Raw genomic sequence first — 68,016 nt, 5'->3', positions numbered from 1 at the left:
CACCATCCTCCATTGCAGGGTGACGATCGTGCCCACCATCCTCCATTGCAGGGTGACGATCGTGCCCACCATCCTCCATTGCAGGGTGACGATCGTGCCCAGTTACTTCGCTGGGCACCGGAGAGAATTTTAAAAAGCCCCCAAGCCCTTGAGCGTAGCATCAAGGAAGAGTTTTATCAGCGACCGCCTCAGGAAGCCGGCTCGCCCTGCGAGACCAGGCTCCTGCTGCCCCCGACAGCGTCCTTGTCGAAGAATCCTGGGACCGCAGGGGTCTCAGAGCGTCACCTCTTGCCCCCACCCCGCTCCGCGCGTGTGGGGAGCGACTCGCTTGCTCCTCCCACCCCTCCTCGGCCTCAGGACGGTGTTGCGGGGGCTCTGCTGACCTCTGTGTCTTTGTCTCACAGTGATCAGGGCGAAAGCGGTCAGTGCGAAGGAGGTGGATTCCGGGAACGACATCTACGGTAACCCCATCAAACGGATTCAGTACGAGATCAAGCAGATCAAGGTAACGGGGGCCGTTGTGGGGCTGTCCCGCTGGGCAGGGCTGTGAGAGGGTCGGGAGCCGGTGGGGGGTCCCCTGGAGGCGGGAGACCCTGGGGAGGTAGCCTGCCTTCTCCGGGGCAGATGCAAGTCACTTGGATTTTCCTTAATCTGTAAACGCCTGCAGAGTCGTGTGGACGCGCTTTGACTGCGCTGTGTCAGAAATGCGTCCTCTTCACTTTGGTGGACAGTGAGCGTGTGGCAGAGGCTCAGCGTCCTTGCGGAGCTGGCCAGGGCTGCTATGGAACGTCCCACGGGTGCCCGTCCATAGCGCGAGGTTCGTGAAGGCAAGAGAGCTTGGCCACTGCGTCTGCGACCCCTCACACCCCCAGACAGTGCTGGAGGCTTGAGTCTTGCGTGGTCAGCTTCAGATCCTGAGAGGAAGGAGTCCTGTGGGCAGGTGTGGTGGGGGCCGGCTTCTCGAAAGAGGATGTGGGGGAAGACTTGGAGACCACAGCCTGGCCAGAGCTGGAGAGGGGGGTCCACCAGGTGAGAGAGGGACAGGAGGCACGGAGGCTGCCGACTGAGGGGCAGGTGGTGGGTCGGTTTTCTCAGAATGTTCGTGTCAGGGTGTATGGCAAGGAGCCTGTGTTTGCGCGGAGACAGGATGGGAGAGGCCGGAAGGACGGGACCGGCCCTGGAGGAAAGTGATCGTTGTCAACAGTCACTAACTTGGTCTGAGGCAGAGAGGGAAGTTCTGGGTTCTGACTGGAGAGACAGCTCTGTCAACAGGAGTTGTCACTGTTTGTTTTTAATTTTGTCACAAAAAGAAGCATCCGTGGGCAGTGAATGTTGTCAGGTCAATGAGACACTTACTTGTTGCATCCGTGCTATTAGAAGGGGTGACCTGCTCTCTCGGGGCCTGAGTCTCTGTGAAAGGAAGAGAGAGCATCTCTGTTCTTGAGACGTCATTTAGCAGAGCCCGTTGTCGTCACCAGCGGCCTCACCTTTCCTGGGGCGGGGTGGGTGGACTGAGCTCTTGCAAGGCTGGTTTATTGTGCCATTGAGATGACCCCGTTGCGTTGGGGTCTGCTTATTAACCCTTCCCCTCCAAAGCCCACGCTAGTGACCTTGGCTTAGGCACGGCAAGGTTCCAGCGGACGAGTGAAGCCCGAGGGCACATGTGCCCTGCATCCTCTGTTGTGTGGTCCCGGAGCATGTGTGTGCTTTCCCCTTTCCACCACCTCCCACCCCCGGCACCCCATAGCCGGGGTGGAGGGCCAGCCTCCGTGCACACTCACATCCCCCACCTGTCACTGTCCCCACCCTGTGGGGCAGCAGGAACCCCCGGCTGTGGCGGTCTCACTTCCTGCCAGGCTCTTGGAACAGTGCACCCACCTCCGGGCAGCAGGCTTGTCTGCAGTAGATCAGCAGCCGGGACATTAGGCCCCGTTGGCCCGCGGAGTCCTGTCCAAGGCCATGGAGGCGAGGGTGCCTCTCCCATCAAGTAGCCAATGCTCGGTCAGAGTTGTGGGACTTCACAGAGGCGGTGGTCCTCCATGATGGGTCAGAGTCACCTGGACATACACCCTCGACCTTGTCGGGGGTAGGGAGAGCCCATGTGTTGTCGGAGATGGGATCCTCCAGGGGACCCTGTTGTGCCCAGCCTGGTGACAGCTGCCACACTACGTGACAAGCATCTCCAGAGCATCACTCTGCAGTGGGAATGGCCGCCTTCTCGTCCAGCTCCTGCATTCCTTCTGTCCCCCTTTCCCACCCCGGGGGTCCCACGGGGGCAGGTCGGCGCATCTGCGGTGCAGGCCGGCTCTGCTCACGTCTCACCTCGGTCCTCACAGATGTTCAAAGGCCCCGACAAGGACATCGAGTTCATCTACACGGCCCCTTCCTCCGCCGTGTGCGGGGTCTCGCTGGACGTCGGGGGGAAGAAGGAATATCTCATTGCAGGTGGGTATGTGGCGAGGCGTGGGGCACGTTCGTGGGGACTGGCCCCCAGGGCTGCGGCGCAGGGGGAGCTCTGACCCCGTAAGGCTGTTCAGAAGCCTCCAGGCTCCCCTGCCTCTTCCCATCCGAGGCGTCCTGGTGCGTTCTCGCCTGCCCGGGCCCCCACAACAGTGGGACTCGTGCGACTTGATGGGGAAACACAGTAAACCAGTATCCACGGGAGACAGGCGGTCGGGTGGACACCAAGAGGTGAGAATTTTCGCGTTTTATTCCTGGAAGGGAGTCCCGAGCCAGATGTGGAGATGCTCCCTAGGGAAGCAGGCTCCGGCTTACAACGTGTGTGGAGATGGGGGCGTGGAGGGGCAGCGCCCCGCATCTATCGTTATATTTTGTTATACAGTCCGAGTTTAATCATAAAAATACATTCTGAATCCGAGTCTCTGTGATTTGGGGGGTTTCTTCTGTTTGGATGATTTGTACTTTTCCCCCCATCCACTGAAAATACTTAAAAAATCAACACACAGGCCCCTGGGTGGCTTAGTTGGCTAAGCGGGGTCCTGGGATAGAGCCTACTTCAGGCTCCCTGCTTAACAGAGAGTCTGCTTCTCCCTCTCCCTCTCCCTCTGCCTGCTGCCCTGCCTACTTGTGCTCTCTCTCTCTGTCAAATAAATAAAGTCTTTAAAAATGGGACGCCTGCGTGGCTCAGTGGGTTAAGCCTCTGCCTTCAGCTCAGGTCATGATCTCAGGTTCCTGGGATCAAGCCCCACATCAGGCTCTCTGCTCAGCGGGGAGCCTGCTTCTTCCTCTCTCTCTGCCTGCCTTTCTGCCTGCTTGTGATCTCTGTCAAATAAATAAGATCTTTTAAAAAATCTTAGGAAAAAAAAAAACCACACTAGGCGGGTGCCTACTCGCCCTATGCCCTGTGTGACGGGAGTTCAGGAGGGGCTCTCCTGGAGGGAAGTGCACACAGGCTCCCACTGCGGGGGCAGGAGAAGAAACGAGGGAAAATAAGGCAGGGTTTTTGGGGGGAGGGGGTGCTGCGAGCAGTGAGCAAATGCTCAGGAGGAGGAGACCGTCTCGGGCAGCAGGTGCAAAGATCCAAGGATCCGGAGGATTTGGCACTGACCCCGGCTAGCTGTGCTGCACGCATGGGGGTCCCTGCCAGGGGGAGATGCAGTGGGGAGTGAGTGGGGCAGAGGACACGGCTGTCATCCCTCCTTGGGTAACACCCCCTCCCTCCCTTAAAATGCTCACGCCTGTCATCTGGGTGTCTGGTTCGTTGCTCCACTGAGACGTCTGTCCCTCTCCTTGGGGAGGGTGGGAGATTCTTTTTTCTTCTTTTATGAGCACTGTTGACTTTTCTAAATGTTTTCTTACGAGATTTTATTGACTGTAACTCACACAGTGTACCATTCGCCCCGTTAAAGGGCGTCTTTCGGTGGTTTGGGTAACCCGTGCAGCTTGCGACCGTGGCCACCATTGGAGAACCCCGAATCTTCTGTTGTTCTGCCTCCCCAGCCCCCACTCCCCACCCACCAGCCCCCATTCCCCGCCCTCCAGGCCCAGCATGCTCCAGTCTCTTTCTTTTTTGGTTCCGTGGGTTTCCCTATTTCAAAGTCCTGTGAATGGAAGCGTGGACTCTGTGGTCCTGTGTCTGGCGCCCCTCACTCAGCACTGTGTTCAGCGTGACATTATTTAAAGTTCATCCACATTGTAACGTGAATCAGAACTTCTCTCCCTGTTATGCTCGAATACTAAGTCTTTGAGCAGACCACAGCGTGCCCCCCCGTCTGTCATCGGTGGACACTGGGGTTGTTTCCGCCCTTGGGCTCACATGCACACCGCAGCTGTCAGCGCCCATCACCAAGTGTTCGCGTGGCTGTGTTTTCATCCCTCTCGGGCCGATGCGTAGGAGTAGAATTTCAGGGCATATGGTGACTATGTTTAATCATTTGAGGAGCTGCCAGACTGTTTTCCAAAGCAGCTGCACCATTTTACATGTGCGGTGTCTACTATTTTTACAGAAAGAAAAACAAAGTTGACCAGAGAGGCAGGTATGGGGACAGAATCACGAAGCAGGGACCTTCCTGACGGTGCTGTCACCGTGACACCAGGGAAGGGCGAGGCAGGCAGGTGCAGGGAACACGGGGCGCGCGGTGCAGGTGCCCGGGGAGGGCTATGAGAGGACCAGGTCCGCATGTGCCAGGAATGGGCTGCATCGGTTTTATCTCCTCTTGATACGTCCCTGTATTTGCAAAATCTTACAAATGACGTCCGTTGCTTTTATGGTCAGAAAGATAAGCTGTGGAGAGAAGGGAAAGGAGACGAGACCTCCCATGGTTCGGGGAACTTGTTGCCCTAAGAAATCAACGGCTTCCGGTTTTCAGCTCCAGGTTTTGTGCTGGTCTCCGGGGAATAACCCTTCAAAAGCGGCAGCTCGCGGGCCTTCTCCAGCTCCTCACACCGCCCTCTAGAGGCAGCCGAGCAGACTGCAGAGCTGTAGAAGCACGTGCGGAAGGCAGGCGGGCCCGGCTGGGTCTTCTGGGTGGGCTCCTGGGAAGGGAAGGTGACCCAGGTCTGGGTTCATGCAACAGGCTTCACGGTCTCCCTGTTAATAGAACTAGGATCGCCCTCTCCCTGGTCCTGATGGCCTCTGAAAGTTTCTCGTGTGGATTCCCTTTGGTCCTTACGATCTCTTACAACCAAGGTAATGTTACGTGGTCCCCATTTTATAGATGAGGAAAACAGAGGAGTAGAGAGATGGACAATGTGCCCCAGGTCTGGTGGTGTGTGTCTGAACCCACTTTCTCCATATGCCAATTGTTAAAAATCCTGGTTGATGTCTCGTTGGTTCTTTGAAATCAGGGCGTGAGCGTCTGCCACACAGACTCTGGCAGGTGCCGGGCGCTGGAGCTCTTTCTCCCGGGAGGAGCCAGTGGCTAGGCATTTCTTGGCACTCCTGTGCCTGGGCCACACTGCCAGACGTGACTTCCTGACTCCCAGGTGTGTGACATTCTGCTTCCCTGCTCATGAGATCTAGGTTTTAGCCGTCTTGCCTCCCCAGCATCTGAGCCAGCAGCCCTCTGCCTTCACGGCCTGTTGGAATTTCTCGGGGAGTCTGTTAGAAGTCCTAAACCTCAGGTGGCACCGTAGAGCAGTTCCAAGTAGGCCCTTCGGGGGGCGGCTTGGGCATCAGTGTTTCAAGCTGCCCAGGAGAGGCCGGGGGAAAGCCAGTGCTGGGAGCTGACATCCAACGAGAACCTTCCCTGCCCTGGGTCGGAGGCAGACCTTTCATCACAGAGGCGCCGAGTGGTGGGTCGGCACACACAAAGGAGGGCTGAGCCCCAGCAGGTGAGGTCAGTCCCCTTCCTTACGGAGGTACCTCCGGACATCGTGGTCATCTCCTGGGGCGTTTTCGTGGTCAGTCAGTCCTGCCTCTTGCCCAGAGATTCTGAGGACCTCGGCATCGCCCTTTATTCCACGAGTTGGACCGTCTGGACTGCAGGGGGGATGGCCAGGAAGCTGGGTTATGTCCAGCAGCCAGAAGCCCTGGCGTGCAGTCTGCTGTGTATGTGGCTCACGTCCGTCCCTGTCCCACTGACCACGAGGCACGTGAGGAAGCCGCGTGGCTGCTTAGAAAGTGTGGGTCCGGAACGAGAGCCGAGGGCAGAGGCTGCACGCGGCAGCCTGGCAGCGACTCTCTTGCGAGGTTGCTTTGTGTTATTTCGGGGGACGTGGTAGGAGAGTCTTTTTATCTATTTTGCTCAGCCTCTTTTCTGGAAGGAAGAGGTTTCTGTGTCCAAATGAGGCGTCGTGAGTCGAAAGCAGAGAGCCTGATCATCTCAGTTACTCAGTTACTCTGCGAACGTCGACGTTCTCATGTGGAAGTTCACTCATTTATATCTGCCATCGGAGGTCTGGCAGCGTCGCGTGACATGTACGTGTCCTGGGCTGTTCCTTCACATGGGTCCATTAAATTGTCCCCAGTCTGAACAAGAAGACAGTTCCAGTAACTGGAGCCCACCTCTGCTAGGCTTGCTACAACTGAAACCATTATGGCTCCGCTTATAATAAAAATGAAAAAGATACATTTTATTTGAAGATACACCTGCTTGTAACTGTGTGTCTCTCCACTTCCACTGTTCCACTTTTAATGCCGGGAGCAAGCAAGTGACCTGGGGCACATCTGGGTTTCCTAACTGGCCGTGGAACCTAAGATCCATAAAAGGCAAATCCAGCAGGGGCCAGCGTACCCGCTACAGGGGGACCTCGCTGAGCTGACTACTTTCCCCAGCTTGGTTGGATGGCTCTGGGTCAAATCTGGTGTTTACTTTCTGAGCACACGCTCTCCATCTTGTTGTCCTGGAGTCGGTATGGGCCACCCAGAAATCACGGGGCACAGTAAACCACTCAGCCCGGCTGGCAGCGGCCCCAGGAATGACCGCATGGCCCGAGGCAGCCCACCTCCTCTTGGGCCGATGACTCAAGTTCACATGTTGAGCTGGGCACCAGGAGACGCTCTTGTTCAGGAACTGTAATTTTCTTCTGCAGTCCTCTTCTCCAAAGGAAAAAGAAACCTACAACCCTCAGTTACAAATTTTAATTAATTCCTGTTTTTCTCTCCAAGAAAGACTGTGTGTTTTTCCAAGGCAGACACACGAGGATGTTGTAACAGATTTTCACATCGTGCATGCCCAACCAAGTCCTAATAACTGTACCTGTACGGAAAGGGTGTCCTTTGAGTATTCTGAGAGGCTCTGTCATTTATACGCGACATCCAGGGTCAGCAGGAGCCCCGCAGCCCGGCCCGTGGAAGATACCAGTTTGCACCGCATCTCCGTGTCCTTCCACGTCCTGCTCTCGGCGGGAGCTTGGACCGGTGGCAAAAAGGTCCACGGGGATTGGAATCAGGAGCCTGAGGTCAAAAAGACAAACGGTGCCACCTCCCCCTCCACCCCCCCCACCATGAAGGGAATTCGGGGCCGATTTCTAATTTTATAGAATTCCACGTTTTTGCTTGGTGGAAAAACCCAGACAAGGTCAACGTCAAATGGAGGACATGTGTGTGAGAAATAAGACAGGAAACAGTGTGATCTACACGCAGTGTGATCTCTTTCGTGGGAACACACGCGTGTGAAAGAGTGTGGGAAGGAAACGCGTCTGAGTGTTCGTTGTAATGAAAACGGGAGCTTTTTTCCTTTGTCCTTTCTTGGGTCTGCCGAGGGCTCTGGGTGTTAGTTTTGCTCCACACAGATGGTCCACGGTGTATCCATCAGCTCGCACCACGGGCTGGGGATCGATTCCCCCCAGCAGGCCCTGGGGCTGGGGGGTCTGGCATCCGGCGTGGGCAGTGCTGGTTCTCCCGAAGCCTTGCTTCTGGGCTCACAGACGGCCGTCTCCTCCCCGTGGCCGCAGGGCTTGTCCTTCCGTGCCTCTCTGGGTCCTGATCTCGTCTTATGAGGAGCCTTTTCTTATCGGATGTGGTTCCCCCCCATGTGATCTCACTGAACTCACGAAAGACCCAGCTCCAAACACAGGCACATCTCTGAGGTGCTGGGGGTCGGGCTCTCACACAGGGCTTTCGGGGCGGCTGCAGCTCAGCCCACAACACTTGGGACTGTGAGCAGCAAGGCTGCACGTGCCCAAGCCACACGTGGGTGCGAGGGGTGGCGGGAGGAGGAGGACCGGTAACCTGCCCTGAGCTCGAGGACCTCTGTCTCCTCAGGAAAGGCCGAGGGGAATGGCAAGATGCATATCACCCTGTGTGACTTCATCGTGCCCTGGGACACCCTGAGCACCACCCAGAAGAAGAGCCTGAACCACAGGTACCAGATGGGCTGTGAGTGCAAGGTAAGCTGCTGCCGCCTCCTTCTGGGATTTCCGTCATCGCCTCCATCTCCAGGGAGACCTCCAGGCTTTGATCCCTGGCTTGCCAGACCCTCTCCATCCACGGGGTCCTTAGAACAGGGCTCTGGGGAGGTGCGGCCTCTCCACCAGTGAGGCTGTCTGGCCAGGGACAGAGCCCCGAGGCATGCCCCCTGCAGAGGGATATCTGAGAAGTCCCTGCAATCTTGCCACGTGGCCTGTAGCTTCTGGGAAGGAGAACCTCCCAGGGGGAGGGATTTTGTGGGGAGAACAGGATGCCATGAGTGCTTTCTGGGGACGTACCAGTGCAAAGACTGGAGTGCCTTGGGAAAGAACATCCCAGCCATTTCCATGCGCTGGGGCCATGGAGAACCCTGACACCCATCCCCTTCTCAAAAGCAGCCCAGGGGGCGCCTGGGTATTTCAGTCGCTTGAGCATCTACCTTCAGCTCAGGTCATGATCTCGGGGTCCTGGGATCAAGGCCTTCATGGGGCTCCCTGCTTAGAAGGGAGTCTGTTTGTCCCTCTGCCCCCTGCCCACCCCAAATAAATAAGTAAAATCTTAGAAAAAAGAAAAAAGACAGCCCAGAGTTGGGGCTAGACACAGCCGGAGCAGGGCTCACGTTAAGTGCTAAGTGCTGCTGTAGACCGTGCGATCTCCCCGGCCCCCGGCTTGGGTCCTCTCCCGCCCGCTGCCCTCCAGCCCCCCGCCTGTGCCTTCAGCCCCAGCACAGGAAGCCCCGCCCGGTGCCAGGGCCCTTCTGCCACCGGACGTGGGTCGGGCTGGAAGGCTGCCCGCCTTGCCTCTTGCCGGGAACGCTGTTGCTTGTGCTGCCGCGTTGTTGCCAGCCGGTGCCTTGGCTCCTCTGGAGTGGGACTTCGGACCTACAGCTACGTGTCCAGGGGGCACGCGGCTCCGTGGCCAGCGGGAACTCAACACTGAGTCCTTTAGCATCAAAACCAACGCAGCCTTGCCCCTTGCTATGACGTGGATGGAACGCGAGGGTGTCCCGCCGAGCGAAATAAGTCAGAGAAAGACAGTTTTCGATGATCTCACTCGTCTGTGGAACTTAGCAAACAAAACAGAGGAGCGTAGGAGAAGGGAGGGAAAAACAGAGCAAGATGAACCCGGAGAGGGAGACAAACCGTCAGAGACTCCTAACCACAGGAAAGAGCCTGAGGGTAACTAGAGGGGAGCGGTGCAGGGGAGGGGCGAGCGGGTGCCAGGCCCTAAGGAGGGCCCGTGATGTAATGAGCACTGGGTGTTATATAAGACTGATGAATCACTGACCTCTGCCTCTGAGACTAATAATATGCTATATGTTAATTAGTTTAATTTAAATTTAAAAATACAAAACAAAACTGAGTTCTTCCCTTTCCCTCTTGCGGACTGACGTTCCTCCACCACAGTCCTACTTGCCGATCCTCTCAAGGCCCATGCATGCTTCAGAGCAAGACGCTGTCCTTTTTATTTGACTGGAGCCTAGCTCCGGGAAATTTGGGACCCTCTGTGGTTGTCTTCTCCTCCCAGGAGGGTGGCGCTCCGCTGAGGCCTTTGTGGCATGCCCAGATATGGTAGACAAGATGGCCCAAAGCAGAGGGGGCACCTACAGCTGCTGGGGGGTGTGGGGGCAGTGCCTGAGGGTTACCCCAGGCCCCTTCCCCCGGCCCAGGTGGGCTGCCTGCTGCTGTTCGGAGACTAGGGGAAGTCAGGAGAGGCTGCTGATGGAGCAGGTTCAACTAGAGCCCCCATTTCCTCCCCCGCCGCTGGGCTCATGTGGTCATTCATTCTTGACAAACTGCCCTTGAATGTCATTGCTGGGCTCGTGGCTGGGTTCTGGAGATGCTCCCTTGCGTGGCCTCGGTCCCTGACTGGATCTGCCTCCGTGTCCCTCTTCCTAGATCACGCGCTGCCCCATGATCCCGTGCTACATCTCGTCTCCGGACGAGTGCCTCTGGATGGACTGGGTCACGGAGAAGAACATCAACGGGCATCAGGCCAAGTTCTTCGCCTGCATCAAGAGAAGTGACGGCTCCTGTGCGTGGTACCGCGGGGCGGCGCCCCCCAAGCAGGAGTTTCTCGATATTGAGGACCCGTAAGCAGGCCAACAGCACCCCTCTGGCCAACGGAAGAGCCTCCAAGAGTTTAGACTGGTCCAGCTCTGACATCCCTTCCCGGAAACAGCATGAATAAAACAGTCATCCAAGTGGGTCTAAATTAGTGTGAGTCTCCTCCCACCCCATCTCCCTTTTAAAAGTGGTCGTGGTCCCACACCCCGTCTGCCAGCCTGGGCACCCTTGGGGGCAGGCAGGGCAGGATGCACGGGCCCAGCCCCAGCCCTGGCACCGCCACAAACACTGAGTGGGGGTGTCCCATACATAGGAGTCCCCCAGGCCTGGTCAGGGCAGAGCCTGGAAATGTGCATTTTGCAGAAACTTTTTGAGGGTCGTTGCGAGACTGTGTAGCAGGCCTACCAGGTCCCTTTCATCTCGAGAGGGGCATGTCCCTCGTTTCCTGCAGCTTCCACACCTCTGGCCCTAAGGCAGCAGTCCCCGCCCCTTGCAAGTGCCCCTGTCTCCTCTGTGCCCATCACGGGCTCCCAGTACCTGTGACTCCTGTAAATACAGAAGCCCTGGACCAGTGGCTCACTCCTGAAGAAGCCCCAGTTAACTCCATGAATCCACAGTGGAAGCCAGGCTCCAGGGCCTTGTACGATGCGGGTGACAAGCTTCCCCATCATCCAAGTCCTTTTCATTCCCCCCACCACACACCCCGACGCTGGGGGAGTCCATGGCATTCTGCCCTGAGGGCAGACGTTTGGGGGGACACTTGGCTCCCCTTGCCATTTACTCCCGGGCTTCTGAAGTCAGTCTGGCTCCCTCCTCCTCCTCCTCCTCCTGGCATCGGGCAGCCAGCTGAGTCGCACACATTGGTTTTGCACGGGGTTGTGTGTAGCGGTAGCACGGGCTGGCTGTGCTCTGTTTGCACATCCTGAAGACATCGAAAACTGGGCTGTGCGGTGTCCCCCAACGCACCTGGTGCCACAGCCTTACCGTGACCCCCCCCACAAAGACGGATAGTCACTGTGCTGGGCGTGATTTCTGGGAGCGAAGGTCGCTGGGCATGTTGTGAAGTCTTACCCAGGAAGGGACAAATTGGGGAGGTAGGGGGTTTCAGTGAATCTCTTTCCAGGCGTCTGGGATACTGTGGCCAACATCTCACTTTTCTAAAGATGACTTCTCAGATAATCTGTGAACCCAAATCCCAGCCGTACCAGCCTCCACTTGGGTTTTTGATATTCCATCTCTCGGTCCAAAAAAAAAAAAAAGAAGCGTCCTAGGGGACTGGAGAAACTGTTCCCCAAGCACAGCTTTCTGCTGCCGGTAAATTGGGGGTTAATGCAGGCAGAAATTGCTCAGCAAAAAGTCCTCTTTTCTTCCGACTTGTGTACGGTATAAACTGTTCTGAGTTTCTTATGCAAATTAGGCAAACACACGGATGTGAGCACGTGTGCGAGCACATGCACACGCGGAGACCCACGTGTGTCCGCCTGTGCACCCTCCTCCTGCAGAACACTTCGAGTCACCACATTCTAAGCATTGCTCTACTCTGCGGTGACCCCAAACCACCCGTAAGACCCCTGACCCCCACGTGGCGTGTAGCCCCCCATGCCTGCCGGGACCCGGTCAGCACAGATTTTTGATGACTTCCTTTCTAGGGCAGTCTAGGGGGATAGCCAGGGATCAGCCCCTGAATCGAGGGTACTTTCATGCTGTACAGTGATAGAAAGTGTGTAAGATGTCATAATGGACCAGTCCATGTGATTTCAGTATATACAAGAACACCAGACCCCTCCAATCAATATAACACCCCCCGTTTGCTTCCTGTATGGTGTTATCATATGTAACATTTACTCCTGTTTCTGCTGATTTTTTAAATGTTTCGGTTTGTTTCTGACATCAGTTGTAATCATTCCTGTGCTGTGTCTTTTATTACCCTTGGTAGGTGTTAGCCTTGCACTTTTTTTTTTTAAGGTTTCTGCATCGTGGAAGCTTTTGACCCAGAATGGAAAGCATGGCGTGCTAGCTAGCCTATGGTGGTGGATGCCTTCAGCTCTTTTCTTTCCTTCTTTGAGTGTGGTTGCTTTCTTCCAGCCGCTGCCTTTTGTTCTCTGGTTCAAATCATTACAGAGTAAAGCATCTTTGAGTTGGTTGGTTCTAAAAGATGGCCGTTATACTCAGTCCACACACATTGGTCTTCTAGCCACGCTGAGCAGAAAACAAAAACAGAAACAAAAAATGCAAGAGGAAGCGCCCAGTGGCAGCTGAGAGACAAAGCCACTCAGATACCATCAGAGTCAACAATTACAGCGTGCGTGTAGTTGAAGAAGGCTCTCCATTCGGCATCCTTTAATTTATGTTCTGTTCTACACACTGCTCGTTCCTCCTTCCATTCTTGTCTCCATGCAAGCAACTCAAAATATTGAAAGTGAAGTTTACATTGTAGTTATTTTCAAACCTTTGCTTGATAAGTATTAAGAAATACCGGACTTGCTGCCATAATTTAAAGCTTTGTTTGTGTTTGTTTTTGCTTGGGTTTGGTTTTGTTTCGTTTCGTTTTGTTTTTTTTTTTAACTTTTGGGCAATGCATTTTTGCTGGAATATGAAGTCTGAGACCTTCCTGTGCTGGGAACACGTGAGAGCTGTTGAACGTTGACAAGCAGACTGTGCATGTCTCTGATACTTTGTATCATTCTTGAGTGATCGCTCTGTCAATGGACAATAAACAGTATTATCAAGAACGTTGGCTCTGTCTCTGTAGCTCTGTCTGATGCTCGGAGCCGCTACTTCCTAGCCTAGCAACCAAACACCTCTGAAGGAGCCTGTCCCGTGGAGGTGGACGTGTGTCCCCAGGAGAAAGAGAGGCCCGTTGGTATCTAGTCAGTGTTCAGACATTTCCCATGGTCTCTTCAGTGCTTTTTTACTGGCTTGCATCAGGATCCTAATGAGGGCCATGCATGGCAGTGACTCTGAAGGCTCTTTTTCCTGCAGTGTTTTCCTCCCCTCCCCATCTGCCTCTTAAGCTGGGAAAGATGGCCCCATCATAATTCAAACTTGAACGTGCAAATGACCTTCCCCAACATTCGTGCCCCTCCGGACCTGCAGGTTCCTTGGGGTCCTAGCAGACAACCCACCAGACGGCGGCCACCCATGTACTTTCTTTTTCATATTTACAGATATATTTTGGGTACATATTTTTATATATTTACATATATAATTTAGGTCAAATGTGACTTCTGCGAAACACTTCTCATTATGGAAATTTTCAAACAAACCCAAAAAATGCAGAGAATGATCTGACAAACTCCACGCTCCCATGACCTGGTTATTATCTGCACTTTCTCCGTCTTTGCAAACAATTTTGAATCGGTTTGAGGACCCACATGCTGGGTGAGCAGACTGTTAGGGGGTCTCCAGACGCCATTCTAATCCCCCTCAGCCTCGCTCATCCTGTGGAAAGGAACGTGCATGAGGACTCGGGTCCGAACCTCCAACAGACACTCTAGGATCCAACGTGGAGGGTCCCGGGGCCAGCCACCAGGCCTCGTTAAAACCTCTAGAAGTTTGAGCACCGCTAGCTTTCCCCTCATCCAACTCAACGACCAAACTGTGGGGCTACAGATGTTTTAGCAGGGTCAGTTTTTTTATGGACAGCCTGCTGTTACCACAGATTTGAAACTTTATGAACAGGTTCTATCTTTAGCCTCGGGTTCGAGCTCAGAGGCTGACCCACAGCTCGCCTTGCCCCGCTCGGTTGCTGTGAGTCCTTCGCCGTGAAAGGCAAGCCCTTTGATTTGGGGAAACCATCAGCTCTGCAGATCTTCTCCTTTGGGAAACAAACTGGGAGAGAAAAAAGACCTTCAGAAACACGACTGTATCCATTTTTCATTCCATAATGATGGAGAGGAATATTCCTCTCTGATGAAGTGAAACAAAAAAGGGAGGCAAATCCCAATCTGAGTCGGCTAAATGGCGGGGTGCCCGGTGGGGGGCAATGCGGAGAATGATCGAGTGGGTTTGAGGATGGGATCCAAGATGGGATGCAGAGGCAATGCTGCATACGGGACCCAGAAGGAAAGCCAAAAGCTTGATGTTTATTTTTGTCCCACTCAGGATGTTTGGTTTTACCCCTTCAAGCGAAGTCTGTAGGGGGTCCGGGGGAAGGGAGCTCCAGGTGTAAGATTCCATCCAGGGAGTCTCAACAGAGCCCTAGCCCCGGGGGTGTTTACTGGGTGCTGGTCATGCGGGGATCCTCTGCCCAGTGTGTAGCAGAATTCCAGGCCTCCCAGAAGGAAAGCAGGTGTTCAGCATAAACGAACATTTGAGACACAGAATCTTTTTTTTTGTTGTCTTGGTTTCTTAAGAAGGCTCCACACCCACCAGGGGGTTCAAAATCACAACCCCGAGAACAAAAGTCACATGCTCCACCGACTGAACAGGGCAGGTTCCCCTGGATCCATTCTTACCAGAGAATGGGGGATCCCTCCCGACATCCGAGTTCCCAGACACTGACCCCGGACGTAGGCCTTCTGCAGGAGAGCGGCCCCAGGCCCCCTGTGGGACTCTGGCATGCACGCCCTGCCCCTTTCCTGTTCGCGACCTCTCCCCAGGCTCGGGAGACGCTGATGCTGAACCGCCACGGACGACTGCTTAGCAAATCATTCTAATGACAGTAACCCCAGTCAAAGCTCACGTTTAGTCCATGCCAGGACTGCCATCGAGGGCTTCAAATCCATTATGCTGGGTGACGCTTGCCAACTCTGCAAAGTCTGTGTCCTCATCTCTCTTCATTGGTCGATAAAGAGTCTGAGGCCTCGAGAGGTCAGTTTCCCAGGCACCTGGCCAGTAAGCACTGGGGCTGGGATCGAACAGGGACACTTTAGAGAGAGAAGGAGGGTGCTTTCCAAGAGGGGTCAATGGGTGTAAACCAGGACTGCCCCGAGAAAACCAGGGTGGCCCCTCCAGGCACACCAGGTGCACTGATTCCCCCCCCGCCCCCAGCAGATGCTAGGGCTTGGCACTAGATGAAGCAGCCCACAATGGCCAGGGCCCAAAAAGACTTCTGACTTCCTATGATCTGGGAGCAAAAGTATACCAGCCACAGAGATGCTGGGTGCCATAGCAAACCCAGCATCCCAGGGCATTTCTTGCCAAGACCAGTGGGGATGTCTTCTGGGTGACCTTCCACAGCCGATTCAGGGACCTGAATCTCTTGCCCTCTTGTCCCCACCACCTTCTGAAGCCTCAGGGTCCTTCCTTTTCAGCCAGAGAGAGGAGGGAGGGATGCCTGGCAGATTCCCAGCCTCTGGCTTAGGAGTGACACCGGGCACCTCCTCTTCCAGACTCTGGAGAGAATTAGTCACTATTGAACTCACTACAGGCAGCTTCTGGCCTGGGTTCCCTGGGCCTGTACCCACCTCCTTCCCAGGCAGGCCCAGACACGGCAAGGGACAATCTAACAGAACCTGCTCTCTGGGCAACCCTGGATGGCGGTGGAGCTCAGAGGGCCCAAGGCGAGGTGGTACCGGGATTTAAAAGAGGTCTTGTACACTCTTGAAAAATGTATAGAATCAGTCCTGAGCCAAACATGGATACATGCCTTGCTTCAAAAGAACAGTAACGGCGCTGTGCAAAGTAACACTGTGTTACAGAGAACAACGCCAGGGTCCTAAGGAAAGGAATGAAACAGGAAAGAATGAAGCGAGAGGCTGCGGGGTAGCGGGGAGAGGGGGTGAATTTTGGGGGAGGGAGGTAGGTTTGTGGTAAGGAGGGGGAGGCATCCTGAGGGCAGTTGGATACGAATGGGGACAGTGAAGATTCAAGCAGGGTTTCGGTGTCAGCAGTTGGGGACAGCTACTTCTATGCACACAGAAAATGCACACCTGTGTGTCCATGCTGACTTCGTTTGTTTGTTTGTTTGTTTTTAAGAGAAAACTGCCTTGGGAGGGAAGGAGGAGGCAGGCCAGTGACCAGCATAGGAATTTAAGGCCTGTTGGCTACTTTTTGGCCAAACCACCAAACATATTCATGAAAAAGTAAGATCTTTATGGGCCAAATTCCAGAGCAGGCCACCCATAGTCCAAGGAGAGAAGGTCTAAAACGGCTCTGGGGATTTGCCGTGTGGCTTTCCCTTGGTGAATGCAGCCAGAGAAGGGTTTGGATCTTAATTTGGCGGTGTTTAGAAACAGGGAAATTGTTAGGGTTGTGTAGGCCCAACCAGAACAACTCCTAGGAACCTGAACTCAACAACTGATGTAAAAGTCAGAATTATTAATTCACGGTGAGAGATGCGAGTTAGATCTCTCCAGAAATTAGCACATATCTTTGGCCAGCCACAAGTGAGTTCCGGATACTGTTAATCTGTTAATGTACATTATTTCTGTGTTTTTTTTTTAATTTAATTTTTTCAGTGTTCCAAGATTCATTGTTTAATTGTACATTATTTCTTTTTTTTTTAAATTTTTAAGTTTTTTTATTTGAGAGAGAGAGAGAGAGAGCATGAGAGGGGAGAAGGTCAGAGGGAGAGGCAGACTCCCCACGGAGCTGGGAGCCCAGTGTGGGACTCGATCCCGGAACTCCAGGATCATGACCTGAGCTGAAGTCAGTGACTTAACCGACTGAGCCACCTAATTGTACATTATTTCTTAAAATTTATTTATTGTACATTATTTCTTAAAATAAATTCTCATTTGATTCATTTTGGTTATAGCTTTTTTGGTTTTGTTTTGTTTTGTTTTGAGTCTACTTTATCCTTTTACCTTCAGTGTTTCTCTACTTTTCTTCTTCTGGATTTAGAGATTATTCATTGTCTCATCTTGGGCATTTCGTTCTCTGTTTGGTTGGGTTTCACAGACATTTATGCACTGTGTACCTGCAAAACACTCAGATGAGGGAGACATCGTGAGAGCTTTACCAATCATCAATGGGAGGGAGAAGTCGAGAGAACATTCCAACTGAATCTGTAAATGGAATGTACAGCAGGCCCAGGGCAACACCTGCCCCCAATGGCAGGGATGGAGGAAATCCAGGAAGACTTCCTGGAAGAGGCAGTTCCTGAGGAGGCTGTAAAGGGCACAAGTGGGAAAGGGAATTTAGGCCAAAGATCAGCATGAGCCTGGAGCAGTGATAACCTGATTAGGGCCTAGGGGGCATTTGGATTTAGCTCTGCTAAAGGATCCGGGAGTGGTGGGGCTGGGGGGGCGGGGGATGAGGAAGAAAAAGTAGGCAAGGAGCCAGCCTCCAGGGGCTATTAGAGACCGGGTTAAGGAGAGCTTGACTTTCCCATCAGCTTCAGGGGATGGGGAAGGGTTCAGACAGGCGCACAGTGTTTTTGGGTAGGCCTTTTGAACATACATATATATTTTTTTATTTTATTTATTTGACAGAGAGAGACATAGCAAGAGAGGGAACACAGGCAGGGGGAGGGGGAAAGGGAGAAGCAGGCTTCCTGCTGAGCAGGAAGGCTGATGTGGGGCTCGATCCCAGGACCCTGGGATCATGACCTGAGCCGAAGGCAGATGCTTAACCGACTGAGCCACCCAGGTGCCCCTGAACATGTTCTTCTATTGGGCAGCTCAAGTGATGGACTCGGCCATTCCAGTAATGCAGCTGAAGATGGAGAGGCGCTCTATCTGGGCAATTAGGCGGAGGGAAAAGAGTGGTTTGAGGACTATTTGAGAAGTAAAATTAGCACAATTTGTTGCTGGATGATTTACATGGGGTGAGGGAAAGAGAGGAGACCAGGATGCTCTTGGCCAGGAAGGTGGGTGTTAGGGTCTGTATCAACCTGGGTCCGATCAGAACACCGAAACCACTCTGTACAGCCTTTAAAACAGAGGGAATTAATGCCGGGCTTGGTTACATCATGATGGCAGCCCAACCAGAGGACAACCAGCAGCTGTTAGCACTTCCCAACCAGAGCCCAGGGAGGGGAGGGTTTGGAGAGGGCGGGAGGCTGGAACCACTGTGCACCTCTCTGGTTGGAGCAGAGAAGGAGAGGAAGGTCCTGCCTCTCTCGTCCTTTGCCCTCCAGTCTCCCAGTGACCCCCAGTGGCCAGATACTCCTGGACACCAGGGAGCCTGGAAAGCAGGAAAGGGCAAGGATCTGGTCTGAACTCTAGCACAGCAGCCCAAGGGGGCACAGGGCAGAAAAAGAGAGGCAGCTTAGGGGAGGTGGGGGGATGGCCCCGTTTCTGGGCATGGTGAGTTTGAAGCGCCTGTGAATCCTGCAGGGAGACGACCAGCAGGCCCTTCCTGGGCCCACCTTTCCAAAGATCGGAGGGGAGGCGAGGTCTGTATGTGCACATGCGGCATTTACTGGACTACAGGTCTAGTTAGAGTGGTGAGACCCATAGCCATGGATGGGCTCGGGGGTGTTTGTTCCTTCCAGGAAACCTCTTACTTTTCCTTCCAAAATGCTTGCACCATTTATACTCCCAGCCGTCTTACAGAGTCTACTTTGCTTCACGTTCTCTCCAACATGTAGTCTTTTTAATTTTAGCTCTTCTAGTGGGTGTGAAATGGCCCTCAGTATGGTTTTAATTTGCATTTCTCTGGTAGCATTTGAGACTGAGCACTTTAGGAAAGGCCCACATGAACTGTACCTCAAGGAGGTAGAGATCTGAGGCTTCTTTGAGAGAATCCGAAGGGGGAGTTAGGGTGGGAATGTGGCTGGCCAAAGGCTCCTCCCAACATCTAGGTCTCAGATTACACTCCCAGGCAGGTTGGAGGCCCATCTGTCATCTCATCAGAATTTGGGGGCTCCTCTGAGGGCTCAGCTACAGGTGTGAACTTGGAGCCTGACAAACCCGGGTTGAAATCCTCACATCACTGCTTGGTGCACAGTGATGGTGCACACTCAGTTTTTTCATCTGTAAAATGGGAACAGTATCTTTCCGTCGGCTTGCCATGGGAATTGAAGCATATAATGTTGGCAAAGCAGCCAACTAGGTATGGGAGACGTAGTATCAGCGCAGCAAGGAAGCAACTGTCTTCAGTTTTCTCAAGACCTGACGGGGATCGCCTTTACTCCATAGATGAGGAAAGGGAGGCCTAGGTTAGTTACCTCCAAAGCAACCTGCTCATCAGGGCAGCTTTGGGATAAACCCCATCTCCTCAGCCCCTTCCAACCTGCCCTCACACTATGTATCACTCACTGATACAGTGTCAGACGTGAGACCTGTCTTTGTTTGAATCATTGTTTCAATGATTTCAACGATTCACTGATTGAGTGATGGGGCACAGAACTCATCACCAGGAACACATCTCCATCTTAAACTTCTAAGGGTTCTCACAAGGCTCAGGCTCAGGCCCCTACAGCGTTGTTCCTGTTCGTTTGCTTTTGCAAGACACCAGCACCCGTGTCTTAAGTGCAGGCTGAATCCTGTCCCGGTTACACCTCGTGTCACCGTCCATCCCTAGCCCCAACTGCAGGGACTGTGTGTGGGGGCGCGGGCTCCCCCAGCAACTCACTCCAGACCTCCCCACCAGGAAAGACCGGGCTGACCGCGTCGTGTGCAGGAGGTCGTCGTCTGGGGGGCGGGGGTCGTTTATGCCCACCCTCTGCCCCCGTGAGAGTGCCAGGGCCTGGGTCGGGCTCGGAGCGCGCCCCTCCCCCCACCCCAGCCCAGGAGGTCGGGAAGGGACGGTTTGGGTGAAAAGGAGCCTTAAAAACACTGCAGGAGCAGCGCGCATTTTCCAGCACTCCACCGGAAGCCTCAGGTAATCGTCACGGGGTCAGCAGGGGGCTGGGCACTGCAAGCGCCCGCGCAGCCCGGACACTTCCGAAGTCAAAGGCCACACTCCCCCTACGCCCCCAACCTTCCAACAGCTCCTCTCGGCCTCCCCTGCTGCCCTCATCGCTCCCCGTCCGCGTCTAGGTCACTAAGGGGCTCCGGAGAGGGAGGCCGAGGCCGCGGGCCACCGGCTGAACGCGGCACGCGCAAGGAGCCCGCGCTCTGAGCCTGCGCCCGCCACACACCCGCTGCACACCCGGAAGCGGCCGCCTCACGTGCTCTCCGGGAACGCGCGGGGCTCCGGCCCAGGGGGCGGGGTGACTCCGGCTCTGCGTGTCTGCGTCATCGCGTAGGCTGGAGGGGCCGCGGGGGGCAGGGTGACGTATAGGCCACGTAGAACGGCTGTGGGCGGGCCCAGGGAGCGGGGACGCAGCTAGCCCCGTCTCTTAAAGCCACCACGACCTTCCGAGTCCCGCAGCGCGGGCCGCCAGTCGCGGCGCCTTTAAGCGTCGCCGTGACACGTGTGTGAGGCGCCCGAGGCCCGGATGGTGCGTGTGCGGGGCCCGGGCCGAGAAGACGCCAGCGCTGCGGGCCTGCAGCCGGGCCCGCCGAGGGCCGGGTAGGCTGGGGCCGGATCTCGGCGGCGCGCAGGCCGACGGGAGGCTGCGCGTCTGGCCGGGTGGAGGGCTTCGGCTGGGCCGGGGGCGCGGGAAGGTGCGGCCTGCAGGGGGTTGCACCGGGGCAGACACGGCCGCGCGGCCGCGAGGGGCTCGGGGGCCCGTGGGGAGGGCCCAGGGCTACTTCGTTAGCGAGCGGTTCGGGGCCGTGCTGTCCGGGAGAGGCTTAGGGGTCCGCGGGGAGGTCAGGGGCGCGCGGTCTGCGAAGGCTCCGGGGTCCGCGGGGAGGTCGGAGGCTTACGGTCCGTCCCGTGAGCAGTTCGGCGGTCCACGGGGAGGTCAGGGGCGCGCGGTCCGCAAGGACTCAGGATCCGCAGGGAAGGCCCAGGGCTGTGCGCCCGCGAGGGGCTGGGGGGGGTCCGCAGAGAGGGTCGGGGAGGCGCGCGCTTTGCTGTTCCCGGGGAACCCCGACCGGTGGTGGGGGAGAGAGCTGCCCCAGCCTGGAGCCCCGGGGAGTCGGGGAAGGCAGTGGTCTCTGTCGGTTTTGGGCACAGCCGTTTCCCAGGGAAGCATCACCAGGGCAGGACCCAGACTTCCCCTGGAATGCCTTAAGTCAAAATCTGGAGGAGCCTGTTCTGCTGGACAGCACGGCTGAAATTTCATTTTCCCTCCCTTTTAGTAAGAAATGTGGGAAAGACTTATCCCTGGAGACGGTAACCTTCTTCAGGGTCATGGTTATGGTGAATGTGGGTGGGTGGGGACAAGCTGTGGGGTTGTAAAATACCCCGTGTTTTATTCGGGAGAGTTGAGCCTCCCCTGGGGTACTAGGGGCGAGGCAGAGGAGCTTCTGAAACGGAGACAGATGAGAGAGGAAAGCATGGTGGCCAGCCTGGTTTCTGTAAGAGACGCCTAGAACCAGGCCTCCAAGGAGAGGGAGGCTCTGCTTACCCTTTCCCGGCTGGAGACCTGTGTTCTGCAGGCTCTGCGGGGACCGGAGGCCCCTGTGAAAGTGCCCCTGGGAGGCCCCAGGCTCTGTCCATCTGGGCTCCTCCCCCACCAGCACGTGGTTGACCCTGTGAGTCTTGGTTGCATTTCATCCCGGAAAAGTGCATTTAGAGGGAGGAGGGGGAGAGAATATGCTTGAAGGGTGTTCTGCGGATGCTGTTTTCCTTCTCCTGGACGTAGAAAGGGGCCTGGAGGAGCCTGAGCGGTTCCTGGACGGTGGAGCGGAGGGAGCACCCTTGCTGGGTTTTGAAGCGCGTCCTGTCAAACGTGTACATCAGAGGGCCTGCTGATTACAAGGACATTTTTCTCTGGGTTCCTACACCTCAGAGAGAGCACATTTTTTTGGTTATTGTTGATGTTTTGGGTGGAACTGGTGACATAGAGGTCGATCTTTGTCAGAAATTGAAAAATTGTTCAAAATCTCTGACTTCCACCGTGAGGAGTAGGCTGTGGGATAGATGGTCCTTTAAATCTCTTCTCTTGAAATAAATTGGGTTATTGGTTATTATCTGCCGAGTTCTTTTTGTCGTCTTGCTGTTTGATTCCCGAACATTTGCCCTTGGGCCCATGTCCGTCTGTCCACGTGGAGGTACGAGTTTGGACTAAGACAGGGATATTATAAGGAGATTTTTGTGAGATTGGAAGCTTCACCTTAGCGATTGGCTTTTATTCTGAGATCATGTTCATCATGGCCCCCATTTATTTTGGTGTTGGTATACTTTTATTTATGGCTGTGAGGCATGATGTATCTGAAATTTGCTGTCAGTAATGTGGGGACAGGAGAGGAATCCGGAGTGGCTTGCGCAGCAATGACTGGTGCTGAGTAAGGGCACGCGGTGGTCCCTGTGTTGTTCCCACCACCTTGTACATATTTGAATGCTTGCGCAGAAATACATTGTTAAGTATTTTAATTTAATGTAGTTACAGTGATTGTGGATGGTAGTTAAAGGAAAAATATCTGCCCTTAGCAAAGTGAAAATATGGTAATTCTTACTGTTCCTTCGATTCTTTTCCTTTCTTTTTTTTTGGAAATTCTGGTTTATGAAATCTGGAAGTCGGACCTTTCACTCTTTGGAAAGTGATTTAGACTGGAGTTCACTGAAGATTTTTGTTCACTGGGCTTGTCACGGGCCTGAAGGTTAAGATACCAAGCCAAGGGCAGTGTTTTCCTATCACGCACATTGTAGTAACTTGTAGCGAGTCTGTTCAGTTCTTCCCCAGACTCCAGAATCCTCCCAGCTCCGTCCATACTCCTTCCAACAGACTCTTCCAGACAGACAGCCTGCCTTCCCGCCCTGGGTCGGTGCCGTGGGGCTGAGATGGTGGAAGAGAGCGGCCTCACGTGGTGCCCTGTTCACCCCACAGATTCTGACGCCCCTTCGGGACAACAGACTCGCAGCTTTGGTGATTTCATGGGGCGCAGCCCAGGAGCTCATGAGCCGGAGGGTCCTGCCCTGCGCCTGCCCAGTCTGGCCGGAACCTGACCCCATGCTGCAGCCCCAACACGCCCGAGGTCAGCCGTCCCAGGTGAGCCCGCACAGACTTCGAAGTCCTTTTTCATTTCCCCACGTCGCTGGCTTGTAGCCCAGGAGCAGTGCTTCAGTGGGTGGGAACACTTCGATAATTCCCCTTGGGAAAGGTTCTTTTATTTCCTCAAATCAAAGAACTTGTGCTTGCTTTTTTTTTTTTTTTTTTTTTTTTTTTAAGATTTTATTTATTTGACACAGACACACACAGAGAGAAAGGGCACACAAGTAGGGGGAGTGGGAGAGGGAGTACAGGGCTCCCGCCGAGCAGGGAGCCGGATGTGGGGCTCCATCCCAGGACCCTGGATCACGACCAGAGCCGAAGGCAGACCCTTAACGACTGAGCCACCCAGGCGCCCCTTGTGCTTGCTTTTTTTTGGGGGGGGGAAGTCTCTTACATTTTTACTCATTGCAGATTTTTTTTAAAAGGTTTTATTTTTAACTAATCTCTCCACCCAACATGGGGCTCAAACCTTCAGCCCCAAGATGAAGAGGCGCTCACTGTACAGACTCAGCCAGCCAGATGCCCCTGCAGAAATTTTTTTTTTTTAAGATTTTATTTATTTATTTCATAGAGACAGAGAGTATGCGCACAAACAGGGGGAGCCACAGGCAGAGGGAGAAGCGGGCTTCCCAGTGAGCAGCAGCCTGATGTGGGGCTCAATCCCAGGACCCTGGGATCACGACCTGAGCCGAAGGCAGACGCCCAACCAACTGAACCCCCAAACGTGCCTCCCCCTGCCCTCACAAGTTTTTTTTTTTTTTAAAGAATTTATTTATTTATTTGACAGAGATCACAAGTAGGCAGAGAGGCAGGCAGAGAGAGGAGGGAAGCAGGCTCCCCACTGAGCAGAGAGCCCAATGTGGGGCTCGATCCCAGGACCCTGAGATCATGACCTGAGCCGAAGGCAGAGGCTTTAACCCACTGAGCCACCCAGGCGCCCCCACACAAGTTTTTATAGATAAAGAAATTTGACCCGTGTGGGGAGTGAGATGCTCCATAAGGATACGACTTAGTAAGAGATGCTGTCACTAAGTTTCAGGCTCCTCCTGCCACGGCGGTCCCCTGTGGCTGGCTGGAGGCCAGATACCTAACGGAGTCCTCCTTTTTGTGGTGACAGTGAGCAGTTAACCAACTTATTTTTCTAACTGTGACTCAGATTGCCTTTGAGCTCTGGCTGGGATGGTTGAGTTGAAAGGTAGTGACCTGCAGTCAGAGGTGATGGGGGGGGGATTCCTGGTCAGTCGTGTTTCCAGCGCTGCAGCACGCTCTCACCGCGGTAACCTCAAATCCACCTTTGGTGCTGCTTTCAGCCCCCTGTTTTACACAGAATAGGGGAGCTGGGAGGTCACAGTGGTTGTCCCTGGAATTTAGGGCCGATAGGTGCGGGAATAAGCCAGGCCTGCCGCTCTCCACCCGGAGCCGTCATTTCCCTCTTGAGATTTGGGTGTCTTGCGTGTACCGTGCCGGTCTCACCACCGTCCCGTCTCCCCTCCCGCACTTTCAGAACGATCATCTGTACGAGCGCTGTCCGCTAACACAGGCCACACGTATAATTTAAAATTTTCCGGTAGCCACGTTAAATAATAAAAAGCAAGTGAAAGTGATTTTCATGTTCCTTAACCCAGTGTGTGTAAAATATTATCATTTCAGCCTGTAACCAGGCTCAGAATTACTGAGATGTTTTACATTCTTACACCAAGTCTTTGAGATCTGTTGCGTGTGTTGCACTTACAGTGCGTGTCGGTGTGGACGCGCAGCGTTTCAGTGATGACGCGTGCCCTCCGGCCTTCATTTGGAAGAGCTCGAGCCCGAGCACAGAGGCGTGCGCCGCAACTCACCGCGCTCGTTCTGGAAGCGCGTGGGTCTGTGTGTGCAGCCGGAGCGTCCTCCGAGCACCAGGGTCCCCACTGTTGAGCAGACGTTAGGGCCACGTGGTCACCCCAGAGGAGATTGCACCAGGCCGAGGCCGTAGTCGCTGAACAAGGACACGCCACAGGGCCCTCCGGCTTCCCGGCGCCACCCTCGTCTCTTTAGTGCTGTTTGTGGAAGTGCCTTCCCTTCCCGACGGAGGCGTGGGCTCTGTCCCGGCGGTCGGTAGTGTGTCTCCGTGTCTCATGCCTCCTTCGTGGGGCTGGCAGCCAAGCCAGAGTAACCTTGGTGGTGCTCAGCGTCCGGAAAGACCAGAGGGGACTTTCAGAGAAGTGACGCTTTGTTCCTGGGACTTAGTTACTCGTCACTCTGTGCTCCTTCTTGTCCCTACAGTGATGCACCATGCCCATAGTCGATAAGCTGAAGGAAGCCCTGAAACCCGGCCGCAAGGACTCGGCTGACGATGGGGAGCTGGGGAAGCTTCTGGCCTCCTCTGCCAAGAAGGTCCTTTTACAGAAGATCGAGTTCGAGCCAGCCAGCAAGAGTTTCTCCTATCAGCTGGAGTCCTTAAAGAGCAAATATGTCTTGCTGAACCCTAAAACGGAGGGAGCGAGTCGCCACAGGAGTGCAGACGAGCCACAGGCCAGGAGACAGGGTACGGACGCCCCGGGGGTGGGCAGAAGGGGCCCCACCCTTGTGTGTTGGTCGTACGGTGGACGGAGTGTTGACAGATTGGGGGGACAAGAGCAGAATGTGGTCGGAGTGGGGACGCTTCTCTGGGGTCGGTGCTCGATAGTTACAGAAGTAGTGACGCGGGGTTGCCTCACGATGGCATCTGTATCTTTAGGAACCCTTGGGACTATGTGTGTTTGATAAGATCAAAAGCGGGGCTAGGAAACGAGCAGGAGAAACGGGCCGGGCTTCGGAGTGCCAAGGCCTGGCTCTAGCTCTTCGTTCCCCGGGTGTCGTCTCCTCCTCCATGGAGGGCTCCTGGAATTCCAGACCTGAGCAGTCCGCGGGAGCCACGGGATGACTGGGTTTTCGCCGGGGCTTTCTAGTAACTTCCAGGGGATACTGGTTACCCTTCGACACCGCGTCTTGTCAAGTGCACGCGGAGTGTGCCTGTCGGCGATTTCTTTTTCATGACTCCCCTGGGCGCAGACTTAAGCCCTGCTTTCCTCCCTGTCCCTTTCTCGCAGGCAGCGAGCACGCCTACGAGAGCAGCGGTGATGGCGTCCCCGCCCCGCAGAAAGTGCTCTTCCCCACGGAGCGGCTGTCGCTGAAGTGGGAGCGGGTTTACCGCGTGGGAGCGGGACTTCACAACCTCGGCAACACCTGCTTCCTGAACTCGACCCTCCAGTGCTTGACCTACACCCCGCCTCTGGCCAGCTACCTGCTCTCCAAGGAGCATACTCGCAACTGTGAGTGCCGCTGGCGGCTGCGGGTGGGCTGGGAGGCGGGGGACCGGCCGGTCTCCTGGGGAGACGGACCCATGAGGCCATGGTGCTAGCAGCCCTCGGCCCACGGCAGATTCAGGAGCGGAGCCGGCGACATAGTGGCTGACGGAAGCTCCATCTGCTGTGTGCCCGCTGTGGGCCAGGCCATGGGAGCCGGGCACTGGGGTAGAGTGTTGGTCCCAGCCTGTTCTGTGAATGAGTATCCAAGGGGAGAAAGGCTGTTTTTAAAAAACACGTACAAAACATGGACCTTCGATGACCCCACGTTCACGGGGGTACCTGTCTGTGCTGCGTCCCTTATGTGGTGCACCCCAGAGGAGAGATATGAGAGGACAAAGCTGGGATAAAATGTCACAGAGCAAAACCGGAGCAAGCAGAAAGCCTGCTGACTATGCAAGAAATTGGATTGGTGGTTAAAAATCTTCCCATGAAGAGACTACCAGGCTGAGATCGTTTCTGGGCGAGCTTTATGAAAACGTAGAGAAACAGATTCTGCCAGAGAATAGAGAACCCTCAGCTCACTTTATTAGATTCTTGGGTAACAGAATTAAGCAGGTACAGGAGGAGAAAGCAACAGTACGGTCCCATTTACGAGTGAAGTTACAGAACTTCTAGACCGAATACTGCCGCAGGCAGTCATCTCTGCCACACCGCGAGCAGCTCGTGTTCATCCTGGTGATGCAGGGCTGTCCTCGGAGTGTGACCACGGAGCGCACACAGCACGGCAGGTGAACCCACTCCTCCGGAGGTGGGCCTGCTGGGCCCTGTCCTGGCTCTGCCCCCGAAGTGCTGTGATCCCTGGAATGTTACCTAACCTTCTAGAAGCTCCCTGTTCCTCATCGGCCAAGTAAGAGTATCATCTCCCCAATAGAGCTCTTGGGAAGCTTGAACAACTGGCGTAAAGTGCTCAGAATAGTACTTGGCGCACGGTAAGTGCTACTGAAGAGACTGCTAAGTTTGCTTCCTTAATTACTGTATCAACAGATTGGAAGAGAGAGAGAGGTTGCCTGAAAGCAGTGCCCCCAGAAGAAGTTTATGATAAACTAGCGAAGGAGCAACAGGAAGGAGTTCCCTTACCTTGATAAAGGGCATCTACTAAGCACTACAAAAAAGCGTTCTAGATAGGAAAATATGGGAAGCACACCCTTCAGAATGCAGAGGGAAGCAAGGGCCTCTCGCCACTTGTGCCGAAGATGTGTCGGTGCTACCCCAGCCGTGACCTAGGAGGCAGAAGGAGGGAGCGCGCTTTTGTTCCCTGAAAATGACATTCCTGCATTGAAAAGCGAGAGAATCTAAGTAGAAATTTGGCAGTGTGACGAGACGTGACATTAGTGTAAAAAAAAAGTTAGTTGAATTTCTCTACACCAAATAACAAAGTTTTTAAAAAAATTTTGCCACCATAGGGGCGCCTGGGTGGCTCAGTGGGTTAAAGCCTCTGCCTTCGGCTCAGGCCATGGTCTCAGGGTCCTGGGTTGGAGCCCTGCGTCGGGCTCTCTGCTCGGCGGGGAGCCTGCCTCCCCCTCTCTCTGCCTGCCTCTCTGCCTGCTTGTCTCTGTCAAATAAATAAAATCTTAAAAAAAATTTTTTTTACCACTGTAAAATTTAGAATCACAACAAAAGTGATAGAGCATCTAGGTTTAAATTTACCAAGAAATCCTTCACTGGAAGACATGACACAGTCGTCTACATGCCTGAAGAGAGCTGCCTTCCGAGGGAAGCCCCACTGTCACAAAATGTTGATTCTCCCCCAATTAACGTGACTCTACCTGATTCTAACGTTTATGTGGAAAAGCAGGGCGAAGGACCCCAAATCACCAAGACACCTCTGAAGGAGACTATGAGAAGAGGCACCTTAGCAACTATGAAGTCTTGTCAAGTTAGATTAAGACGTCATAGTTTTGGATCAGGGAGGGGACCTGCTCACCGAAGGAATGGAATAGAGCCCAGGGACCTGCGTACACCTGGAGGTGTTGGTTCTTCACGTGTTGGTTCTCCACGTGTCTCCCATTTGAAATAAATGGAACTTTACAGGAACTCGGGCTTACGTATGGAAGAAGCGAATAGGATCCCCATTTCACGGCATACCTGTGCACAGAGAACACGTTAAAAATTTAATATCAAAAGTAAATGTTCGATTCTTACAGCAAACATTGGTAAGTCTCCTTCTGACCTCAGGACGGGAGATTTCTTAAGGCCCAGAAGGCACCAACTATAAAAGAAAAATGACACATTCAGCTGCATTGAAGTTAACATTTGTTCCCAGAAAACACTTAAAAGGCAAACAGGGAGCTACGAACTGGAGGCAAGACCCAGGACACACAACCCACAAAGGATCGCTACCAAGAATGTGGAAATAGTTCAGACCAACAAGGGAAAGAGCACTCATAAAAAAGCAACAGAAAATTATGAACCGGCATTTTACAGAAGAGGAAACTCGTGGTTTGAGTGTAGGGAGAGACAGGAACCAGGGACATGCTCTCGAAGTGACAGGTGCAGTGACACCTTTGTGATGGGTGTGCCGGCAGAGGCCGAGCGGTACTAAGTGTCAGCGTGAGGACGAGGGAGAACCTTCTATGCTGGTCTGAACTGGCCTCAGCTTCCAGGCAACCTACCAGCCAGCGGGTCTCCACCTGCAGAAGAGCTCTGGTCCGTGCCTGCCAGGACGCCTGTGTAAAATCGTCTGCAGGCAGCAAGCTAAGCCGCTCAGGTCCCCGTCAGCAGGATGGATGCTTGAAACGCGGCGCGGGCCCCTGCGGGAGGAGCAGCGAGGCGGGGGAAGGAGGACCGCTCCGTGCGCGCAGCCGCCTAATACCCAGAAAAGCCCCAAATGTTGCGTCCAGCCTGAATGGTTATTTGTGGAGTTGGAAAACAAGACGATGCAGTGTTTAGGTATCCACGTAGGGGATAAGACTTAAAAAATGATTTTTTTAAATTGGTGAACAATGAAAATAAGTCAGGAAATCAGGATAGAGCCCGAGGCAGGGAGATGGGAGCAAGAGAGGGGCAGCGTTCAGATACGTGCTTGTGTGATGTGTTCCGGGAGGCTCGTTATGTTGCTTCTTTTTAAATGAGTGAAAGGCGACATGCACTGGAGATGGCATTTTAAGCATCTTGTGATGGTGGTGGCTCCGCGGTGGCTGCAGTTGACATACCGAGGCACCGGGCCCTGGCAGGTGAAGTCGGTCATAAATCTGTTTCGGTAGTGACCTTGGTGATGTCGTGGGCGTTCTGGGTAGACTCTTAGCAAGACTTGACTGGGCTGTCATTGTGGGAGTTTTTTGTTTTTTTTGTCTTTTTAAGCCTTTTTTTTTTTTTTTTTTAGAGGGAGGGAGTGCCCACTTGGTGGGGGGAGGGACAGAGTGGGGGGAGAGAGAGACTCTCAAGCTGACTCAGAGGCCCAGTGCAGAGCCTGAGGTGGGGCTCCGTCCCGTGACCTTGAGGTCATGACCTGAGCTCAGATCAAGAGTCAGACACTCAGCTGACTGAGCCCCCCCGGCACCCGGCGCCGTTCTTCTCTCGTGACTGTGGTGAGGAGACCCTGCTCTCCGGACTTGGGTCGCTCTGTCCTTCTCCCGTTCACCCAGCTTCCTCGGCAGGACCTTCGTCAGTTCGGTTAGGGTTGGAGTAGCCAAAGTCGGTGACACCGGAAATCCCCGTAACCCGCCACACGTGCTCTGCAGCCCATGGGAGCGAGGGCGCGAGTGGAAGCAGCCGGGATTGGCCCCTCTTCGTGGTGGGCTCTCTCGCCCTCCCTCAGGATGCCTGTGCTGTGAAGGCTCCAGGGTCCCAGGGTCCCCCTGCATCACTCTGAAACTGCAATTGTGAATGCTTGTGTTTAAGTTCTTTTAATAACATGTTTTAGTTTTTTGCCTAAATTTGAGCCCCTCAGGCATTATTGTCATTTTAAAAATAATTAATGGTTAGAGTTAGAAGAATCCAAAAGCTCTGGAATGAGAAGTGAAAGTCTCCCCTTTTTGTAAAGGTGCTCATATAAACTTTTCTAAGAATCCTCCAGAGGGGTGTGTATATAGTAGCATTTTTAAACAATTTTTTTAATTTGGGGGGGGTTAGCATTTTTTAAACTTTTATTTCATTAATTTATTTTTTAAAAGATTTTATCTATTTATTTGACAGAGAGAGAGAGATCACAAGTAGGCAGAGAGAGGAGGAAGCAGGCTCCCCACTGAGCAGAGAGCCTTACATGGGGCTCGATCCCAGGACCCTGGGACCATGACCTGAACCGAAGACAGAGGCTTAACCCACTGAGCCACCCAAGTGCCCCTAGCATTTCTTTTTAGATAAAACTTCGGTACTGCAGTAAATGCATATAATGTAAAATTTACCATTTTAAAAGTTTTTCTTTTAATTTTCCTTCCCCAAGTACTCTCTATGCCCAGCGTGGGGCTCAAACTCATGACCGTTGGGTCGAGTTGAATGCTCTACCGACTGAGCCAGCCGGGTGCCCCAGAATCGACCACTTCTGGGTGGTACAGTTCAGAGGCATTAAAAACATTTACGTTATGATGAAGCCATCCATCTCCAGAGCTCCTTCCTCTTCCCACACAGCAGCTCTACCCCTTCAACCCTGACTGCCCGTCCCCCTCCCCTAGCCCCTGGCGCCCACCCTCCTCCCTTCTGTCTGTGAGCTGGGCGACTCCAGCCACTCGCGGAACCGGAACCCTACAGTATTGATCTTCCGGTGCGTGGCCGGCTTCACGCGGCATCACGTCCTCAAGGTTCATCTGTGGTGGTGTGGCAAGTGTCAGATCTGCTTTTAAGGCTGAGTAATAGTCTGTTGTGCGCACATCCTGCATTTCTTACCCATTCATTTGTTGGTGGACACTTGGCTTCTGTTACGTCTTGCGAATAATGCTGGGAAGGCTGGTACACAGAACCTGTTCAAGCCCTGCTTTCATTTCTTTTGCGTGTAAACCCACAAGTGGGATTGCTGTTTGGGAATTCTGTTTTTAATTGTTTGAGGGAGTGCCCTCCTCTTTTCCACAGTTGCTGGAGCAGTGTGCATCCCCAGCAACGGTGCACAGCGAGTGGTCCCCATCCCTCCACATCTTTGCCAGCCTGAGCTGTGTTCTGTTTCTAAAGACCACAGGCTGCAGGCTGCTTTGTTACTGACTTGGAGTGGGTCGAAGTACCTGGGTGAGGAGAGCTGTTGCACGGGGAGGACAGCTGGTTTGTGGTGCATTTTGTGTTACGACCGGGTCTGCTTGGGCGGTACTGGAGTGTATCTGAGACAGCACTGAACGTGGGCTTGCCCTTGGACCCAGAAGCCTGTGGTGAGTTTATGCCTTCGAGAAGGTTGGACACAGAGACAGGTGCAGGATTGTCTGTGATAGCAGGAAGGATCCGTGTGTATCAGCAGGAACACGTATGTGAACTGTGGTCTCCGTTGGGTGAGAAGCTCTAGTCTATGTGGAGGACCCAGAGCTTCATCAGGACCGCTGACCAGTACATACCACGTGGTGTAGTTTGTGCAAAGCAAGGTTAACCACACCTGCTGCGTGTGGGTCTACACGAGTGTTGGCGCAGGAACTACGTTAACGGGAGCAGTTGGGACCCACTGAGGTTAGTGGTTCCTCCGGTAAGAGACTCCGGACAGTGCGACGGAGGGGACGTCACTGTGACAGTGGCATTTTACTTTGAAGATACCTCGACTGGAGCTGAGTGGTACAGGCTTTGTGCTTTGTGTGTAAAATATCTCTTAATTTGCAGTAAAGGTTAGAAGGCACTGCTCTCCAGCCTGCTGCCCTAGCAGCAACAGCGTTTCGGATGTGGCACGGACTGGCGGGCCGCGGCCTGTGGTCTCAGTTGGGCCCCCTTTGTAAGTCAAGCTCTGCCTGCACCTGTTTCTGTACAGTCTGTGGCCGCGCGCTCTGGCCGCCTGGGCTCTCCGCAGGCAGAGCCGTGTCAGCGTGGACAGGGGTTCCACGTTTGAGGAGCAGACTCAGGGTTGTCGGGAATCCCTGGAACATTCTCACTTACTGACCACGTGGCACAGGTTAGAAGGTAGACGACATGTTGTTGTAAGCTTCCTTTTGAGAATCAGACTTCCTCTTCTTATCAGGAACTAGCACCAAGGGCAGGCGGAGAGGGCTCGCACGGGTCAGGAGCATGAGCCTGGGGGGTTGCCTGTGGGGCCCGCAGTCTGGATGGGGGCGTCGGGAGCGAGTGGGGAGCTCTGACCAACCAGGACCGCCTCGTGCTGCGCAGGTCGCCAAGGCGGCTTCTGTATGCTGTGCCTCATGCAGAACCACACGGTCCAGGCCTTCGCCAACAGCGGCAACGCCATCAAGCCCGTCTCCTTCATCCGAGATCTGAAAAGTAAGAGTCCCCTGGCCCCGACCGGAGGGCAGCTCAGCCCGAGTCTGTGGTGGCGCTGGGGGCGCAGGGCACTGGGGATGTGGGGAGGAGTCAGCAGCGAGCCCCAGGAGTCCTGTTACCTCCCGTCACAGACTTCGGAGCACGTGGTAGTACCGGCTGAGGGGCTGGTATGGGTCGGGAGGCGGGGGGCGCTGACCCCTTAACGGACAGAGGCTCGGGCTAGCTGGGGGCTGTGTCTCAGGGAGGAGGGGGAGGCTGGGGCTTTTCCGAATGTCCCAGGACCAGTTAGCACAGATCGCCTGTTGGCTCAGTAGAAGACACAGGTCAGTTGGTTTCTGAAACCTTGTGCGGCGTCCTTGTGACCTGCCTGTGCTCTGTGCTGGCTCCTGGAAAACGGGCTCACCAGTGGCTTTCCCACCCTTAGTGCCCGCTGATGTGCGGCATCTGTGCCTTCCTGTGGAGTATGGACAGTGTGGGCCCTCCGGTCGCCTAAGAAAACCCCTGCCTCGAGCACTTGGGGTTGGGACACACGGTTCCTGCTGAGCTCTTGGTTCCCTCACTTGCTGCTGGCCCCCGGGGACGGCGGGGGGTCGCCGATGAGCACACAGCGGTGGGAGACGGGGGAGAAGGCGTGAGCTCGTCCCTGCCGGTCTGATGCTTCTCTCTCTCTTTAGAAATTGCTCGGCACTTCCGCTTTGGGAACCAAGAGGACGCACACGAGTTTCTCCGGTATATCGTGGACGCCATGCAGAAGGCCTGTTTGAACGGCTGCGCCAAGTATGTGCCTCCTCTGTCCTGAGGGGCTTCAGATCCCGCTGCCAGGGAGGCAGCTGAAGCCCGTTCTCGGGGAGGCAGGCGCACTCCACGGACACCTGGGTCAGGTCCCGTGCCTGCTGAAGCTCTGGTGCAGGACCGTTCCCGCAGCCCGTGCAGCTCTGCACTGGGATGGGGGGGCGGTGGCGGGCACCGAGGGGGAGCCCCGTCCCCGCAGCTCGCTACAGGGAAAACGTTTTGGCAGGTCCTTCTGAGGGCCTTCAGCTGTTGTCCTGGACTCTACCCATCTCTTAAACACCACCTCGTGCTTGTGAGGCAGGGTGGGTGATAGGGATGCCAGCGTCTTCATGACAGCGCGGGGACATCTGAGGGTGGGAGGTGTATGACTGAGGCTTCATTCTGCCTGGTTCTGATGTCTTCATTTCGGACTGGAAAGCAGAGACAGACACATGTGACAGATCGCTGACTTCCTGCCACGTCTTCCCTTTTGTGAAACAGTTACGGTCAGGGATGTTTTCGTAGCTCCTGGCGCCTGGGTTCAGACAAAAGGAAATAGGCTGAAAATGCTCCCTGTTCCAGGGCTGTTGCTTGGGCTTGGGGTAGAACTGAGTCCTGGAATCTGGAAATGCTCCTTAAACAGCTTAAGCATCCGGAATGTCCTTCAACAAAGTCGAGTAGTAGCTGTGATCGTGGGAAACCTCTGGTCTCAGTGATGCGGTTCTTTTTAAACCCTGAGAAAACGTCCCATGGGTTCCTCTGGCATCTGTCCCTCGCTGTACTGAGATGTGTATCGAGATCACATGCTCTTCGGCTTCAGTCCCTACAGGCAGATGGACGCTGGGGCTGCCTTTCCGTGCCTCTCCCTGCCCTGGGCTCTAGCTAACAATTTGAGCTCTTTGCCGATGTTCCCTGTGTGCCAGGCACTGGGTTCGCACTGAGTACTTCCACGTGAAAGACTGGGTTCTTGGGTGGGAGGAGCTCAGAGAGTGAGGGATCAGCCAGATATTGGCCAGTGTCTACAAGGTCACGTGGTAAGTGCTGTAGCGGAGCAACCCTGGGAGCTGTTCCCAGGAGAATTCTGCTGCCCTCTTACCTGCGGGAGGCCTGCTAGGAGTCCCTGCAGGGCTGAGATGGGAGAGGGAGGAGGTAAGGAGTGTGGCTGTCCTGGGGGAAGCCTGCAGGTGGGGAGGGCGTGGCCTCCCTGCCACGCAGGTAGGTACAGCACGTCCCCAGAAGGAGTTCCCAGCCCTGGTCGTACAGCAAAATCACCTGGGAGGTTGAGGACGGCAGCTGAACGTGCCACCGTGCCAGCCTCATTACCCAGATGCTCCATGGATGGGAGAATCTGGGAGGGATGGGCCGTGTTGGTAGGTAGGATGGATAGGTTCAGGGTTTGGGCCTGTGGGCGGTAGGGCGGAGTCCACGTGTGTCGTCTGGGCGGCAGGGTGGGTGGCTGTGAGCCTCCCATGGTCCGGGGCACAGTAGTGGCTGGGCGTTGGTGGAAGGATGTGCGTGGCTGACGTCAGGTGAGCCAGGCACGGCCAGGCCCCCGTGCAGGGGATTGTGGGACGCTTTCCGCATACCCGTCCGTGAGAAAGGCGTCGCTGCTCTTCGTGAAATGAGAAAAAGTAAGAGTCATGTCAGCTGAACGAGCCAGGTTGATGTGCGGGTGGAAGTGACTTTCTTTCCTTTCGGTTCTGAGACTAGATGGACGTGTGGGCAGAGCGCATTCATGCTATTTCTGCTTCGCGGGCCTCGCTCGTGCTGGCCCTGTGACCCGTGTGCACGGGACCTGACCCGGCGTGCTCTGCGTCGGCGGGTGGTCGGGTGCCCGGCTGCCTGCCCTGCCGTGCTCGCTTCCTCTGCCTCGGTCTCTGCGCCGGGCCGGAGTGTTTGGTCTCCTCTCCCTGGCAGGTGCCCGCCTCCTTGGGCCTCCTGGAGCTTTTTCTCTGTAGACGCGGCTGTGGCCACATACCCACACGGTCCCATCTTTGTTGAAAGCCTGTTTCGTTCGTAGGCGAGTTCAGCCCTTTGCATCTGTTATGACGACTGGAGTTGGGTCCTGACCCGGCCACGATGCTGAGGCTTACCATGATGCCACGGCACGTTGGCCGCGTTTCTCCCTCTCTGGTTTCCCTTTGCGCGGTCACGTCTTAACTGCCGTGTGGTGCTCAGAAGACCTGGATCTCCGATCCGGTCATGGCCTCGCTCTTCTCTGGACCGTGGCTCTGTGTGTCAGTGTTTAGGGGCCCGGCACCTCCATCCTTCCGTCTCCGCCTGCCTCGTAGGTGCTTTACCTCTTACCTTACTGTGTTCTCCTCCCGCGTTCGTCCCCAGCTTTGCTTCAGTCTTTCCCCCACTCAGTAAGCCCGCGGTGGGTGGACCTGTCCTCCTGCCAGGGCTTCCCAGGCAGCCGGGGCTGGGGGATGCGGGGTTCCGGAAGCCCGAGGCCAGTCCCTCTCTTGACCTTGCAAGGACCTTACCAAGATGATTCAGGATCTTTTTTCACCGTTTAAAGCCCGAGGATTTCACTAGGAGCGTCTTTTGAGCGTACCGTCGTCGGTCGGTTTGGTAGACACCTGACCAGGGACGTCGCGAGGCTGCACCTGTGGCCCCGTCTACTCGGGCTTCGTGGGCGCAGATACCGTTTCTACCAGCCCAGGCACGTCGCTGCCGAATGCCGTCGCTTGGCTCGGCTCACTTTGAGTGCTGTGGCTCGAGAGCGCAGGACGGTAAATGGGGCAGATGTCGTGCATCCGTGTGTCGTGCCCCCAGGTGCGGTTTCCCTGGTGGGGTGTGCGCCCTGCCTCTTGTCCTCAGCAGGGACACTCGCAGTTGTCAGAGCCCTGTCACCTCCGGAGCACGTGACAGTATCGGCTCGGTGTTGGAGGCCTGCGTCAGGGCCTCCAGTCACGGGGGTCTCCTACAGGACCACCTTCTCTCTGGCGGCCTTGTTTTCCTTGACCTCCCCTCCGGCTGCTTTCCGCCTTGTCGCGCCCTCCCCCGCGCCCACTTGAATCTCTTCTCGCCTGGGCCCCTTGCCTTCCCACTTCGTTCCCAGCGTGATTTCGTCACTGCGCCACATTAGTTCACTTTCTCCACCTGTGAAACTTGTCACGCCGGTCTTTTTCTCCCCAGACACCGGTTTGAGGGTTTTAGGTGAGCTGGGGTCGCGTCTGGTGCTTGCTTCCGGGGGCCGGTCCTCACAGACGAGGTCTCTGATTCTTGCTCGTGTCTTCCTCTGCCGGTGCCCGGGCGGGACTGAGGCCGCTTCAGCACCACCCCTGGGTCTGGTGGTTTGCATGGGTCTCGATCCAGGGTGCCTCGTGTCCCGGAGGCTAAGCACTGGACGGCCCTTGGCGTGGCCTGTGTCTTAGGACCCAGCAGGCCCCTCCTTCTGCCGGGCTTTCCGGGTGACTCCGGGGCTGCCTCAGTCCCTGGTCTCTCCCTCGGTGTTCCCGAGACCAGCCTATATCTCCAGCGGGGCTCCTGCAGGACTGCTGAAGGCAGCTTGCTGGAATCCGGCTTTTTTCCTCCTGACGGCTGGTTTGAGCTTGGAGCTTGCTCTGCCTCGGGGTCCCGAGAGCGGGTTCTGTGCGATGGTTTGCTCCTCCTGTTCTAACGGCCGGGCCAGGCCTGCTCGGGGGCCGCCTGGATTTCAGCAGCCGCCATCACATGTGCGGGGCCACAAGCTTTCGGTTTGTGCTGAGGTCATGCCCTCGATGGTTTGGGGAGTGAAAACGGTCCTCTTCTTGGGACACCGGGGTGGCTCAGTCAGCTAAGCTTCTGCCTTCAGTTCAGGTCATGCTCCCGGGGTCCTGGGATCAAGTCCTGCATCGGGCTCCTTGCTCAGCAGGGAGCCTGCTTCTCCCTCTGCTTGTGCGCTCGCTCTCTCACTCTCAAATAAATAAATATAAAAAAAAAAATTTCTCCTCTTGACAAACGGCAGTAAAAATACGTGGTGGCAGTTAATTTTTTATTTTCTAATTTTGCAAAATGAAAGTATGTTCTCGTGAGGGTCCCCCACAATGTGCAGCCCCGCTCATCCGTGAGCTCCTGGAATCTGGGCCGCACTGTCGTGCCTGGTCCCGTGGCCAGTCCCACACACTGCAGGGGGAGCCCAGCGCAGGGCACCATGTGGTTTACGCACGGGGTGGGGAGGGGAGCGCTGGGAAGTAGCACTGCTGAGTGCCTGGCCAGGCCCGGGAGTCAGCAGTCAGGAGCGACATCTGCAAAGCTGGGGGCTCAGGGGGCCCTGGCAGAGAGGGGAGCATGCCCGTGAGGGACCAGCTGCTCTGTCCAGGGCTGTCGTGTTCCAGCACAAAGACTACAGTCTACTGGATTTGTGTCTCAGAGGAGACTCTGAGGGGGACCGTTTCCGAGGAGTGAGTCCGAGCTGGATTCCGTGGGTCGCAGGCGGATACCAGGAGCAGAGGCTAGAGACAGGGTGGTGTTTGCAGAACCTTCGTCACACGAAGAGCTGTGCGGTGGGGGTCCTCGGTTTTGCGGGTCTATGGGGCAGCTGAGCAGTAGCCGAGGCCTAGGGCGGCCTCAGATCCTGGCTGGTAAATGGGGCTGGGGATTTGAGTATAGGCCGGCCTGACCCTGGAGCCCTCGCCGTGACTGCTCCTGTCTTGCCAAAAGATACAGAGGTGGGGGTTTTGTCCCCGCTCGCTCCTCTCTTCAGATAAGAGGCTTGGGCGTGTGATGGCAGCCAGGAGTGGGGCTGACTGCAGGACTGAGGTGGGGAGCGCTGGGGGGCAGGAGTGGGTTCCAGGTGAGGGGGGCACCGTGTCATTGAGACTCGGTGCACTAGGTGCGTTTCTCCGACAGCTCGTTCCCGTGCATTGGGGGGCGAGGAGCCTGTGGAGAGGGTGAGGATCTCGGACGTCTGAGGTGGTGTGTGCAGGGGTGGGCCAGGCCCATCAGAGCAATGTGGCACAACGGAGGGCCTGCCCAGAGCCAGGGCGAGCGGACCAGACCCATGCTTGTGTGGTGGGATTCTCCAGAGGCGAGCTGGGCTGGGGATGAAAGGGGCGGGGGGGGCTGCCTTCTGTCTTTCTCTTGAAGGCTGTGGCCTCCTTTCCAGGTTGGATCGTCAAACACAGGCAACTACTTTGGTCCATCAAATTTTTGGAGGCTATCTCAGATCCCGTGGTAAGTGAAGGCTTTTCTCTATCCCTTTGTCTAAGATAAGAACATGAACCAGGGGAGACTAGGAGTCCGTGGCCAGGTGGAGCCCCTTCCTGGTGGGCAGACCTGGGGTAGCCACAGTGGCCCCAGCCTCCTCTAAAATGTACCCTTGCCCGTGGGTCGCTGTTCCCAGGAGGAGGTTTGGAGCAGAATGTCCCGCATTGGTAGAAGGGGGTGGCATTATTTTTCCTCTGAGTTCCTTAGTTCTTCGTGGATGGCCTTTACCCAGCTGGGGACTCAGAGCTACCAAGGCCACGGTCAGGTGGATGATGGAGGTCCATCACTGCGCTGGGCAGTGAAGCGCTGGGTTTGACAGACGTTCCCTTGTGAACTCTGGTTGTCAGCGAGCCCGCTCTCCAGACACTGGGGTTCACGAGGGACTGGCTAAGTCTCGGGGACATGGCGGGTGGCGCGCTGGGGGCACCTGCAGCCGCCTCACCGCCTCCGTGTGCTGTTGCAGTGAAGTGCTCGGTGTGCAAGAGCGTCTCGGACACGTACGACCCCTACCTGGATGTTGCGCTGGAGATCCGGGTACGGACCACGGCTCCGCCGTGTTGTGTTTGTCCTTGGCCGGGGAGGCTGGGGGCGCGCGGGGGAGCCAGTGGGGGCCCGTTCACCGGGCAGATAAGGACATACTGCAAATCCTCCTGCCTTAAGGTAGGGGCCACCATTTTTGCACATGGATTTCTAACCTTTTCCCTGTGCGCATTCACACAGGAAGATAAAGTGCAGCTCCGTGTCCCGGGCACGAGCGCACCGTTGAGGCAGGACACAGAGCTGCTCGCGTGGGGGCTGCGGGGAGGCCAGTCCCCGTCCACTTCCAGCCCTCTGTGGCTGCAGCCGGCGGGGGGGGGCCTTGGCGCCCGGGGTGCGGGCTGCTTGCTGGGATTTGCTGCCTCAGCCTGGAAAAGACCTTATACTTGGCCTGTTTGGAATCTGCCTCTGCCTCGGGTTGACGTGGCCCCCTGTGCTTATCCTCCCAGCAAGCTGCTAACATCGTGCGCGCTCTGGAACTCTTCGTGAAGCCAGATGTCCTGAGTGGAGAGAACGCCTATATGTGCGCCAAGTAAGTCTCCTTTTGCCCCGGCAAAGCGAACCCACCGTCGGGAGCACCGGAGCCTGCCTGACCCTCTTGTGGCCGCGCCCCCACCTTCTCGGGCTGTTGTCCTGTCCCCAGAGCGGAGCGTAGGTCCTGACGCAGAAGGCCCGGCGGGCACGGGGCTCGGGTAGCCGCGGCATTGCTCGAGGACGTCCGCGTATGTTGCCCGTGGGCTGCACCAGGAGCGCCCTCACCGGGGACTTCGGGCCCAGCGTGGGAGGCGACCGCGTGTGGCCGCGCGCTCCAGCCGCTCTGCCGTGCCGCGTTCTGGGGGAGCTGCCTTCGGGGCCCGGGTCTCCTGAGGGCCATGCAGGCTTCCCATGTGGGCGAACAGCTCATTTGCAGCCGCTGGAGAATAGTTCCCTTGGTTACGCTTTTCAGGTTTATCATCCCGCGCCAAAACACTGCCTCCCCCCCACCCCGTAATTCGTTTCCCTGTGCCCTCGGGGCCGTGTGCCCCCCCTCCCCCCCCCCCCCCCCCGCCGGGTCGCCCCGTCACTCTTGGTCTCTTGGTGCTTTCACTCGGCCAGCCCCGCTCTGGGTGCCCCTGCGGTCTCCCAGGGCTACTGCCCGTGTGTCAGACCGAGTGCGTTCTCTGGGGAAGAGCTTCCTTGTTGCTCTGAGCTGTCCTGCTCCCCCCGGGTCCTTGGGTCCCCGCGCCGGCTGTCCTTTGCTTAAGTCGCGGGGGTTGTGTCTCGCTCAGGATGTACACGGCGCGCGCCTCAAACGGGGAGCCCCTGTGCCGACAGTAGGTGTCGCCGCTGTGGGCCCACGAGGACAGCGTTCCTCGAGCACCGGCTGACGCCTTTCCCACGCGCCCTCCTCACAGGTGCAAGAAGAAGGTCCCAGCCAGCAAGCGCTTCACCATCCACAGGACATCCAACGTCTTAACCCTCTCACTCAAGCGCTTTGCCAACTTCAGTGGAGGGAAGATCACGAAGGTGAGCCTTCGCCCTGGTATCCAGTCGCCCCAGCACTGCCCCAGAGCCAGTGCCCAAAAATCGCTGAAGACGGGGCTCATGAGTCTGTGTGTTCGCAGAGTCCCTAACTGGTTGTCACACACAGTCAAGTTCAAGAACCACGGTCTTTTTTTTTTTCTTTATTCTAGAGATTTTATTTATTTGACAGAGAGAGAGTGCACACAAGCAGGGGCAGCAGCAGGCAGAAGGAGAGGCAGGCTCACCGAGCAGGGAGCCTGATGCGGGACTCGATCCCAGGACCCTGGGATCATGACCTGAGCCAAAAGCAGACACTTAACGATGGAGCCCCCCATGCTCCCCAAGAACCACTGTCTTAACTAGTTTATTTTTCCCAGCCTCTGCATATGCGCGGCATGTTCCCAACACACAAGCTCACGGTTTCCTTAAGAATGAGCACGAACACTGCGCTGTGGGGCTCTCCTCTACCGCATGCTGCTCTGTGGTGAACATAGATGCAGTTGTGCACTGTGGCTTTTTGTGGAAGGCGGAGCCAAAACTTACTTCAATACAATGGCATTTTATTTATTTTACTTTATTTTTTTAAGTCATCACTCTACCCCCAACATGGGGCTTGAAATCACAACCCTGAGATCAAGAGTCGGACGCTGCCCCAACTGAGCTCACCAGGTGCCCTGCACAATGGTGTTTTGATAGAAGATGTCATATCATAAAAGTGGTTAGAACTGACTTAGATGGTTTGGGGCAGGGCACTTGTCAGAGCCTCCACTTCCTCACTGGTGGTGGCAGGGGCTTGCTTATATCAGCATTTCCCACGCTGGTTTCTGCAGAATGTTTGTGCTATATGTTTACAAGATACTGTGTTTTGTACTTAAACTGTGCTGTACTTTGAAAGCAGTCTGTGCTCACCAGAGTTTGGGAACTGCCAAGCTGAAGGGCCTTTTTTATTTATTTATTTATTTTTAAATTTTATTTATTTATTTATTTTTTTAAGATTTTATTTATTTGTCAGAGAGAGAGGGAGAGAGAGCGAGCACAGGCAGACAGAATGGCAGGCAGAGGCAGAGGGAGAAGCAGGCTCCCTGCCGAGCAAGGAGCCTGAAGCGGGACTCGATCCCAGGATGCTGGGATCATGACCTGAGCCGAAGGCAGCTGCTTAACCAACTGAGCCACCCAGGCGTCCCTGAAGGGCCTTTTTTAATTACAGACCTTCTCAGAGCCTTTATTAATAATCTGTGTTGTATTTCGAATCTTCGGGAGGAGGGAGCTTTATTGTCAAGGTTTCGTTTTTGTTTTAAGATTTTATTTAAGAGGGGCGCCTGGGTGGCTCAGTGGGTTAAAGCTTCTGCCTTCGGCTCGGGTCATGATCCCAGAGTCCTGGGATTAAGCCCCGCATCGGGCTCTCTGCTTGGCAGGGAGCCTGCTTCCTCCTCTCTCTCTGCCTGCCTCTGCCTACTTGTGATCTCTCTCTCTGTCAAATAAATAAATAAAATGTTTAAAAAAAAAAAAAAGATTTTATTTAAGAGAGAGAGAGCAAGTGGGCGCACACAAGTCGGGGGAGGGGAGGGTGACAGAGGAAGAAGCAGACTCTTCGTCCAAGCAGGGAGCTCGACACAGGGGTCAGTCCCAGGACCCCGGAATACCCCAGGATCATGACCTGAGCTGAAGTCAGATGCTCAACCGACTGAACCACCCAGGTGCCTCTTGTGAAGAATTTTCTGAAGTTAATTGTGTGGGGTCCATTCATGCATTCTTTCACTAACAGTGAACGAGCTTACATCCTGTCGTGTGTGCAGTGCATCAGGGAGTGGGATGCCGTCATCGGTCAATGAGATCGTTGTGGTTTCACCTTGACATCCCCTGGAACTAGTTTTCCGTGGGAACAGTTTGAGAAGCTGATTTTTGGCGTTCTGTATGTGGCGAGATTACACTGTGGTTCGTGATCTTGTATATATTGGCTTTCGAGACTTCGAATTTGTCACTGGAAGGAGGAAGGTACGTAGGGTCAATACCACAGATGCTATCTGGGCCTAAAGAAGCTAGACAGCACAGTACATACTCTGTGTGTCCGGGTGTGAAGCTGAGAACAGGCAGAGCTGATCAGTGATGACAGAAATCACAGCCGTGGGTATCTGAGACAGGGCTATTCTGCAGCACGTGAGAGAGTTTTCTGGGTTGATGTCTGTGTCTTGATGGGATATGGGTTACATTCATGTGGTACTCTTCCAGCTGCACGCCTAAGAGCTCTGCAGTTTACGTAAATTATACTATTTATTTATTTATTTTAAAGATTTTGTTTGATGGGGAGCACAAGCAGGGGAGCAGCTGGTGTGGCAGAGGGAGAAGCAGACTCCCCACTGAGCAGAGAGCCCGATATGGGGCTCGATCCCAGGACCCCGAGATCATGACCTGAGGCAGACACTTCACTGAGCCACTCAGGCACCCCTAGCCTTCATTTCTACAAAGTCAGAATGTGTAGGGTGCCTGGGTGGCTCAGTGAAGCATCAGACTCTTGTTTTCAGTTCAGGTTGTGATCTGAGGGTCTTGAGATCAAGCTCTGCATCGGGCTCTGAGCTCAGCAGGGAATGTGCTGAAATTTCTCTCTCCCTTTCTCTTTGTCACTCTTTGCTTGCTCTCTCTCTCCAAAGAATCTTTTTCTTTAAAGCGCGTATAGACAGAAACGAAGGTAGATCTCTTACCATTCAAAAATAATATTTGAATATACTTCCCTTTGAAAATTGTCAGGTTTTTTTTTTTTTTTTAAGATTTTATTTATTTATTTATTTATTTATTTATTTATCTATCTATCTATCGAGCGTGAGAGAGAGCATGCGGGGGAGAGACTCAGAGGGAGAAGCAGCCTCCCCACTGAGTGGGGAGCCTGATGCGGAACTTGGTCCTAGAACTTTGGGATCATCACCTGAGCTGAAGGTAGACACTTAATTGAGCCACTCAGGGGCCAGAAAAATTGCCAAATTTAGAAGTAAACTCTGGCATGACCTTTGTCCCGACCCATGCAGCTGTAGTTCTGACTTACCGTGATCGTTGGCTCCGTGGACTGAACGCCTTTTTCTCTATAGACCCAGACCTGGGCGTCGCCTTCCTGTTCCTCAAGTGGTGGGGAGGGCCTGAGCTGTTCCTCTCACCTTACCCGTGGGGCCTGCACGGGGCGACAGTGGCCGTGGGTGCGGAGCAGGGAAAGGAGTAGGTCGTGCAGCTCTTCGTGGGACGATAAGATAGGGTTTCATGTCAGTTGGTTGGCTGGTTGGTTGCCTCCTGTTCTTTAACCTTTGACCAGGGGGCTTCTTGGTACAGCGTTGCCACAGGCCCGGTTACCCCCAGATGATCCAAGACCAGCCGAGGAGTCGTGCATTTTATGTGGCTGGAGCGGGTGAATTGACCCTTTCCCCCACAGATGAATTTTCATTGCCTTATCCTTGGCTTTCCCTACAGGATGTGGGCTATCCGGAGTTCCTGAACATCCGTCCGTATATGTCCCAGAGCAGTGGAGAGCCTGTCATGTACGGGCTGTATGCGGTCCTGGTCCACTCAGGCTACAGCTGCCACGCCGGCCACTACTACTGCTATGTGAAGGTCAGCGGCCCCACGTGCGGGTGGTTCCTTTTGGTGCAGTTCCAGATGTGGCCTCCATGTTGTCGTGTGCGGGGGCCTGTTGTTGCATCAGGGAATGGAGGGCAAGGATGTCTTCAAAGCCCATCCCACCAGGAGCTGTAGTGTCCCTGTCCTCGGATGGGACGCCGGAGAGGGCTGCTTCCGGGGCCCGATGCTGGAGCCCGGGGATGTTGGTGGGAGATGCTGGGCCATGCAGACCAGAATACCCTTCAAGGGGAAAGCTCACAGCTGTTGGGGCACCAGGAAGGAACGGGTTCAAAGCGCACTTTGTGGTCCCATTCAGAGGCGGGTGAGCGTGAGATGTTCTGCTGCTCACTCATGAGCACGTGGAGAGATGCGGCATTTCTCCACAGATTTTTTAGTTCTTTCTTTAAAACCTAAGGATTAGGATAAAAAGATATTATATGTTTAAAAAAAAATAAAACTTAAATAAAAAAAACAAAACAAAAAAAAAACCTAAGGATTATGGGATGCGTGCTGATCGTCCCGTTTTGTCCTCCCGCACCCTGTGCTGCCGCAGGCGAGCAGTGGACAGTGGTACCAGATGAACGATTCCTTGGTGCATTCCAGCAACATCAAGGTGGTTCTGAACCAGCAGGCCTACGTGCTCTTCTATCTGCGGTGAGCGACGCCTGCCCTCAGCCCGTGAGCGCTTGCCCTCTGTTCTCCCCGGCCTGCTGCTGTGCGGGCGCAGTGGAGACACGGGAGGGGAACGGGCAGCTCTTGTCCTGGTCACGTCTGGGGGGCGTTACGAGTGTCCCCGGGGAAGTGCTCTTCTCGACCACGCCAGCCCAGCTGAGCGACAGCCAGTGCCTCTGGGAAGGTCCGCAGGACTCCCTCCGCCTGCTCCACACAGAGCTGACGTGGAACAGAAATGGGAAGTTACCTCTTTCTGCTGTTGCCACAAACGAGATGCGTTGTGTGTGGATGGCACCGATGCACTTTCCTCTGTGGCCGTGAGGGGCCCTGCCAGAGCCGGGAGGTCGCGGCCGGGTACCTTCCCTTGGGGCCGGTCGTCAGCGACCTGGAGGTCAGAGGACATGGAGGCTGAAGGCCTTTTTACTGCTTCGTAGCTGTTCTGCTAAATTTGGGCGCAGCGACTCAGGGGTCCCTGGCTTTCTGGTAAAGCGAGAATCTCATCTCAGAGGACCTTCAGCTGCGTGGGGCTCTCTGGGCATTCAGAGAAGCTCGCCCGGGGAGTCGGGGTTCTCTGGGGACACCTCTGTGGCTTCGGTAAGAGATCTCTGACTCCGATTTCTTCCTTTGACAGAATTCCAGGCTCGAAGAAGAGTCCTGATGGCTCCCTCCCCAGAACTGTCTCCTCCCTTCCCGGCCGTCCAGGTGTGGTTCCCGACCACTTGAAGAATAACGTTGGCAATGGGAGCGTTGGCTCCCTGCTGACTGGAAAGGTACATATTTCAAAAGATCCATGTTTATGCAGCGGACCTTCTTGTCTGTGCCTATCAGGGGACCGTGGGGCCCCCAGACCTCTTCATGCTCGGGTACTCAGCCTGATGGAAGGAAAGCTCAGTGTGTCCTGTTTTATTCCATGTTCTCTCTCAAATTGGTCAGGAGCTGACATCAGGGATGGAGAGGGTGGTGGGAGGAGACACAGTGATGAGAAAACCTGGCCAGTGAGCGGACCAGACGGTGGCTCAGCGTGCCCCTGTCCCGGGCCAGCTGCTATGCGCACTCAACCCGAAGCATCTGGGAAGAAGTGTTTTTTATCCTCACAGTTCAGTATTGAAAATGTGGGAAGTCTCTAGCAGTGTTCATTTCCTGCTTTTGATGATTATGTTGCGGGTGTGTTAAGAAGACGTCCTTGTTCTTAGAAACGTACATGGGCATACGTAGGAGTAGGAGTAAAGGGACATCATGTCTAAAATACATTCAGATGGTTCGGAAGAGAAATGTCACACATACGTGTGTAGACACGTGGAGTGAGCAAGAAAGCTAGTGTGGTAAAAGGTTAACAGTTGGGAAATATCCTCATTTTCCAGTTATTTTTGTTGGAAGTTGTTTTTGTGTGTATTTGAATTTTTCTACTACAAATCAGTTTTATTAGCAAAGTAGTGAGTGGTTTCCTTACTACAACACAGTTCTTATAACAAAAACAGATTGGTCCTTTCCGCCGTCTGGTCTGTGTCTGATTCTTTCCTTTTAGTCTGAAGGTCAGATCCTAATGCCGGCCACAGGGCCTTCATGGTCCGCAGGGCATTAGTCCTTATGCAAATCCCGCATTTCCCTTCCAGTGCATGAGAAATAGAGGCGTTGGGATTGAGTGTGGCGAGGAAAAGCCATGGCCTAATGGCCAAGGGGGTTGTCACTCTGTTCCAGACTGGGAGTCAGTACCACGGGGCCACGCCACTGGCCACGCACGTTTGCATTGCAAAGATAATGTGTCACACACACTGTATTTGCACAAAAGCCATTTTACTTTTTTTTTTAAAGATTTTATTTATTTATTTGACAGAGATCACAAGTAGGCAGAGAGAGAGGAGGAAGCAGGGTCCCTGCTGAGCAGAGAGCCCGATGCTGGGCTTGATCCCAGAACCCTGGGATCCTGACCTGAGCCGAAGACAGAGGCTTTAACCCACTGAGCCACCCAGGCACCCCAAAAGCCATTTTACTTTAAATGACATAGTGTAAGTTCCATAAAGTTAAATGTTTGCATGACAAGTTTTACAGTGCAGCAGGAAGATGTGGTCTGTCTTTTTTTTTTTGGTTAAGTTTTTATTTATTTATTTGAGAAAGAGAGCACGGGCAGAGGGAGAAAGAGAAGCAGGCTGCCAGCCAAGCAGGGAGCCTGACATGGGGCTGGGTCCCAGGACGCTGGGATCATGACCTGAGCCAAAGGCAGACGCTTAACTGACTGAGCCACCCAGGCGCCCCAAGATGTGTTCTCTTTAGAAAGAATGTAGTAAAAGATAAGTTATTTTTTTAAATAGAGGAAAAAAAAGAGAAGAAACTTGGAGGAAAGTAGAAGTGAATTCTCAGTAAGCCTCCAGAACAGAGAAAACTGTAAGAAAGTATAGAAAAACAAGAAAGGAACTGGATAAATGAAAATTTGAATTTTTGTACATGATATATTAGAAATAAAAAAAAACTTCTAAAAATATTTGCAGCAAGTACAACAAAAGGTTCCTGTGCCTAGCACGTAAAGGACTAGTTCGGATGAACTCAGATGACAGGGTGCGCGGGTTGGTGCACCGAGAGCCAGCTGTGGCGCTGACTTAGCAGAGATTTTGGAGGAGAGCTCCCTCCCCGTCCGCAGGGAGAGGACAGCAGGTGCCCTGCGCGGGGAGTGCCGGCGCCCCGTGCTATAGTCTAGTGGCCACTCCCAGGAAACGAGCAGGGAATTTCCTAAGTAGGGGAAAAGCATTAGTCTCTCGGTGGTCGGTTCAACCAGATGTTCAGCAACCAAATGGTTCTTAAGCTCTGATTCTGGGAGACCCTGTACTAGGCGGGAGGCGGGGCTGGGGAGCAACACAGACCCGGGCCGTGGGGAGCGTTTCAACAGAGCCAGGACTCAGAGCTGGGTGAGTGGAGGACAGGGCTCTGGAGGACAGGGCGCCATTCGCTCCCGCGGCAGCTGGAGACAGGCCAGGTCGGGGAGACGTCATGCGGCAAGGTGGGTATTGGTCAGACATTAATGACCTTCACCGGGAGCACGTGGGAAGCTGCTCTGAGGAGCCGTGGGTGGAACTGGGCGCAGCCGTGCGGGCCAGAGCCGCTGCGGAGAGCAGGGCCCCTCCAGAGCAGACGGTGCGGGCAGGCCCGTCAGTGCTCATGTTGGGCAGTAGGTGCCACTCTGGTGCTTTTATTTTTTTCCTTTATACTTCTTTGTGTTTTTTTGCTCCTGACAAAAAACATCCTGCTGTCAGTAAAGGGGCCTGTACAGATGCACGCCCTGCACACACAGCTCACAGGGTACCAGAAGCGCCCAGTGCGGCCGCAGAGCCTTTCCTGGGTGTCCGTGTAGATGACCTGTCTCGGGCTCTTGGCGGGGACCGCGCCCGCCGCACAGGCTGCTCCGACCTCGTGGGGAGCCGCTGGCCCGCGCTCCCTCCAGGACGTGATCGTGTCCTCTGCTCTGCTCTCCTCCAGCGACCGGACTCGCTGCCAACGAAGAAGCCGCCGGCCCCCGAGGAGGTTGGTGTGCCCGTTTCCAGAAACAGCTCCGTGTCGAGTCTGAAGTCTCAGAATGGTTACGTTCCTCTGAAGCCGTCCGTGGGGGCCCCTTCCCCCCGACTCTCCAAAACACCCCCCCCAACACCAACCTCTCCGGATGAGGCTGGAAAGAAAGTCAAGAAACCGACTCCCCTGCGGCCCCTCTCCCCGTCATGCAAAGCTTCTCAGGGGTTCCACGGGACCAGCAGCGGGAACGGCAGCAGGAGCCAGAGCCCCAGGCAGGGCTCCTGGGACGGCAGGGCTGCCGCCCTCTCTACCTCACCGAGGCTCCCGGCCGGAGTGACTGCCAACGGGCACGGGCCCAGGGCGGGCGGCGAGAGCCGCGAGCTCCACGGGAGGGGCTCCTGCAGCTCCAGCCCGGGCCGCTGTGCCAACAGCGACCCCACCAAGGGCCCCCAAGCACCCGAGAGCGGAGCTACTCGCTTGGGGGATTCTCAGGGAACACACAGAGCACTGCCGGACGGAGACGACTCCAGAGTGGCGAAGCCCAAGGCCCCCGTCCTGAGCAGCACCACCGCCGAGGCCGCAAACAGCATGTCTCCTCCACCCGCCAAAAAACTGGCCCTTTCTGCCAAGAAGGTGGGTGTGTGGGAGCCTGCCCGCCGGAAGTGTGTCTTTAGGGCCCACAGAGCAGGTTTGGTTTCAGTCTGGGGAGGGGGGGTGAATCGTGTCCGGGCCCTTGGCCACCCCCGTTCGGAGGAATGGGGGTGGTGTAGGCATTTGCAGATGACACAGGGCTGTCCGGGGGCCAAGGTGGGACTTTGGGGGGACCCTGATGTGATCCACACGCCGGGCGGCTGCTGGGGGTTGGGGAGAGGTGGCAGGTCCCCGTGTTTGTCCGTAGACAGAATCTCCTAGAGGAGCCTCAAGGGGAAGATGGGGCAGGTGCAGTGGGCTTGGCAGGGAACCTGAGCTCGGGGGCGTGAGGGCCACGGGCTGGCTGGCACCTGTGTGTGCAGCGTGAAGCTCGGTGATGTAATTGTGCTGAGATTTTTGTTTAAATTTCCTTCCTTTTTTCCTTTTTGTTTCTAACCAAAAACACTTCTGATTCTTCTTCTACCATTCCCCTCCCTCACCTCCCCCCTTTTTTCCTCCTTCTGTCCCCTCATCATCCTTTCTGGGCTCTTTCATTTTTATTTTTTGTTTTTATTTGTTTGTTTATTTTTGTTTTCCCTTCACTCACGCGACCTCTTTTAGACCACCAAGTTTTTATTTATGTCAATAACTGCAGGCCAGCACCCTGCGGAGGGCAGCCGGCAATGACCTCCGTCCGCCCCTCTCTCCACTGTCCGACCTCACCTACCCCAGGAAAACCACTCACCCCGTCGCCGCCGCCTCCTGGCCCGTCTGTGCATTCAGGTGAGCCGTGGGCGCGGGCCCCGGGCCGGCCGCTCCCCTGTGCTTAGCGTGCGCTTGGCTGGTGAGGACACATGGTCTCCAGCCTGGCAGGACGGACAGTGGTGCGCCGGTGGACAGGTACAGGGCGGGTCCTGCACCGACTCCTTCCTGTTTTCTCTCTCTCTGTCGGGCAGAGAAGCTCCGGCCGGTCGGAGGCAGCCTGCTGTCTGCGGTCCTGATCTTTTCACTTTTGTCTTCATTTTCCATCCACCTGCTGGGTCCGTGTGGGGTTGCGGTTGTGCCCTGGAGTCTCTCCCCGGCCTCGAGACGGGACTCCGGAGTAGGAGGGGAGGGCAGGAGTCCCAGGAGGACCCTGCTCGAACCCAGAGTCCTGTGCCCCGCTGAGGGTTGTCTTCTTGCTGCTGGTATCACTGTGTCTCTCCCACCGGCACTCCCCGGGCTCCCCTCTGCCTTTCTGCGGGGGCTCCCCCAACTGTCCCCTCACACTGGCTTGCAGAGCGTTGGGCGAGCGTCCAGAGCGGGGAGCCCTGGTTCTCTGGGACCCGTGTTCAGACTCCGACAGACGCACCTCCCGTCCTGTCACACGGGGGGGATGCTCCTATCCCGCAGAGTGTCGAAGAGCGACAGCTGAGTTACACCTGCTTGCCCAGGGGCCGCTGCGGGAGGCTCTGGCAGCTGCGGAGGGAGGGAGGAAGCTGGGTGAGGCTGGGAGGTGGTTTGGGTGGTTTGCTGTTTGCCTTGGGTGCTGATTTGTCCTCCCTACCATCCGGCCACCATGGTCCGCCCCCATCACCGGCCTCTCTCGCCCGCACACTCGGCCCAGACCCAGCACGGTATTTTTACACGTGGTAGATCCTTAAGTGTGTGAGGTATTTGCTGTGGGTTTTTTTTTTTTCCTTTTTCAATGTACAGTCTTTTTTTTTCAAGCTTCCCAGAAAACAGTGTACGGAATAGTGCACTTTGTCTAGGCGTCTGTCCCAGCTGAGGTCACGACAGTCTTGTTTGATTCCATAACCCTTTGAGGTCAGCGTTACTGTCACTCGGTTACGTATGAGAAGCGTGAGGCCTAGAGCAGAAGGTTAACTCTTGCAAGGTCACATCTGCTGAGAGGCGGGTCAAAGAGCCTAACCCGACAGTGCGCCTGTCCCGCCCCACCTCATCTCACGGTGTGATGGGCTGTACAGTCCGTTTCCCTGATTTTCCGGAGCCCCTGAATTAGAGGGGAGTCCGAGTGCACAGTATATAGGCCCATGCTGGCCCCTCTTACGAGGCTGGTATCACGGGCGTGAACATTTTGAGGCTTGTGGGTGAACTTACAGAAGTTTCTTCTAACCCTTGTGCCGGAAATAAAAAACATGAGTTAGGGGTGCCTGGGTGGCACGGTTCAGTGGCTGACTCTTGATTTCAGCTTAGATCGTGATCTCAGGGTTGTGAGATGGAGTCCTGCCTCGGGCTCCGAGCTCAACAGGGACTAGGGGATTCTCTCTGCTTCTCCCCGTGCCCCTCCCCCGCTCTCATGCTTGCTCTCTCCCTCGCTCTCTCTAAAATAAATAAATCTTTTAAAAAAGAAACTCAGTAACACAGTTTTGGAAAAATACTTTGAACTACTTGGTGACAGGAAACTAAAAGGTTCTGATTTTTGTTAACTTTGATTTTCAGTAAGGTAGAATTTAACTTTTCTCTCTTTTCTAAGTTGGTGTAATTTACGTGTCTCTGAGATTCTTGCGGTGAGGAGGGACCGTTGGAAATCCTTGGCTGGACGGGCAGGGGCTGCGGGTGGGCAGGAGGGGCCTGCCTGTGCGTCAGAGCAGTGTGTCCCCCCACAGGGCGCTTTCACCTGCTCCCAGACCATCCAGCCACCTGAAGCTCCCCGTTGGTCCCCACTCCGTGTCACTGTCCAGTAGCCCCCAACCTCTCGGGACATCAGACCCACAGAGCTGCTCCTCCGCCTCTGCTCCCCCACCTCAGGCCAATGGGGGCTTCCAGGCCCCTCCATACCAGCTGCCAGAGGCCAGCAAGTCCCCCCGGGGCCTCTGTAAGAAGAGGAAGAGGAACCGCAGGGGAGAGAGCCAGGGGCAGGGCTCAGAGATGTGCACAGCAACGACAGCCTCTCCAGGGAAGAGGAGAAGGAGGAAGAGGAAGCGCACGGAGGCCCTGGACACCTCCCCCCTGCAGGAGGGGCAGATGCAGAGGCAGCCCCAGAGTGTTGAGCGTGGGAAGGAGGCCCGGGCAGAGGTGCCCACTGACAGACTAGAGGACGAGGGCGGACGGCTGCAGGAGAATGGCCGGCAAGTGGGAAGCGTGACTGACGGCCACCCCGTGAGCAGCAAGAAGAGGAGACGGAAGGGCACGGAGGGCCTCGGTGCGGGAGACGGCCTCCAGCGGGACCCGCCGTGGCACGGGTGAGCTCGGGAGCCCGGTGGCCCCGCGTCTGTCCCAGGTGGGCGGTCTGGAGACCCAGCGAGCTGGCCAGGCTTCCTGGACGGGCACGTGAGCGTGGTGCAGTGGGTCACGTGCCCCCGGATCGGCAGGCATTATGGCCGCGTCCTCTGGCCTGGAGCACTCGCCTGGGTTTGGTGCAGTTGTGGGGTTCTCTCTCTAACATCTCTCAGGCCTTGACGGTGGCTCCCGGACCACGGGCGTGCTTTTTCCTGCTCGGGTCTGTGGGGTGCGCTCGGGGTGGCTCTTCTGTGTGGTTGAGGCCCGTGCCAGTTGCAAGTTCCAAGGTAGCAACCTGAACCCCAACTCACCCTCAGTTTGCCCGGAACTGACTGTTGACTCTGACCTCCCAGGAGCTGCTCTCCTTCGGACGTTATCGAGCTGGAGGCCACTATAGCGTCTCCAAGGAAAAAGAAAAAGAAAAAAAGACAGCAGGAGTCATGGCAGGAAGTAGAAGAGAATGAGCATCCTGAAGCCTGCAGGGGCGAGAGGCAGAGGGACTCTGCTCTCCCTGGTAGCCCGCCCTCCCCACCTCTGAACGGCAGGCGTCCCGGGAACGGAGCCGGTATGCACCTGTGAGGAGCAGGGGTGGGGGGCCAGGGCGGGGGGTGGGCACCCGGGGGGACACCTGTGCCCGGCCCTGCCATAAGGCTAGAGTAGGTGTAGTGCAGGGGAAGGGCCGGAAAGACCTTTTACCTCTGCCCTGCGTCCATCCCTTAGGCTGTGTGCCCTGTGGGTCACAGCTTCCCCATCTGGCGAGGCAGTCAGCTGAGACCACTCCGAGAGAAAACCTAGGAGACGCTTGAACTCCAGATGTTCTGAGAACATAGTGTTTCTTCTGATTCAACACGCTTCTGCCTAAACTTTCCTATTTGGAGGAGTCCTGGGCCATCCAGCCTGGAGTTTTTCCTGTGATTTTTTAACTTGAAAGGTTGGGTTCAGAAGTTAACCTTCCACTGCCCGGTTTAATAGATAAGCCTTTTTTTTTTTTTTTTTTAAGATTGTATTTATTTGATTTTGGCTAAGATCAAGTGTATGATTGTATTTATTTGCGAGAGCACAGCAGAGGGAGAGGGCCCCACTGAGCAGGGAGCCCGATGCGGGGCTCCATCCCAGGACCCTGAGATCACGACCTGAGCTGGCTGAGCCACCCCAGTGCCACAAGTTGGACCTTTCTGAAGCCAGCGTGGCCTCTTGCTGTTGGTGGTTTGCAGTGCTTGGGCTGTTCCCCAGGCCTTGGCTGCCCGTGGCCGAGTGATTCCTCCTAGTTGTTTCCTCCAGGGCTGACCAGGCTCAGCTGGGCTCTCCTGATACAGTGTCCGTTGAGCGAAGGGGAGAGACGCTCGCCCCTGCTTGGGCAGGGACCCGGCGTGGCCGCGCTTCTGCGAGGTCTGCTGCACAGCCTGGGGGCCAGCTGTGTCAGCGTGTGTGCGGGCAACAGGCTGCTGGGGATGGTGTGTGTTTGTCGGACTCCTGATAGATGAGCCTGTGACTAAACATTAATCCCAAGACAAGGGGCACCCCAGGGGCACAGTCAGTTACGCGTCCAGCTCTTGGTTCCGGCTCAGGCCGTGATCTCAGGGTCCTGGGATCAAGCCCCACGTCGGGCTCCAGGCTCGGCATGGAGTCTGCCTGGGACTCTCTCTCTCCCTCTCCCTCCGCCTGTCCCGCTGGTGCTGTCTCTCTCTCTCTCTCTCTCTCAAGTAAATCTTAAAAAAAAAAAAAAAATCCCATGACAAAACGCTACCACTGGGCAATGAGGAACACGGCCGGTCTTGGAAGAGAGGCTGCGCAGAGGTCGTGCCAGAGCAGGCCGGCGGTGGGCATGGGCCCCCGGCGCCTGCTTCGTTAGCCACCGACCACACGGGGGTGCTGCCCGGGGATCAGGGCCCGCTGCCTGGTGCAGGTGCTGGGGCTGCGGGGGCCCAGCCCCTCCTCTGTTTGCTCTCCGTCCTGACTAGTGGAAGAGTTGGCTCCACGGGGAAGGGCATTCCCAGCCCAGACACAGAGAGAGCGTCGTGGGCGGCCCCGCGTTACCACCGGGCTGTGCTGTGCTATGGAGCACGGGGCGAGGGGCTGGAGAGGGCAGCAGGGACTGGCGGGGCATCGCACTAGACACTGGGCATGGAGGTCATGGGGTCATTGATACATTGGAGGCATGGAGAGCAAGGTCAGGTTCCTGCTGAGGGAGTGGAGCCCGTTCTAGCAGCTGTAGGTGGTTAGCGGGGACCAGGCAGGGCCCAGGACCAGGCAGACAGTCATTTCTGGAAATTGAGGCGGGTGGTCTCTGCTGTCAGCATCCAGCCGTCCGTGGTGGCCAGGCTCTTCCAGGACATGGCTGGAAGACAGCCTCCCTGGAAGCTGTGGTGACAACAGCACTTTGTCATTTCCTCCAGTTCCCGCCACTTTGTTCCTGGCCGCTTCCCTGTGGGAGGGGTGGGATCCCCTGGAGCTCATTCTCGCTCTTCCTGCACCAGATCGAGGGCTCACACTGCTGGTTGCTGGTTTTCAGTCTTGTGGGGGGGTGGGGCTTAGGCTCTTCCGAGAGCTGATTTGGACGGTAGCCCCCCTTGAGGAGTAATCGAGGGCCCCGTCAGAGGCGTGTGGGCCTAAGTGTTCTCTGGTTGCAGGGCAGGCCCTGGCTCCCCTTGCGTCCTGGGACAGAGAGCGGGAGTCCGACGTGCTCCGGGAGCTGCTCAAGTATTCGTCCGATAAAGCTTACGGGAGGAAAGGTACTGCTTTTGAGAATGGACTTCTGTGCTACGGTTCACTCATGGGGCCGCACAGAGGTCGGGAATGGACCCGTTGTGCCGTGGTCCTGGGGTAGGGGGTCACCGGACTTCAGGGACGGGGAGAGGAATGTCAGCTGAGAACCTCCCTGAGCTGTGGCCGTTGCACAAAGTGCAGAACCAGGCCCTGCGGGTGGTTTTGCTGTGGAAGGTCCAGAATGCTGCCTCCTGGGGGTGTGGGCGGGGGTGCGGAGAGCAAGCCCAAGCCTCTGGGCAGTGAGGGCCGGCGTGGGAAGGGAGTAGATGGGAATCACCCTTCTCCAGCGCTGTATGTCCTTCGTCTTGGAGAGGGAACGTGAGACTTCTGTCTCCAACGAGAGCACGGGTTTGAAAGGAGCTTAACTGGGGGCCGGTGGTGCAGAGCGGACGGCGTGTGTGCTTAAGGGACAGACCACTATCCTGCACGCGGAGACCGCCCTGCCCTCCCTCATCCTCCTCTGCGTGGTCCATTTCACCAAAAGGTGTCCCTCGACCAGGCCAAATGTATCAGGCGTAGGCCAGCGCGGGTCGTAAACCTTCTGGAAGCAAGTGCATGAAGGTGCCAACACTCGGTGTCTGCTTTGCAGTGTTGACGTGGGGCGGCGAGGTGTCGGCTGTGAGTCAGGATGCCATTCAGGACAGCACATGGGCCCGCACAGCCACGGTCATCGATGACTGGGACGAAGAGTTCGATCGAGGGAAGGTACGGGCTGTGCTTGGATCTGGCGTGATGTGGCAGTCATGGTGGTCCCACTGAGGGCCGGGCAGGGAGGACTTGACCCTTTGGGGCCGTTTGAAGTGGCAGCGATACTGTAAAGTGGTTAGGGGCCACGGGAGGCAGGCTGCTGGCTCAGACGCCATTCTGGCCACTGTGAACGTTGTGTGGCCGTGGACGAGGCATTTGTCCTGGTGGGTTGCTCCTTCGTCAGCGGGGTGGGGACAGCGGTGACACCTCCCTCAGGCTTACGAGAGTAAGCCGGTTGGTTCTGTAGCACATTGAGAATCGTGTCCCTCACCCAAGAAGACTTCACAAGGAGGCGCGGGGACCAGGGGAGAGCCCTCTTTGGGAATGATGACGCCTGGGTTTTTTTTTTTATGTAGGAAAAGAAAGTGAAGAAGTTCAAAAGAGAGAAGAAAAGAACCTACAACGCCTTCCAGAAACTTCAGAGTAGACGGAACTTTTGGTCTGTGACTCATCCAGCCAAGGCTACCAGCCTCAGCTACCGCCGCTGACGTGGCTGTTGTCGAGGTGGGTTAGTGCGGGGGAGGGGCTGGGGGTGTTAGTGTGCGTGTGTGTATTGGTGGGGGGAGTCCAGAGTGTGTGTGTGTGTGTGGTGTGTGCTGAGGTGTACGTTAGTGTGTGGCGCGCGTGTGGTGAGGTGCGCGTCGGCTCGGGGCGCGAGCGTCTGGCGCACGCAGGTGTGTGCGGTGTGTGGGGCAGGAGCGGGTGTGTCCCGAGCGCCATCTAATGCCGCACGTTGTCCCGACGGGCGCTCGGGGGTGTTGGGGGCTCCCGGGGTCTCGTCCCTCGTCAGGAGCAATGTCGTGTGCCCCACAGCCTCTGGGCGCCGCCCGTGTGAACCGAGGAGTGGCCTCGTGGAGGACCGAGCTGCCCCGTGGCTGCGGAGCCCGGCTTCGTCGGGTCGGGACCTCTGGCATCGCCGCGACGACCCCACGGTGATGTGTGGAGCGGGCGGCAGCCCACTGGCCGGGAGCCTGGACCGCCTCGCATGTGGTCTCCGGGCGGGAGCAGGGGGCGGCGGCCGCGCTCCTCCCCGCGTGTCGTCGAGCGAGCAGGTGCCCGCGGGGCTCCTCTCGGGGGCTGCCCGTGCCCCGCTGCCGGCGGCCAGCGCTGCCATCTCTGCCTTAGCTGTGCCCTCAGCACGGAAGCCCCGGGGCGCCGGCGGCGCGTGCCTCCCTCGCAAGGACTGAGACCGTCTCTGGAGAGCGAAGGCTCTTTCGGGGCGGGGGGCGATGGCGGGCCGCTGCCTTTCCCGCGGCTGCCGATGCTGAGGCGGCTTCGCCATCCCTTCCCCTGCAGCTGCCGCGACCCACGGGGCTCTCAAGGTGGTGGTCTTGGGGTAGAATCCTTTTATTTTACTACTTAACAGAGACTTTCGTTGTGACGCGGTCCGTGGCTTCTGTCAGCAATACGTTTCCTTTCCCTGAGCTGCGACACCGGCTTGCTTTGCTCTGTTTTGTGAGCGCGCCCCAGTCTAGCTGATTGTACCCTCGCGGTCGCTCTTTCTCTTGCTCAAGCTGTGCGTGCGAACTCGTAATTCAATAAATACGGAAACCCTCGGTGAAGGTGACGTTTTCCAGAGAACAGACCCACGACCCAGTCGCAGAGCGTGTAGCAATCAGTCCGAAAGCCACTCCGCGGACGGATGTCTCCGCGCCCTCTCATCCAGAACGTCGGAAGTGGACACAGACAGACATCTGACGTGGACGTCCGTCCTCCACAGTGGTTCTTTGTGGCCTGAGGCCCCCGATGGCCTGGCCTGGCCCCCCTGTGTCACCCGAGCCTTGCCTCTTGCTCGGGGCCTGGGGGCGGGGGGGGGGGGTCAGAGAGAAGTATCCTTCACAGGGCAGGGGTGAGGACATATGTCAACTTTCTCATGTAGGTTCTTTTAGATTTTTCTTCCTGTTCTTACATTTCTTTTCGCAAAGGTGGGAAAAGTAGTGGTGCCTGTGGCCCGAGTGGGGGCCCAGCAGGAAGCGAGCAGGGCACTGGCTGTGGATGCCGGCCTGGGAGGACAGATTTCTCTGCATTGACCTCCCCTTGTTCAAAGATGAGGGTCTCCCCCCACCCCCCAGTGCCCTGTGGCTCTCTTATCTGCCACTTCCAAAGCGAAGGCAGGTGCCTTTGTGGGCAGGGCATTGGTTTTTTTCCCTCTTTCGGTGTCGACCCTCATCCCCGTACAGCCCTGTTTCTTGGTGGTGGTCTCCAGTGGAGACGGAGGCCGGCGTCGGCTGCACAGAGCCCGTCTCTTTTCTCGCTCCCTCCTCTTCAGGCTCTTCCCTTCTCCACTGTGTGATTATGAAACCTTCTCCTGAGGAAAACATGCCCATTGCATCTTGGGCGGTGCTGAGCACGGCCTGTCAGCAGCATTTGTCACTGTTCCGTCGGGGCGGGCCCTTCCCTCCCACGCACGGTCCTTAGCTAGACTGGGGAGGGAGAGGATGCGCCCAGAGAATCAGTCCAAACCCTAGGGCACGTGTAAATATAAAAGTGTATATAAATAACTAAAGCTTTTATAATAGCGGTCACGTGGGTGACTTAGAATGTGGGTTTAACTTAACTTTATGGGGGGGGTCGCCTCTCCTGGTGGTCCCATGTGGCCTCACTCACCTGCCTTTTCCTGGTGGGCTCAGTCCGTGACATCCCCTGCGCCGCGCCTCTGCTCCAGGCACTGAGGCTTCCCCGATGTTGCCAAGATCCTGGTGCAATAAAAGGAGTTTTTGTGAGCCCTGCCTATCTTTGTGTTTTTTCCCTTTGATTTTTAAAAGTTAACGTCCCAGCTCCCAGTTCAGATGAAGGGTTCCCCGGGGTGCCCCTTCGGGTAGCCCGTCGTACACGGGCAGGTTTGGAGCAGGTCTTCCTTAAGGATAAAGAGGAATAAAGCGATTTATTTAACCGTATTAAGTACATTCATTTGAATTTAAGAAGACAGAGGAACCCTTTGAAGGGGCCACCACACTCGCTGGGGGCTCGCAGTAAGTACTGCTTTGAGGAAACCGGGAAACCGTGTTCCACTGAGGTTTGCTGCTGCTTGAGTTTTTTTTACTGAATAACATTTGGATTTCCGCGGGGAGAGAGAGGGAGAGGACAGTTTTGCTAAACTGAGTTTTGCTCACGGTCGGCAAGAGCAGCACAGGCCTCCGGTTTGAGACCCTCCGTCTTGACAGCTGTGCCGCCAGGAGCCCGCGTGGCCACGTGCTGAGCGCTGCCCGCAGCCCCTCCGGACCCAGGCAGCCGAGCCCAGGTCGTCTCTGGGGCACGCTGGACGCTGTGCTGAGGAAGACGTGTTTGTGGGCTCCGGGGAAACGTTCCGGTCTTGTCAGGCTGGGCCATCTGCTGAGCGGGAGGGTCAGGGTCCGGCTGATAACGTGTCCTGGAAGTTGGGTGAGGCCAACGGGGCAGCAGGTGCCTGCAGGGACGGCCGGGACCGGGAGGTTCCATTTGGCCAGAGCAGCACCCGGAAGTGGGAGACAGAAGCAAAAGCCACCCCGGGCAGTGGCAGCTTTCCAGTGGGTTCTGTTCCGGACACTCCATGGACTCCACCGGGCAGGCCCATCCCCTGAGTCCCACTGCTCCTTCCTTTTTTCTTCCCTTCAGTGTCTCCGAGCTCCCACCCAGTCGTGCCCCTCAAACCCGGGGACTCTGCCCTGTCACTGTGGGAGCTTAGCCAGACAGCAAAGTAGGGACAGGGGAGATGCGGACACCCCTGGACCCAACAAGCAGGTGCCTGGTCGGGCGGGAGAGTGCGGGCCGGCAAGCCAAGCTCATGTCCACAGTGCCTGAGTCAGGCTGGGCCACGGGAGGTTGGGGGTCCCCTTCCGCCCTGGGGCACAGTGGTCACGGGGGCAGACCACGGCTTTCTCGTCGTTACTTTTCCAGACGTTTCCACTCAAGCTGCGTACACGCGAAGATGGACGCGGCTCCATTTCTCAGGCAGCTGTGGTCTCCAGGGTGGGACCCGCGGCTCTGGGTGGCAACCGCAACGAGTGTGTGGCCGGCCCTGCCTCGAGCGCCACCGGCCAGGCAGGGCCCACTTGAGTGTCTGCTGACAGAGCGACAGCACAGGCGATGTCGTGGTTGAGTTTCCGTGTGCACCACAGTCTGCCGGCCTCGATATGTCGAGAGCCCCACGACCTGCTGCGCGACTTCAGCCAGAGCTGACAAGGTCTGCGGGGGCTTCAGACTCTGGAGGCTGACGGCCGCGCGGAGGCCCAGGAGCTCGAGAGGAGGGAGAAGCACGGTGAGGATGACCAGCCCCAGACCAGCCAACAAGGGCTCCGGCTGGAGTGGACGCTGGTGGAGCTGTCGGGAGGTGGGGTCCCCTGGGTCTTTGGAGACGGATCAAGAGGAGACGTAACAGAAATGGAAGGTCTGGGGTGGGGGCAGGACAGCTCCTGGCTTGGGTGGGCAGGTGAGTGGCAGGGCCAAACAGTGCCAGAGAGGCAGGTGGGTGAGAGATCCCGCACCCCCGCCATGCAGCCAGGCCTGGGGAACTTGCACGTTCCCAGACGGAGGGAGAATCACAGGGGGAAGAGGTAGGGGAGCCGCAAGCCTGCAGTCCAGGTGTTCGCCGCCCCCCACCCCTCCCCAGGAGCCGGCTGGGGTCCCTGTAGCAGCCAGTGTACCCTCCAGCCCAGAGAAAGGCCAGAGCACCAGTCCCTGCCCTGAGTCTGAGTAGCGCAGGCAGCCTCAGTGTAGACAGGACTTGGTGGCACTCTCTGGCAGGCTGCTTTTCCCCTGGCCCTTCCCTTCCCTTCAGTCACCCTTGTGCTGGGGCAGTGGCGGCCGCGCGGCACTCTCCTCGCAGACCCTGACAGTCACAGTGTCCCGCTCCTCCCCGACCTGGGTCCGGACCAGCTGCCCATCTTCCTTGGCTCTGCTTGCCCTGGAGATCTGTTCCTCTCCCAGCCGCTTCAGCGCCCATTCCAAGCACGCTGGCTCTCCTCCTTCCTGTGTGCCGCTAACTCTTGGCAAATGGTTTCTAATCCCGCTCCAGGAATCCCCTCCCACTCCAAAGTAAAACAAAACTCGAGGAACCACCTTCTCTCCACCGCCATCTGCTCCTTTCTCCCCCTAGCCCGATGCTTCCAGCACTCGAGGGGCAGAATTAGCTGGGCAAGTTATTTAGGACTGGTATGAATGAACGGGAATCTGGGGGAGAGGCATGGGCCCCGGCACATAAAACCTTTCTGTGTGACTCTCCCGGGCGGCCGGTGCGGAGAAGCGCTGTTCTGGTCCCGTGCCTCAAATAAGAGCGAGCATCAGACTCTCCAGGGGGTCGTCCCAACACCCACACCGCTGGGCCCCCTCCCCCATGCAGTCTGATTCAGCTGGTGGGCTGGGGCCTGAGAGCGCGCGTCTCTCACATTCCTGGGGGGCAGGTTCTGATCTGACGGTTCTCGGGTGGAGTGGTCAGCAGGGCCGGGAGTCTAGGAAGGCAGGCAGAGGTATGGACGGGAGACTTACCCTCAATCTTGTGGGGACGGACGCAGACTGTAGCCACAGGAAGGTGTCCCCCCTCGGTAGGGCTGGTGTCCCACCTGCACCCTCAAGATCAGCCTCTTCTTCCCCTCTGGGGATCTGTCTGCCGCCTTCTCTCGTGACATGTTCACGTGTCTGCTGTCCTAAAAAAGCCCCTAGTCTCTGCGCTCTGGGCGTGCTTACTCTGAACATAGTCTCCTCCTGGCTGGCCTCCAGGATCAGCTGCTGTGTGTTGTTCCTGCTTTAAGAACTCAGAGAAGAGTCGGTCTGGGTCAGACTCACTGGTGACTCACTGCGGAAGGGAGGCCAGCCCCACGCTCTGACTAACCGGTGCTCTGCCGCTAGCCAGCAGCGTGAGGCCAGTGACCTACACCACTGCTCTGCTGCTGAAGCCCTCGTGACTCTGGTCACCTTCACACTGCGTGCCTCCCGTGCTCGTTCTCCCTGGTGTTTCTCCTTGTCTGCTTCATGTCACAGACGTGCTGTCCCTCAGGCAGGCCCCGGGTATGTGGATGCCTCTGACCGTCACTGGGCCAGATTGGAAAGGACAGGGGGATAGGGAATTCAAGTGCTTTTACGTAAATGAGCGACTTTTTCCCGGCTGTGTTGTTAAATGAAGGCACCCACCTTCACGTCTCCGTGCTAACAGCTGGGACAGTTTAAATGTGGTCTTTTGCCCTTACGGTCTTAGAAGTGATCTGTGTTTAATGCACCTTTCCCTCCTCTTCCACGTGTGTGCCTCGTTTCCTGTCTCACGTGGCCACTGTTAGGTGCTTCCGGTCAGCAGGGAGCGGCGGTCACTGTCTCCAGCAGGGCCCAGGAAATCCTCGCCAGGTCAGTGTCCCGGAAAGGTCACTCAAGAAAGTGTCCTGGATAACTGTGCGTCTGGCCTCTGCCGGGAAAACGGGCAGCCCACCCCCCGTGGACGTCACCGGCTTGACATGTCATAGGCCTCGCTTCTTGGTGACGTGGTCTTCTCTGATCCCAAGCCCCTGTCCGACCCTGTTTGTCTCACAAGTGAAATCATGCGGGCAGAGACCGGCGCGGGAACTGGAGCATCAGCCCCCATTTGAAGCGAGAGCCTGAATTGCGTGGCACATGGCCAGCTGCCTTTTGGGTGGCGCGGGAGCGGTTGGTGACAGCTGGATACAATCAAGTTCCATTACAAACACATTTTAAGTGCCACTCACACAGAAGAAATTGCAAGCTTTAGCAAAATAAAATCTGGGGGTTTTCAAAGCAAGACAATGCCCCAATCTTGGCCTGCGTGAGCGATGTGGTTTGTGGTCTCCTCTGTGCGTGAGGCACCCTTTCTCCCCCAGCGCACTGCCTCCTCCGAGAGCAGACCTGGGGAGCCGGGCAAGGCTCCGAGGCCAGCCGCCGGGCCCTCTGCCTTGTGTCGGTCGAGGACGCCGGCTCCAATGCCTGCCTGTATCAGCACAGTTCTGCCTGCTCACCTGGGTTGGCTTTTTAAGATTTCAGGCACCCGTTTAAAGAGAGACAGAGAGAGAGGAGTGTGAGAACAAGAGAGCACAAGAAGCAGGGGGAGCGGCAGGCAGAGAGAGGAGGAAGCAGACTCCCCACTGAGCAAGGGAGGCCGATGTGGGGCTCGATCCCAGGACCCTGAGATCATGACCTGAGCCGAAGGCAGATGCTTAATGACTGAGCCACCCAGGTGCCCCTAAAATTTTTACCTTAAAAATTAATTTAGGAGCACCTGGGTGACTCAGTCGGTTAAGTGTCCGACTCAGTTTTGGCTCAGGTCATGATGTCAGAGTCCTACGAGAGAGTCCAAGCTCAGCGGGGAGTCTCTCTCCTCCCTCCCCCACCCCCGCTCTCTCTAAAATAAGTAAATCTTTAAAAATAAATAAATAAAATACATATATATTTGGTATATGGTATATAATTGTAAAGCTCTGTATTTCCCAGGGCCAGAGTTTTACATGCTGGTGCCCAAGCCTCTCCCCTAGATTGCCGTTTCGTTCGTATTAGTCCTAAATAACTTGCCATGCTCCCTCTGAAGGCTTGAGGACAGAATCCTCCCTTGCCTCTTCCGGCTCTCAGCGGGGGCTCCCTGGGGGCCCTTGGCTTGTGGCCGCATCCCTCCAAGCTCTCCAACACCTTCTCACGACCTTCTCCTCTGCGTGTGTCTGTGTCTCCTTTTCTGACAAAGTTCTCCATCGTTGGATCTGGGCCACGCTAGTGACTTCATTTTAACTGGATCACATCTGTGAAGAACCGATTTCCAAATCAGATCACACAAGGTGCTGGGGGTTAGGGTTTTGGGGGGACACGATCCAACCCCTAGCAGTATGGAAGGGTATGTCCCTCCCAGTCCTGTTTCTCTGGCGGTCAGCTCTCCTCCAGCAGCAGGAACGGGCACCCTCTGAGTGACCATATGCGAGGTTGGACGCCCCGTGACGGCCGGGCTCTCCCAGCACCCTCTTCGTTACTGTGCTCCCAGCACCTCGAACGGTGCTTGGTACCGCGCAGGCTCCCCAACAAATATTTGTTGAATGGTGGAACATGCAAGTGCCTGTGTCTATTACGAGTGCACATATTTTTATTACAAATGGAAATATACACTGCAGTCCTATCTGTGCTTTGTTCACTTCGTACAGCTTGCGAATCATCTCGTGTTGGTAAATACGGAAATCAGCCTCCGTCTCTTTAAAGCCTGTGAATGTCCCTTTGTAATGAAAACATTGTAGCACAGTAACCCGCCCCCTGTTGAAGACCCACTGTTTGTGAAGAAGTTTGAAACACCACAGTATAAGCACAAGAAAAAAAAATTTCCTAATAATTGTAATTTTTGAGATTATTATGTAAGGAGGGATTGGTGAGAGAGAAGAACCAGCTTTAAAAAGTTGTCAGTGGACCAGCTGCTGAGGATAGACCACAGGGAAACGGCAGATGTCCAAGGTTTTCTGGAGAAACAGCGACGTGGGGAGGACGTCCGGGTTAGAACCAGTGGACCAGAGGGAGTCCCAGCTGCTCCAGGGGGCCCATTGCTCCCGGCTCTGCCTGGAGGCAGGAGGGAGAGGACACGGGTAGCCAGCAAAGCCGGATCCTGTGACTCGACCCTGCACTGTGAGCCTCAGTTTCCAAATCTGTGGCACAGGGATGACGTCTAAGCCATCTCTCTGCGTCACCAATGTCATCTAATAGAGTGTCTTTGACCGTGACTCCAGGTCAGAAATCCTGTTACATCCTTGCCCGTGTTTACGCACAACCCAAACAAAAGCTGTCCTTGTTCCATGGGATAGAGCGCTGATTTTTTAAAAATTGTACTCTGTCTTCATCTAACAAGGATTGGTTTCTCAGGCACTGGGAGTTGGGACCCGTAATAGATCCAGGTTAAGGCAAAGGAACTTGAGAACAGTTGAGTACTGTGCTAATCGCAGTGATTAGCTTTCACGGCAGGATGCCTCACTATCCCAAGGTGCTAGGTTTGGGAGTTCAGACAACAGTTTTGGTGTTGATAGTGAGAGCCAACCTGTCATCCCAATGGCTTTGCTTACCGAGGTTTGGTCGCTGAGAAAGAGTTCAGGTGGCAGGGGACACCTCTACCATGCTGTTAGAAGAAGGCCAGCTGGAGTGCCTTGAGTCCCCTGGTGACTCTGGCCTAGAGAGTGGCACGGGAACAGCTGGGAGGGGGCAGGTGGCAGGGTGACTACGCGCTCCACTAGGGCTAAGGGAGATCACTAGGTCAAAGCCAGTGGACTCTGAGAGCATCGAAGTCCAGGCCAGCCCAAAGGAAGTGTAGCCAGATCACTGCACACGCATACACACACACACACACACACAGAGGACGTGGGCACACTGGGGCCAGAACAGGACTCCCCACTGTCACGTCCCCTGTGAAACTAGACCATCTGGTGAAATCAGGGAGGCCAAACTTCACAAATCCACCAGAATCAAACTTGGAGAAAGATAACTTAACCTCTATAAGAGAAGCATCTCATTTCTGCAATTATTTGAAAGAAAGGCACGTGGGGGATGTGCCTAAGGAAATAGGGACCATCTTCTTGGATTTTAGGGAGACAAAAAGTTTCTCCAACGAAGGCTGGGTTGGTCAGTTTGTGAAGTTAGAGGTGGATGTTTGTGAATGAGTTTTCTTAGAAGACTGGGCCAGAGCTGTACCCCCAACAGGATGCAAAGATTAGGGCTCCTCGGGCTGATATGTCGAAATCCATCCCATCCAACAGAAATTTCCGTCAGCCGTGTGGAAGTTGAGCGGAAGACCGGGACCGATCTAGCAACGTCAGAGATCACTTCTGGGCGGAAGCCTGGATTTTACGGGCAGAGGCTGCATTCTGTGGGCAGGAAAAGGTCAGGAGGGTTGAGCTCTTCGCCCGGGTCAGGAGGCTTATCAGAAGCAGATCTGAAATAAAAGCACGGAGTTTCCTCATGGAAATTACTTCTCTTTGTTGCCTAGAACAATCGAGAAGTCCTGGGAGGCCTATCCTAGGGTTGGCCAATAATGAAACAGGCCGCCAAGGGGGGTCACACCTCCCCCGGTGGAGATACTTCAGGACAGGTCCTGTCGGCTTCCAGACTTTGCCAAGGCCTGGGCTGAGCTCTCCCCCAGCAGCCCCAGGTCCAGCACAATGGAATCGGAGTGTGGTGGTCTGCTCCACCAGGAGGGGCTTGGACCATCCTGTGAGATGAGTGATCCTGAAGTCCCTTTCATCTGAGGTTCTGGTAATTTTTTTTATGAAAAATTTTTAAAGATTTTATTTATTTATTTGAGAGATCATGAGCAGGGAGCCTGACGTTGGACTCTATCCCAGGACTCCGGCATCATGACCTAAAGGGAAGGCAGATGCTTTACGGACTGAGCACCAAACCAGGAAAGAGCTTGTGCATCTGGGAGTAGCTAGAACAGTGACATTTTTCTTTGTTTTTCCAAATCAACAACAACAAAGATACATTCATGTGTTTTAAAACAACCAGAAGGCACAGAAAGACCACGACAAAGTGAATACAGAATGAAAAGTAGGTCTCAACCTCACTTTCTCCCAGTTGATTCTCATTTTTTGTGTCTCCTTCCCGGGAAAAGTGGTTTTGCACACAGCAACCCGTGTAGCAGCGTTTGTATCCATCAGTGAATGTTTTAAAGTGGACAAGTGTGAGGCAGTGCGTTGGGGATTAGGAGACACTGAACTGTCCGTTACAGTTGTGAGCTATGTGGACAAGCCGGTGCTCTCAGGAAGGAACACTTCCAGCAGGGAGGTCAGCCCAGACAGGGCTGGACTGGGGACAGAAGGGCCCACAGGAAGGGCTCTTCGCCTTCACCTCCCTTTGCAGACGGATCTCAAACTGCAGAGTCAGTGGATCAACACGGAGTTCCTGCGGTCGTGCTCTGTGTCTGGCTGGGGAGTCACGAATCCTTGGAAGGGGAGCTTGTGGGTTCTGGGGCTCTCATTCTGCCACACTGGGCTTTTCCTTTTTGTGACAGAGAAAACAGCCTCCAAATTTCTTAGGGTCTCACTTGATCCCTTGTTTTTTTTTTTGCTGTCTTTTGAGCAATTCCTTTAAAAGGTCAGGTAGGAACACATTTCAGTGGTTGGGTTTAGAGTGGTGATGTTGGGAGAGTTGGGAGACCTCCTGGAGAGAGGGTCCTGCTGGGTCCTGCCTCAGCTCCACCTGCGCCCGGCCCCCGCACCCCCTTGGGCTTGCTGGTCAGAGCTCTCAGGACAGGATCTCCCGCACGGGACTTTCCAGTTGGTTCTGGTGTCCCCTCACGGGCTGACGCAAGCAGATGCTCGTTAAGGAGGACAGCCCCGGGAGAGCAGAGGCCTCCAGCCTCCAGGAGCAGAGCCGCTGTCTGAGCTCGGCAAAGGGCCGCTGACTTTACCAGGGGCAGAGGGACTGGCAAGCCTCGTGCAGCCAAAGAAAAAATGCCCAGAACAGTCTAGAAACGTGTGCATTCAGACAGGATGAATCAGGGTCACGAAAATCCTGAAATGAGGGGAGATGAAGCGGCTCCCTTTGAAACGTGATCCAGGAAAATTCGGGGACTCGTGAAGGGATGTCCAAAAGCAGGGAAGTCAGGACACTCGGGGGCTGAGGCTCGGAGCGCAGAAGTAAATGAATTCAAACGCTCTGCGGCCTCTGGCCAAGGACACGGCCCTCCCGGGCGAGCTAGAGCCGGCATGACCTTCAAGGCTGACGTCAGCGAAGACCACCCTGCCCTTCAGCAGCCGGACGCGACCTTGGGCCCGTGGGCAGCCTCCCGCCGGTTGTGGGTAGGGCCGCCCGCGCAGCCCTAGCGAAACCCGAAACGGGCGGGGCCCGCGGGGGCGAGAGAGGCGGGGCCTCGGCCCCTCGTGGGGCGGGGCCCGGCGGGCGCACGTGCGCAGGCGCGGCCTGGAGTTGGCTGCGTGCCGGGAGGTGCGCGCGCGTGGGCGGCGGGCGGGGCCGCGGGCCCCGGGGGCGGGTCCCGCGCGGTTGCGCGTGCGCAGGCGCGGGCCTGCGGTT

General features: G+C 55.7%; 2 protein-coding genes across 4 annotated transcripts in view; both read left to right on the top strand.

Annotated features, from left to right (window-relative positions):
- LOC111160406 (TIMP metallopeptidase inhibitor 2) overlaps positions 1–13,109 on the top strand; it is a 44,497-nt gene extending 31,388 nt beyond the window's left edge. Inside the window, exons 2-5 of the mRNA XM_022523506.1 lie at positions 405–505; positions 2,337–2,445; positions 8,168–8,292; positions 10,210–13,109. Of these exons, the coding sequence (XP_022379214.1) occupies positions 405–505; positions 2,337–2,445; positions 8,168–8,292; positions 10,210–10,407 (533 nt within the window). The 3' untranslated portion in view covers positions 10,408–13,109. The remainder of the gene's footprint in view (positions 1–404; positions 506–2,336; positions 2,446–8,167; positions 8,293–10,209) is intronic.
- A 7,538-nt stretch (positions 13,110–20,647) lies between these two features.
- Positions 20,648–58,778, top strand: LOC111160250 (ubiquitin specific peptidase 36). Of its 3 annotated transcripts, none has more exons than XM_022523174.1 (21): positions 20,648–20,721; positions 23,090–23,251; positions 25,517–25,778; positions 26,323–26,544; positions 32,806–32,916; positions 33,591–33,693; positions 38,780–38,847; positions 39,344–39,414; positions 39,867–39,949; positions 40,812–40,923; positions 44,374–44,514; positions 45,074–45,174; positions 45,824–45,962; positions 48,661–49,323; positions 49,976–50,103; positions 51,930–52,505; positions 52,896–53,107; positions 55,173–55,274; positions 55,898–56,013; positions 56,412–56,559; positions 56,869–58,778. In XM_022523174.1, exons 3-20 carry the CDS (start codon positions 25,526–25,528, stop codon positions 56,541–56,543), a joined length of 3,333 nt encoding a protein of 1,110 aa, XP_022378882.1. In that variant the 5' UTR covers positions 20,648–20,721; positions 23,090–23,251; positions 25,517–25,525; the 3' UTR covers positions 56,544–56,559; positions 56,869–58,778. The 3 variants fall into 3 exon arrangements, with proteins under 3 accessions (XP_022378882.1, XP_022378884.1, XP_022378883.1); XM_022523175.1 differs by lacking the exon at positions 20,648–20,721 and adding an exon at positions 20,775–20,816; XM_022523176.1 differs by lacking the exons at positions 56,412–56,559; positions 56,869–58,778 and having other exon boundaries at positions 55,178–55,274; positions 55,898–55,959.
- Positions 58,779–68,016: the final 9,238 nt, after the last annotated feature.

This window comes from Enhydra lutris, unplaced genomic scaffold (assembly GCF_002288905.1).
Source record: "Enhydra lutris kenyoni isolate GAN:26980312 unplaced genomic scaffold, ASM228890v2 scaffoldscaffold75, whole genome shotgun sequence".
Classification (NCBI taxonomy): domain Eukaryota; kingdom Metazoa; phylum Chordata; class Mammalia; order Carnivora; family Mustelidae; genus Enhydra; species Enhydra lutris.
The sequence above is the reverse complement of the archived record's forward strand: the minus strand, read 5'-3'. Positions and strand labels throughout refer to the sequence as shown.

Excerpts from the sequence above, each read along its gene's own strand:
- LOC111160250 (XM_022523174.1), top strand. The coding sequence starts at position 25,526 with ATGCCCATAGTCGATAAGCTGAAGGAAGCCCTGAAACCCGGCCGCAAG. Across the intron at positions 45,963-48,660 it reads GCTCCCTGCTGACTGGAAAG|CGACCGGACTCGCTGCCAAC; the intron begins GTACATATTTCA and ends GCTCTCCTCCAG. Across the intron at positions 56,014-56,411 it reads AAGAGTTCGATCGAGGGAAG|GAAAAGAAAGTGAAGAAGTT; the intron begins GTACGGGCTGTG and ends TTTTTTATGTAG.